The sequence below is a fragment of the Dendrobates tinctorius genome, unplaced genomic scaffold (assembly GCF_039654945.1).
Source record: "Dendrobates tinctorius isolate UK_male_01 unplaced genomic scaffold, ASM3965494v1 ptg000070l, whole genome shotgun sequence".
Classification (NCBI taxonomy): domain Eukaryota; kingdom Metazoa; phylum Chordata; class Amphibia; order Anura; family Dendrobatidae; genus Dendrobates; species Dendrobates tinctorius.
In genome coordinates this window covers 49625001-49697089 of record NW_027361738.1, presented here as the reverse complement: position 1 = coordinate 49697089, position 72089 = coordinate 49625001, and positions in this window count along the sequence as shown.

Here is a 72089-nt window from a genome sequence, read left to right as displayed (position 1 = left end):
AGGATTCCCTCCTCCTCTTCCTCCTCTTCAACATTGGCTGCAGACGCCTGCTCCTTAAGGTGCGTCAAAGTTTGCATGAGCAGACGCATAAGTGGGATGCTCATGCTTAGGATGGCGTCGTCTGCGCTTACCAGCCGTGTGCATTCCTCAAAACACTGAAGGACTTTACAAAGGTCTTTCAGCTTCGACCACTGCACGCCTGTCAACTCCATGTCTGCTCTCAAAGTGCCTGGCCGTGTATCCTCCCACAAATGCATTATGGCCTGCCTCTGCTCGCACAGCCGCTCCACCATGTGCAGGGTGGAGTTCCACCTTGTTGCAATGTCGATAATGAGGCGGTGGTTGGGAAGGTGGAGCAATCGCTGCAGCTTCTGCATACGAACGGAGTGTACAGGCGACCGGCGGATGTGCGCGCACAGTCTTCGCACCTTCTGGAGCAGGGCTGTTAACTCTGGATAATTTTTGAGGAAGCACTGCACCACCAGGTTCAAGGTGTGAGCCAAGCAAGGTATGTGGCTGAGTTTTGAAAGGGCTATGGCTGCCACAAAATTACGGCCGTTATCACTAACTACCTTGCCTGCCTCAAGATGTACACTGCCCAGCCATGACTCAGTTTGTCGCTTCAAGTACTCGGCCAGCACCTCGGCGGTGTGTCTGTCGCCCAAACACATCATCTGCAACACAGCCTGCTGACGCTTTCCACTAGCTGCTCGATAGGGGGACACATCGTGTGCAACAGTGGCAGCTGCAGATGGAGTGCTCGTACGACTGCGCTCTGTGGACGAGCTTTCGCTTCTGGAGGAGGAGGAGGAGGGTCGAACGCCTACAGCCAACTGTTTCCTATACCGTGGGCTAGGCAGCACTGTCCCACCACCGATGTCCCCTGTGGACCCTGCATCCACCACATTAACCCAGTGCGCAGTGATGGACACGTAACGGCCCTGGCCATGCTGACTGGACCATGCATCAGTTGTGAGGTGCACCTTTCCGCTCACTGACTGCTTGAGTGCATGGACAATGCGGTCTTTCACATGATGGTGGAGGGCTGGGATGGCTTTGCGAGAGAAGAAGTGGCGACTGGGTAGGTCATAGCGTGGTACTGCATAGGCCATGAGTTCGCGGAAAGCTGTGCTTTCCACCAACCGAAAGGGCATCATGTCAAACGAGATTAGTTTGGCAATGTGGGCGTTCAAACCCAGTGTACGCGGATGAGAGACTGAGTACTTTCTTGACCTACTCATAGTGTCTGGGAGGGTGAGCTGGACTTGAGAGCTGCATATGGTGGAAGTAGCGGTGGACAGGGCGGACTGAGAGAGGGTTGATGATGGTGATGGAGTTGGTGTTCTTTCTGATGGCCTAGAATCAGTCTTTCGTTGATATAACAGTGGGATTCCCTGACTGCTGTGGCCTTGCAACGACACCTCAACATTTGCTGCTGTGCTAACCGGTGGGCTTACAGTGGGGGAAACAATGTAGCGTTGCTGACTACCTTCGTTGTGATCAGTTGCACATGTGGCACTTGAGGTTTGGTGTTGTGTCCACGCTTGCAAGTGCATGCTGGTTAAATGTCTAAGCATGCAACTGGTATTCAAATTTTGCAGATTTTTCCCTCGGCTAAAGGTCTTTGCGCACTTCTTACAGATAACCTTGGCCTGATCATGAGGATTTTGTTCAAAAAAGTGCCACACTGCACTCTTCCTACTTTGGCAGACATTTTGCGGCCTAGCACGCTGTGATCTTTTGACCCTCTGGACAAGCTGTCCAGCAACTCTTTTGATGTTTGGAACCTGTCTTTGGAGTGCTCCGGGCCTGCCAGATAACAGCTGTTGCGATGTCGATGTCTGCTGTGGATGCTCCTCATCTGAGCTATTGGAAGCAGCACCCTCTTCCCCCAATGGATGCCAATCTGGGTCAACAACTGGGTCATCCATCACCTCCTCTTCTATGTCATGTGCACCTTCCTCTGTGTCACCGTGTATGGTGGTATAGTAGTGCTCTGAGTGAATGTACCAGCAGAATCATCCATCAGCGGCTGTGCATCAGTGCACTCCATGTCAGATTCATCTTGGCCTGGGTAATTCACCATTTCACTTGATAATCCAGGCATGGTATGTGAAAACAGCTCCATGGAGTAATCAGTAGTATGGCCTGCGTCATCCTTCAATCTTGGTTGGGGTGAAGGACACAAGGAAAGGTGTGGTTCATGAACATGAGCCTCCAATGACGACTCAGTGCTTTTACTTTTTACTACTGAAGAAGAGGAGGCGATAGAGCTGGAGGCTGAGTCAGCAATGTAAGACAAAACTTTTTCCTGATGCTCTGGCTTTAAAAGCGGTTTGCCAACTCCTAGAAAACTAAGCGTTCGAGGCCTTATGTAGCCAGACGATGAAGCAGGGTCAGCACCTTCTGCATTCGGTCCTATTTTGCTCTTGCCACTACCATCAGATCCACCACCAACACCATCATTACCAGCTGCCAACCCCCGCCCAATTCCACGGCCTCTTCCACCAGCCTTCCTCATTTTTGGTAGAAATGTAGACAAAATCCAACAAACTATATAGTAATGTAAAACAAGGTACAAGGTGTCTATAGGACAGGGGAGTTTTAGAATTTCTGCACACACTTGTGGACAGTGGACACTTGTGGATTGTGTGAGGCCCACTGATATCTGAGCGCTATGTGACACGCTCGATGGCACAGCTGCCTGTGACCAAAGTGACGAGAGGATAATGGAGATTTTGAATCTCTGCGTACACTTTTGGACACTGGACACTTGTGGATTGTGTGAGGCCCACTGATATCTGAGCGCTATGTGACACGCTCGATGGCACAGCTGCCTGTGACCAAAGTGACGAGAGGATAATGGAGATTTTGAATCTCTGCGTACACTTTTGGACACTTGTGGATGGTGTGAGGCCCACCGATATCTGAGCGCTATGTGACACGCTCGATGGCACAGCTGCCTGTGACCAAAGTGACGAGAGGATAATGGAGATTTTGAATCTCTGCGTACACTTTTGGACACTGGACACTTGTGGATGGTGTGAGGCCCACTGATATCTGAGCGCTATGTGACACGCTCGATGGCACAGCTGCCTGTGACCAAAGTGACGAGAGGATAATGGAGATTTTGAATCTCTGCGTACACTTTTTGACACTGGACACTTGTGGATGGTGTGAGGCCCACTGATATCTGAGCGCTATGTGACACGCTCGATGGCACAGCTGCCTGTGACCAAAGTGACGAGAGGATAATGGAGATTTTGAATCTCTGCGTACACTTTTGGACACTGGACACTTGTGGATGGTGTGAGGCCCACTGATATCTGAGCGCTATGTGACACGCTCGATGGCACAGCTGCCTGTGACCAAAGTGACGAGAGGATAAGGGAGATTGGATTGCTTTTAAAAAAGCAGTTTGCGGAGCAGTGGGTAAACAGCAATGCCAGCGTGTCAGGAAGCCTTAAAAGGCAGCCCAACAACCAACACCACTGATACACCACAATATAGCCTCCCCTTGCACTGCACACACAGTGACTTGTGTGTTGTGCAGGCCAAATCGCTAGCAGCTGAAGCAGTTTTTTTGTCTTCTTCCCTGCCTAACGCTCTCCCTACAGAATCAGCAGCAACTTCTCCCTATACTAAGATCGGCAGAAGTAAGATGGCGGTCGGCGTGCACGCCCTTTTATACCCCCTGTGACGCCCACCAAAGCAAGCCAATCACTTGCATGCCCTTCTGAAAGATGGTGGTGACCCGTGCCTATGTCATCACGTTGCCCACAGTGTCCGTGGATCCTGATTGGCTGAAAAAGAGCGCAAAACAAACTTTTGAAACGCGACTTTGGCGCGTAAGTCGCCGACCTCGTGGCCGACCTCATCCTAGGGTCGGGTTTCGTTTCATGAAACCCGACTTTGCCAAAAGTCGGCGACTTTTGAATTTTTTCGACCTGTTTCGCTCAACTCTAATGTTCATTAGTTTGTTGTACATGGATGTTGGCCCCATCATTAGTGGAATCTTCCGAATAGAAATGTCTCTTGACAGTAAGATTCTTCTGTTAATATATTGATGTCCAGAACTTATCAAATAGACTATTTTTTTTTATACGGCACAAAATTGAGACGATACGATAGAACTTTGATTTGTTCACATGCGAGAGATAGCTGAGAATGAGTGAGAACATTATGTGTTTGCTAATTTGCTATGGAAATTTCCTGCGGTGAGTTGACATGCTTGAAATGCTTGCGTTCACCTCGTTTAGTGCATTTTTTGTGCGTTTTCTTTTTTTGCTATTTTGCTAAAATAAGAAAAATTCTGATTTGTATTAACAGGATCCATTTCTGAACTGAAGCTAACACGAAGGTTATAAGGGGATTGGTTGTGAGGGTGGTGTTTATTTAAGATGGATTTTGAGGTTCAATGGGATTTCTCCCACCTACCCCACTCATTGACTTGATTAAGTGAATAGTTATTATAATTAGAGTTGAGCGATACCGTCCGATACTTCAAAGTATTGGATCGGAATGGATCGGCCGATCTTAAAAAAAAGTATCGGTATCGCCGATTCCGATACCGGAAGTCCCATTCAAGTCTATGGGACTTCCGGTATCGGAATAAGAAAAATCCTGTTTTTCCCTTGTACAGCATCTCTGGGGTCTGTACGGGCCTTTCGGGGGGCTGTGCCGGCCTGCCAGGGGGTCTGTGCAGGCTCCGGTGGGCTGTGCCGGCCTGCCGGGGGGCTGTGCCGGCCTGCCGGGGGGCTGTGCAGGCTCCGGTGGTCTGTGCCGGCCTGCCGGGGGGCTGTGCAGGCTCCGGTGGGCTGTGCCGGCCTGCCGGGGGGCTGTGCCGGCCTGCCGGGGGTCTGTGCAGGCATCGTCCGATGGGACTACAAGTCCCATCGGGCGATGCCTGCTACCATGACAGTGATTGACACATTAGCCAATGATGGGACAGTAGTAGTCCCATCATCCGGCCAATGTGTTGAATGTAAAAAAAAATAAAAAAAAAAATTACATGCTACATACATACAACATGCATACTACATACATGCTACATTCATACTACATGCTACATTCATACTACATATATACTACATGCAACATACATACTACATATATACTACATGCAACATACATACTACATATATACTACATGCAACATACATACTACATATATACTACATGCATGCAACATGCATACTACATATATACTACATATATACTACATGCATGCTACATACATACTACATATATGCTACATACATACTACATATATACTACATGCATGCTACATACATACTGCATGCTACATACATACTACATGCTACATACATACTACATGCTACATACATACCACATATATACTACATACATACTACATGCATGCTACATGCTACATACATACCACATACATACTACATACATACTACATATATACTACATGCAACATACATACTACATGCATGCAACATGCATACTACATATATACTATATGCTACATACATACTACATATATGCTACATACATACTACATATATACTACATGCATGCTACATACATACTGCATGCTACATACATACTACATACATACTACATATATGCTACATACATACTACATATATACTACATGCAACATACATACTGCATGCTACATACATACTACATGCTGCATACATTCCACATATATACTACATACATACTACATGCATGCTACATGCTACATACATACCACATACATACTACATACATACTACATGCTACATACATACTACATACATACTACATGCAAGCTACATACATACTACATGCTACATACATACTACATATATACTACATGCATGCTACATACATACTACATGCATGCTACATACATACTACATGCTACATACATACTACATGCTACATACATACCACATATATACTACATACATACTGCATGCTACATGCATGCTACATACATACTACATACATACTACATGCTACATACATACCACATATATACTACATACATACTACATACAATACATTCATACAATACATACATAGACATACAGTACATATAACATAGAGTAACATACTTACCAATACTTGTCACATTGTTCCCCGAAGCCATTGTCTTTTACGGAATAAATATTAACATAACAAACCACAAAAATACTCACCCACGATCCGAAGCAGTCCACGAGTGTGTCCCATGACGATCTTGGGTAGAGAACTGCAGCATCAGCTGTTGCTGCCATTCTCTACGGGCTGCAGGAATCCAATGACGGAAGGTAGGTATCCTTCCGCACTGTATTCCTCCGCCACTTAAAAAAAAAAAAGTCCCTAGTCTCACTTTTTGCCATTGCTGTGTGGGAAATTCCCACGCAGCAATGGCATAAAGTGAGACTAGGGACTTTTTTTTTTTTTAAGTGGCGGAGGAATACAGTGCGGAAGGATACCTACCTTCCGTCATTGGATTCCTGCAGCCCGTAGAGAACGGCAGCAACAGCTGATGCTGCAGTTCTCTACCCAAGATCGTCGTGGGACACACTCGTGGACTGCTTCGGATCGTGGGTGAGTATTTTTGTGGTTTGTTATGTTAATATTTATTCCGTAAAAGACAATGGCTTCGGGGAACAATGTGACAAATATTGGTAAGTATGTTACTCTATGTTATATGTACTGTATGTCTATGTATGTATTGTATGAATGTATTGTATGTAGTATGTATGTAGTATATATGTGGTATGTATGTAGCATGTAGTATGTATGTAGTATGTATGTAGCATGCATGTAGCATGCAGTATGTATGTAGCATGCATGTAGTATATATGTAGTATGTATGTAGCATGTAGTATGTATGTAGTATGTATGTAGTATGTATGTAGTATGTATGTAGTATGTATGTAGTATGTATGTAGCATGCATGTAGTATATATGTAGTATGTATGTAGCATGTAGTATGTATGTAGCATGTAGTATGTATGTAGCATGTATGTAGTATGTATGTAGTATGTATGTGGTATGTATGTAGCATGTAGTATGTATGTAGCATGCATGTAGTATATACAGTGGGGCAAAAAAGTATTTAGTCAGTCAGCAATAGTGCAAGTTCCACCACTTAAAAAGATGAGAGGCGTCTGTAATTTACATCATAGGTAGACCTCAACTATGGGAGACAAACTGAGAAAAAAAAATCCAGAAAATCACATTGTCTGTTTTTTTTTTCATTTTATTTGAATCTTATGGTGGAAAATAAGTATTTGGTCAGAAACAAGCAATCAAGATTTCTGGCTCTCACAGACCTGTAACTTCTTCTTTAAGAGTCTCCTCTTTCCTCCACTCATTACCTGTAGTAATGGCACCTGTTTAAACTTGTTATCAGTATAAAAAGACACCTGTGCACACCCTCAAACAGTCTGACTCCAAACTCCACTATGGTGAAGACCAAAGAGCTGTGAAATGACACCAGAAACAAAATTGTAGCCCTGCACCAGGCTGGGAAGACTGAATCTGCAATAGCCAACCAGCTTGGAGTGAAGAAATCAACTGTGGGAGCAATAATTAGAAAATGGAAGACATACAAGACCACTGATAATCTCCCTCGATCTGGTGCTCCACGCAAAATCCCACCCCGTGGGGTCAGAATGATCACAAGAACGGTGAGCAAAAATCCCAGAACCACGCGGGGGGACCTAGTGAATGAACTGCAGAGAGCTGGGACCAATGTAACAAGGCCTACCATAAGTAACACACTACGCCACCATGGACTCAGATCCTGCAGTGCCAGACGTGTCCCACTGCTTAAGCCTGAACATGTCTGGGCCCGTCTGAAGTTTGCTAGAGAGCATTTGGATGATCCAGAGGAGTTTTGGGAGAATGTCCTATGGTCTGATGAAACCAAACTGGAACTGTTTGGTAGAAACACAACTTGTCGTGTTTGGAGGAAAAAGAATACTGAGTTGCATCCATCAAACACCATACCTACTGTAAAGCATGGTGGTGGAAACATCATGCTTTGGGGCTGTTTCTCTGCAAAGGGGCCAGGACGACTGATCCGGGTACATTAAAGAATGAATGGGACCATGTATCGTGAGATTTTGAGTGCAAACCTCCTTCCATCAGCAAGGGCATTGATGATGAAACGTGGCTGGGTCTTTCAACATGACAATGATCCAAAGCACACCGCCAGGGCAACGAAGGAGTGGCTTCGTAAGAAGCATTTCAAGGTCCTGGAGTGGCCTAGCCAGTCTCCAGATCTCAACCCTATAGAAAACCTTTGGAGGGAGTTGAAAGTCCGTGTTGCCAAGCGAAAAGCCAAAAACATCACTTCTCTAGAGGAGATCTGCATGGAGGAATGGGCCAACATACCAACAACAGTGTGTGGCAACCTTGTGAAGACTTACAGAAAACGTTTGACCTCTGTCATTGCCAACAAAGGATATATCACAAAGTATTGAGATGAAATTTTGTTTCTGACCAAATACTTATTTTCCACCATAATATGCAAATAAAATGAAAAAAAAACAGACAATGTGATTTTCTGGATTTTTTTTTCTCAGTTTGTCTCCCATAGTTGAGGTCTACCTGTGATGTAAATTACAGACGCCTCTCATCTTTTTAAGTGGTGGAACTTGCACTATTGCTGACTGACTAAATACTTTTTTGCCCCACTGTATGTGTTATGTATGTAGTATGTATGTAGTATGTATGTGGTATATATGTAGCATGCATGTAGTATGTATGTAGTATGTATGTAGTATGTATGTAGCATGCAGTATGTATGTAGCATGTATGTAGTATGTATGTAGTATATATGTAGTATGTATGTAGCATGTAGTATGTATGTAGCATGCATGTAGTATATATGTAGTATGTATGTAGCATGTAGTATGTATGTAGCATGCATGTAGTATGTATGTAGTATGTATGTAGTATATATGTAGTATGTATGTAGCATGTAGTATGTATGTAGCATGCATGTAGTATATATGTAGTATGTAGCATGTAGTATGTATGTAGTATGTATGTAGTATGTATGTAGCATGTAGTATGTATGTAGTATATATGTGTTATGTATGTAGTATGTATGTAGTATGTATGTAGTATGTATGTAGTATGTATGTGGTATGTATGTGGTATGTATGTAGTATGTATGTAGTATGTATGTAGCATGTAGTATGTATGTAGCATGCATGTAGTATGTATGTAGTATGTATGTAGTATATATGTAGTATGTATGTAGCATGTAGTATGTATGTAGCATGCATGTAGTATATATGTAGTATGTAGCATGTAGTATGTATGTAGTATGTATGTAGCATGTAGTGTTAAGGGAAGAATATATGGCACATGAATATATACAAGAATCAAAACTGTATCACTATATGGACGCTTTGCTGGATATTGGGATCATGTTGCTTTAAGATACTTCTGATTTTCTTATATTTTCTTATATTTTCTTAGAGTTGTTTCTGTATGGTATCACTCACCTAAGCTTCATCAAATATTGAATAAACTGGGTGGACCAGGGTGAGCCAAGCTAGAAGACAATACTTGTGTATATAAGTATTATCTAGCAATGTGGGAGCAGTAAACGGTAGCCCAGAAATGTACATAATGATTGTGTAGCGACCTGGGAAAAGCAAATAGTAACTGGAAACATGTCCATGATGTAACTGATGATGTAGCTCAAATTCTGTTATAAAAGCTGTACACGTTTGATTAAAGACAGAGAAGAATCATACTGACACGATACCCTCTTGTCTTGTGTATTCTTTTCTCGAGTATACGTATACCTTGTGCCAAAGCTACAATTCGGCCACAGACAATTAAGACGGGTCGCACCTTAGTGTGACAGAATCATCAGTTGGCGCTCAAACAGTGGGGCTCAGGACGATACCAGATGATCACAGCCGCAACAAAATCTCCCCCCAGGACGGACGTCTTTCCAGCGGGATGAGACTGCAGCTCGAGACCTGGTGAGAAAATATATCATCTTACCTAACCTTCTGTATTCACGTCCGGCTGGGAGGAGATAGTTGGCTGTCTTCTCTGAACCCTTAAACTGACCACGTTTGAAAGTCCTGAGCCTACGGACCCGGTCAGGTATATAATTCCTTAATTGTCTGTGTGTATTATCCGGTCTAACCAATTCAGAGGGTGTATCTAGAATCCATCTAGTATCTGATAAAAACTATTTCATACTGCACTAGGGCTACTAGAAGCATACAGAGCAGAGTACAAAGGGGATGTTTCCACTGGGTTATCACCCTGGTTCCGACCTTAGACGGTCGAAGAAGTTATGTATATATTATATATATACACATATAGGTGCTCACGTCCGGCCATACGCCCACAGTATAAACTGGGCCCGGTGACGTGAATGACACGGCATATACATATTTTTAAGGAAAGAGGTGATTACTAATTTTTCCCCCCTCTGCTGAAATATCAACCACCTATCTAGAGGTGATTACCACTATTTACTATACCTAAAGTGACAAAAAGCCCAGCCCTAGTTGCCTTGGTAACAAAAGAACAGTGAAAGGGATAAGGAATACATTCATAATAGATTTTTTTTATGTTTGAAGTATTGATGCATTGTTGTGATACGCCTGTCCGCAGCTCTCATATTGAATATACTGCCATACTGGTTAGACTGCTATTTCAGCTGCATTTCCTGAATGCAAAGTGTTTAACAATCACGCTACATTATCTGTATTCAGTCCGGAGGATATAAAATATAGAGTGTAATAAGTTGTTTTATAGTATACACACAGTAACCCTTCAAGCATATTTATAATTACGGTAATCTAAAAGTTTAATTGTCTGCCTTATCTGCTTTGCCTCTCTGCTTTGCTGTTTTGGTTGTTTGCATACGTGATTGTTACCTCAGCCAGCCTGAAAAGGAAAAAAATATAGATAGGGAGACGTACTGAGCAAATTCACTGTCACTCTGGTTCCGGTCCTGCTCTCGGCTTGACCGATGATCGCAGAAGTCTGAACTGTGTCTCTCCCAGTGGGCAAGTGGGAGTAGGGGCTTGATTACTCTCAGTGATTTTCCAACCTCTAAGTGGTTGGTGACTTCTTGCGGGTTTCCCACCGGACATCATCTGGCTAAGATGATAGTGTTTTAGCTGCAGCATAGGTTCATAAGTTATATGGGTGGAAGGGTAATTTCAATTACCGTGTTGATGTGACTGAGTGATTGCTCTCTCCCTGAAAAGTATGGTTTGCCCAGGTGTAGATTTTTCACCTCTACAAATCAGGCTGGCATATGGATAGGTAAATTGCGAATTGTTTTGGTGTCAAGGATTCGCAGTATTTGATGTCAGTACCAGTTTTAAATTCATTGTCTTTTGTCTTTTGTAGTGTGTATAATTTGCAGGAGGCGTACTAGCATGTGGTTAAAATTTTTGAATGCATTCTATGTGTGTATACATATATATGTTGTGAAATTAGAGAATTGGATAAACTGGTTTTGTTCTGCATACTATAATTATAAGGTTAGTTGGTTCAGGTAGAAAGAGAATTACTTGAATGGTAATTGCTTGATTTGTACAGATATCTCTGTGAGATCCGAGGTCTATTGTTACTTTTTAGTTATTGTTTTCTAATGTTATTATATTTCTCTATGAGATGGTTTTCTTTGAAATATTTTTGAGCGAAAGTTTTGAGGAAACAGAAATTTTAACAATTTATAAGGTATTTTTATACTACGCAGTTTCTGGATACACAAGATTTGTGAAATACTCTGGTGTTAGTTGTTGGTTAATTCCCTATATTACTGTGTTCAAGATAGCTAGACATCACTATGTTCACTGAAGACCCCTTTACTCGGACATAAGGAGTACATACAGCTTTTACAGTCACATATCCAACTGTTCATAACCACGTGAGAATTTGTTTCAAGACGCCCACATACATATGTTTTTCAGATATACTCAGAATTCAGATGATAGAATGGGTGGGAGCAGTCAGTCAATATCTATAAGACAGATATGACCCATAGTGGAGTGAGAAAGAAAATGTACGTTAAGAAACCCTCCGATCACGAGGGGAGGAGCATTAGATAAGAAGGGATAGAAGAATGTGTTACTGAGTGGAGAGCAGCGTCCCAGCCTCAGGTATTATGAGGTGTTACAGGACCCTGAAGCATTTTATAAGATGGCAGAGGAAGTTAGGAAAAAAGGCATGAGGAGAGGAATATAACAAGATTGCTGAATTTTGTGCAAAACAAATATTTACACAGGAAGATGTCAGTTGCAATATCTGCATTACATTCATTTATACTTCTATATACATTCCAGATGACTGGACGTGTGCCAGCTGTCAAACGCAGAATGCAGAATATCGTGAGACTTGTTCTGACTGTCAGATGACCAACCCAAAGAGCCGTACCTTCTTTCCAACTATTTATATAGACGGCACGTCTTGTGCTACATCCTGTCCAGCATCCATTATAGTTTTATTAATTAATGTAATTTATGAAAAGAATAATGAATAAAAAGATGAATATGACATGGAGGTATATAATTAAACAGAACAGGAGGAGACAGGAAATAAATAGCTCAGACTGACAATCTACAGTATTTATCGTTATATGGTGAGGGGACATAATCATCATCATCATCATCATCTTTTAAGCCTCAAAGCTCATTCTTTTGTACACAATCTACTCCACACAAGGACTCCTGGAAATATGCAGGGAAAAGGAGAACCTGTGGATAATTTCTTCCACCAATGTAACAAAAAGTTTCTGGATCTCAGATTTGAAATACTCTTGCAGCCCCCCCCCACAAAAATACAATAGAGAAACAACATCTCTCACCCAGACAGAGGTTGAGGATACTCCTCTCAAATTCCTGGTGGGTCCTGATGCAATCAGAAGATTGATCAGGGACATTGATCTACTTGCTGAAGAAGTATGTAGTCTTTTCTTTTTTTTTTTTTTTACAGGACACATCTGTAGATCATGTGGGCATTGAACTAATGGCACTGATTCCAGATTCAATATTGGCAGGCTGAAAATCCAGTTTGTAAAGGTGGGGCAGAAGCCAGTAGCCCAGCTGCCAAGGAAATTGCAATATTTACCCTCCATTTCATAATTTGCAATTATTTCTATGAAGTTATGGATAATACATGACTTATGTGCTGTCAATGAAGTTATAGTACTGAACACATCTATGGTACCAAACCCACACACTATGTTTTGTTTTTATCAATTCTATTTATTTTTCTATGGTTCACGGTGATTGACCTGGCCAATGCTTTCTTCAGTTTATTTCTACATGCTGCAAGCCAGTACCTGTTTGTTTTCACACGAGGGCCAGCAATATATTTGGACTATGATGCCTCAAGGGGCACAGTATAGCCTCTCTATGTTCACCCGAGCCATGACCACGGTCCTGGAGCCCTGGAAGAGGATACATCCCACAGCCACTCTTTTTTTTTTTTTTTACAATACATATGGATGACCTCCGACCCTGACTGAAGACAGCCAAGACAATACTGCTCTTCTACACATGCAACCTTTTTTATAACTATTTTAAGGTTAACCAAAGAAGGTATCAGTGTGTTTTATATGCTAAATTGCAATCACATTTTCACAGCTCTAGGACTGCCACGCTATACTGAACTGTTTTGTCTGTTTGTCATGAAGAAGCCTGACCACGTAAATGGAGTCCTAACACAGCTTCCCGGAGGAAGACAATGCCCTCCTGGCTTCTACTCTCCAAAACCTGACCAAGTGACTCGTGAAGTCCAAACCTGCATGAGAACCGTGTTTGCAACCCACCTGTGCTGGATAAAGCTTCTGATATTTCTGCCTGCAATGCCCTACTCTGCTCCCGGATAACGTCACCATCTCCAGATGTGCTGTCCATAATCCAGCTACTCTTCTACCTCTGCCAAAGGGGGGAGGAAGATGGAGGATGAAAACCACATCTCTGACACATTAGTGGAAGAGGTAGTCGACTCTGAAATGGCTGAACGCGATTGTCTTGCTGTCATGAGGCAAGAGAACACCTGGAAGATCCTGACCTGATGCTCTTTGTGGATAGACCAAGGTATGCAGACCAAGAAGGCCGTTCGCACACTGGTATAGCAGTAGCCACAGAAGTAACTTGCTGCCAGCAAAACCACTGCCTACATCCAAAGGCAGGACTGCGGGCCTTGACAGAAGCATACGAGAGGTCCACTCAACATGAAGCTGTCAAGATCAATCTGGAGGGAAAGAGGCTTCATCACGGCTAACGGAACGCCAGTCTGACACCACAAAGCCATACAAGAATTAAGAATTAATGGAGTCCTTGTTGATGCCAGGAAGAGTTGCGGTGGTAAAAGTAAAAGCACACACACTGGAGACACTTCAAGGGAAGCAGTGGGCAACAGACTAGCTGAAGTAACAGCAAAAGAAGCAGCAGTAATACCGGTTGACACGGAAACAGAGGAAAAGGAATAACACTCCAGAAACAAGTATCCAAGGAAGAAAAGAAGAAATGGACCTAAGATGAAGTTATACAGGATGAAATACGCCTAAGGATGAACAAGGAAAATTTAAGGCCTCGAACAAAACTCTACATACTTGATGCTATACAGGAAACAGGGGTCATAGCATAAGAGTTTAGTCTTTCCCTTGGGTCACATACACGCACAAGTATAATTGCCTATATGTAGACTAAGTTTAAAAACATGTGACTAAAATGCATTTTCGAGTCTTTTCATCCATCCCAGATCCTGAGGACATAGGAGCCCACCAGATCCTGCCCGGTGACTGAGTCCTCATCACCAAGAGGTTCAACAGACGTACCCTTGAACCTAGAGATGACAGCCTGTTCCAAGTCCTGTCAACTATCGCAGCAGTCCATGGGTCCTCGCTTCCCACTGCAAGGAGATGCCGGATCCAGAGTCCAGTAGCGGCTGCCACTCTTCATCCATCTGGCACTTATCCTTTTTCCTAGCTCAAGGGGTAGTCAGTCACCAAGGGGTAGTCACTCATGAGAAGGGCATACTGACTTTCTGGTATAATGTCTCCACCCCAAGAGTAACATATCAATTTGACTACTGTCTCACAATAAGAATGTCCAGGCCCCATGGCACAGTTTCATATCAGGTTTAATACACAATTCATCTGTGTCACTACTGCTGAAATAGGGGAAGGGTCAAACTGTGAGGATTGGGCTCTTGTTGGATGGAACACCGGTGAACATGATTGGGGTTATCGACCACTCCCAGCCTTAGAGCGAAGGGACAAATGGGGAGCCAGCCTATTATCCCGCATGACTCTAACTAAAGCCCCTTTCAAAGGCCAGAGAGCCTTTCCAGGCTTACCCATCCCTGCCACCCACTGCCCCAGGGAGGGATGCATAGTTCTGTACCTTACTATTGACAACCCTTCAGAGTATGAGCAAGGGTTATATGTACTAGGCTCAAGTACTAAACTTGGGAGGGAAAATGGTGACACAAAAGGTAAATTTTGGCTAAGAAGCATAGATACCAGTGGGGGCACACAGGGAGCACCTGACAAATTCAAAGTCGAGAACGAGACAATAGTTGTGTTTAAACCCACCATCCCCGCAAATAAGAATGCAAAGCGGATAAACTATTTATACAATAATCAACAACAGTTTATAAAATACACTGGGGATGCCATAAAGGCAATTATTGACCCATTAAGTTTGCAAAAGTTATTTTTATGTCCTTTGATCATATTTTCTTTAATTCTATGCTGCATAGTGCCATGCCTTAAGAAAATGATGATGAAAACTATGGAAACCACAGTGATGACCATGCATGCCGATTTTGAAGATCCCCTGTATGAAAAATGTCCCGATGAAAACATGCAAGCACCACCTCCGGAATATGCCTGCTTGAAGCAAGCCAATGAGGGAAAGTCCAGGATCTGACTTCCTCCTGTGCAAAGTCCGTTAGGAGGGGGTCCATCTACTAGAGATGGGTCGTCTCGTATATACGGTGAAGATTAGTTAGTTAGGTTCCAGCATTGTTGAGATAGGTAGGCCGGGAGGACAGATCGATAGGTTCGACGAGATTAGGATTTTGATTTTGCATATCTCCAAAGGAGGGACTGTTAAGGGAAGAATATATGGCACATGAATATATACAAGAATCAAAACTGTATCACTATATGGACGCTTTGCTGGATATTGGGATCATGTTGCTTTAAGATACTTCTGATTTTCTTATATTTTCTTATATTTTCTTAGAGTTGTTTCTGTATGGTATCACTCACCTAAGCTTCATCAAATATTGAATAAACTGGGTGGACCAGGGTGAGCCAAGCTAGAAGACAATACTTGTGTATATAAGTATTATCTAGCAATGTGGGAGCAGTAAACGGTAGCCCAGAAATGTACATAATGATTGTGTAGCGACCTGGGAAAAGCAAATAGTAACTGGAAACATGTCCATGATGTAACTGATGATGTAGCTCAAATTCTGTTATAAAAGCTGTACACGTTTGATTAAAGACAGAGAAGAATCATACTGACACGATACCCTCTTGTCTTGTGTATTCTTTTCTCGAGTATATGTATACCTTGTGCCAAAGCTACAATTCGGCCACAGACAATTAAGACGGGTCGCACCTTAGTGTGACAGAATCATCAGTAGTATGTATGTAGTATATATGTGTTATGTATGTAGTATGTATGTAGTATGTATGTAGTATGTATGTGGTATGTATGTGGTATGTATGTAGTATATATGTGGTATGTATGTGGTATGTATGTAGTATGTATGTAGCATGTAGTATGTATGTAGCATGCATGTAGTATGTATGTAGTATGTATGTAGTATATATGTAGTATGTATGTAGCATGTAGTATGTATGTAGCATGCATGTAGTATATATGTAGTATGTAGCATGTAGTATGTATGTAGTATGTATGTAGTATGTATGTAGCATGTAGTATGTATGTAGTATATATGTGTTATGTATGTAGTATGTATGTAGTATGTATGTAGTATGTATGTAGTATGTATGTAGTATGTATGTAGTATGTATGTGGTATGTATGTGGTATGTATGTAGTATGTATGTAGCATGTAGTATGTATGTAGCATGCATGTAGTATGTATGTAGTATGTATGTAGTATTTTTTTTTTTTTTTTTTTAACATTTAACACATTAGCCGGATGATGGGACTACTACTGTCCCATCATTGGCTAATGTGTCAATCACTGTCATGGTAGCAGGCATCGCCAGATGGGACTTGTAGTCCCATCGGACGATGCTTGCACAGACCCCCGGACATCAGCACAGCCCCCCGGCAGGCCGGCACAGCCCCCCGGCAGGCCGGCACAGCCCCCCGGCAGGCCGGCACATACCCCCACAGGGTGCACAGACCACCGGCAGGCCGGCACAGCCCCCCGGCAGGCCGGTACAGACCCCGGGCAGTCCACACAGCCCCCCGGCAGGCCGGCACAGCCCCCCGGCAGGCCGGCAGAGACCCCCGGAAGGCCCGAAATGACGGCGCATCATGATGCGCACACACCGCGCATCATGATGACGTCAGGCTGTCAATCAACTTTGAACTTCCGATTCCGATGCCGACTTCCGATATTGAAAAAATATCGGAAGTCGGTATCGGAATTCCGATACAGCAAGTATCGGCCGATACCCGATACTTGCGGTATCGGAATGCTCAACACTAATTATAATCCCTCATGAATTTGTTTTTCTCTCTTGCAGTTATAATATCCTCCAGTTTAGACACATTTGCTTGTTTTTGTAGGAGATTGTTGTGCTGAATTTCTCTGTCATTGAGGTTTTAATAGATGCGATTTCATTGTTAAGGGATGACAATTTCTGTTCCTCTACTTTGATAATTAATTTCATCAATTCTATGGAGCAATTTGACATTATTTGGTTCCATTTTCAACTAAGGTGGGGGAATAAATAGTTATTGGTATTTTTTTTTATCCTCAAGCCCCTTGGTATCATGTTTTACTTATATAGCTGTCAAGTGTCTTATGATCCCACCAAACCTTGTTTTCTGTAACGGAAAGTTTTTCCAGTTTGTCAAAATCTGCATACACACTGTCTGCTTTAGATTCCGATGTAACATTAATGGAGAACACTCGTGCAGCTCTTCATACTTGGTCCTCCATGGAATTTATAGTGTCAGCAGCAAAAGGTTCGCCTTAGGCCTGTTTCACACTTGCTTTTTTTTTGCAGCGCGTTTTTCCCGCAAAAAAGCGCATTGAAAAACGCATACAAAAGCATACAACTGCTGCGTTTTTTTCAAGCATTTTTATGAGCATGCATGAAAAAAACGCAGCGTATTTAAGCGTTTGTATGCGTTTTTAGTGCGTTTTTACCGCGTTTGCGTTTTTTTCCAACATTAGGTGGCCACTCACACTAACCCAAACCATGACTTTACTAACCCTAACCCTGACCCTAACCCTAACCCTAACCCTAACCCTGACCCTAACCCTTAACCAAACCATACTTAACCCTAACCCTGACCCTAACCCTAACCCTGACCCTAACCCTAACCCTAACCCTAACCCTGACCCTAACCCTAACCCTAACCCTTAACCAAACCATACTTAACCCTAACCCTGACCCTAACCCTAACCCTAACCCTAACCCTGACCCTAACCCTGACCGTAACCCTGACCCTAACCCTAACCCTGACCCTAACCCTTAACCAAACCATACTTAACCCTGACCCTAACCCTTAACCAAACCATACTTAACCTTAACCCTAACCCTAACCCTGACCCTAACCCTAACCCTAACCCTAACCCTGACCCTAACCCTTAACCAAACCATACTTAACCCTAACCCTGACCCTAACCCTGACCCTAACCCTGACCCTAACCCTTAACCAAACCATACTTAACCCTGACCCTAACCCTAACCCTAACCCTGACCCCAACCCTAACCCTAACCCTAACCCTAACCCTAACCCTGACCCTGACCCTAACCCTAACCCTTAACCAAACCATACTTAACCCTAACCCTGACCCTAACCCTGACCCTAACCCTAACCCTAACCCTTAACCAAACCATACTTAATCCTAACCCTGACCCTAACCCTAACCCTAACCCTGACCCTAACCCTAACCCTAAACCCCCTTAACTAACCCTAACTTTACCCAAACCCCTAAATTCCATTGTCTAAACTAATGGTAAAAAAAAAAACGCATGTGCAAAAAAACGCATACATAAGCATGCCAATGCGCACATATGCTCACCATAGACTTATAATGGGTGTCTTGCTGGAAAAAAACGCATTGCGCACGCATGCGTTTTTTTGAGGCAAATCGGACGCACAAAAAATGCAACAAGTTGCATTTTGTGCGCCCGAGCGCATACCGCAAAAAAACGCATGCGCGGTAAAACGCGTACAAACGCATGTGTATGCGCACATAAGCGCATCCCATGCAAAGTATAGGAAAAAAAAACGCATGCGCTATTTAGCGCTAAATTACCGCGAAAAAAAACGCAAATGTGAAACCAGCCTTAATGAGTCAATTATGCCTTCATTTTTGCTAGCATCCAATGTTTGGTGGTAAGTAGAGATGAGCGAACCTATCAAGTTTCGGTTCATTTTGGATTCGCCAAATGGACTGATGTTCGCTGAACAGCTTGTTGAACAGTCCGTTGAACATATCCGAGCCAAAAAGCTGGCAAAACAGCTCAAATTAGGGGCAGACACCAGGAAAAGTGGCATCAATTGACCTAGAGTACAAAATAGTATTATTGAGCAGGACAATGCATGGGACAGAGACTGGACCAGCATTTCAAGTTAATCATTGATCAGTAACAGGTGGATGGATGACAAGTATAGGCCTGCTGCTCTGTGAGGTCTAGCAAATTCAGGAAACACACATGAAAGAGAACCAACGTGGAGTCCAGATTTTTCCCAAAATTAGGAACAAACACCAGGAGAAGAGGCATCAAATGACCAACAGTAGAAATATTGTAATGATGTAGTAGTCAGGCATAGGACATGCATGAGACAGGGTTTGGTCCAGCATTTACAGCTTTAAAATTAAGTTGAAACTGAGAGGTGGGTGAGGGACCATGGTAGACCTGTTGTGCTGGGAGCCCTGCCAAACTCAAGCAACACACATGAAGTAGCTAACTTGGAGTCCAAATCTTTAAAAAAATTAGGAGCAGACAACAGGAAAAGTGGCATCAATTTACTCAGAGTAGAAATTTGAAAATGGTACAGCTGCAGTCAACCATGTGTCATGCATTAGGTTTCAGGGTCTGGGCCAGCATTTATTGTTTTCAATTTAAGTTTAAATTAAGACAAGATGGGTGAGGGACCGATGTAAGCATGTTTTGCTGGGAACCCTGATACCTAATGCAACAGCTCAAACTGCTTTTCTGCTCAGCCACATTCAGGTGGCAGAAATATCAACTTCATAGACTACTAATTTCAGAAACATTTAAGGATAGTAACACAGGTAGTTGACTGAAAGTAAGTGCAGGCCTGCCCTACTGCTGTAGGCAACACACATGACAGAGACCGAACTTGGAGCACAAACATTTCCCAAAATTATTGCCACACACACCACTAAAGTGTCATCAATTTGCCCAGAGTAGAAACAGTATAAGAGCGCAGCTTTCTGAAAACTTCTGTTACTGTACGGTCTACTCAACTCCCTTTCTTTGGCAGCCGCACAGCGGTATTATTATTATTTATTGTTATAGTGCCATTTATTCCATGGTGCTTTATGTGTGAAAAGGGGTATACATAATAAAAACAAGGGCAATAATCTTGAGGGTAGAGCTGCTTGTGCAGCAGTGTGGTGGAGAGATGGTTAGTGTAGGTTGTAGGTGGTTCTTTAGGTTCCTTTGAAGATTCCAATGGTAGGCGAGAGTCTGATGTGTTGGGGTACACAGTTCCGGAGTAGAGGGAATCTACAGAAGAAATCTAGTATGCAATTGTGGAAAGAGGAGATAAAAGGGTGGTAGAGAGGGAGATCTGGTGACTATCGGAGGTTGCGTACAGGTAAGTAACAGGTCACAGATGTATGGAGGAGAAAGGTTTTGGATGGCTTTCTATGCCAAAGTTAGTAGGCGAGGCTGGAGATGATGAGGGCATGCACTAGTGTTTATGCAGATTCATGGTTGAGGAATGTGCGGATCTGGGAGATATTTTTGAGTTGGAGTCAGCAAGAAGTGGAAAGGGCTTGGATCTCAGATTTGAAGGAGAGATCAGAGTCATACTTGCAGGACTGGCGACAGTGAGCAACCATTGACTTTGATGGATAGATCAGTTGGGGGGTTGAATGAGATTGTGAAAAGATGATGAATTCAGTTGTATCCATGTTATATTTTAGAAATCTAGCAGTGAAGAAAGATTTAATAGTGGACAGACATTGTGGGATTCTGGTTAGTAAGGAGGTGATATTAGGTTCATAGAGGTAGATGTGTGTCATCAGCATAGAGGTGATGATGCTAAAAGCCGTGAGACTACATGAGCTGTCCCAGGGCGAAGGTGTAGATGGAAAATCCAGCTTCAAGCGTGAAATAAAATAAAATAAAATTTTTATTTGATCATGTAAAAAGAAAAAATTGCGTTTTTTGGAAACATCAATTGAGATGTAGTTGGAAGCTGAATCTAAGAACAAGTGGAGTGTTTGAAACGCATTCAGTTTCTCTTTCATTTTTTCCGCATCTGCCATCTCCAACTACATCTTAATTGATATTTTACAATACCACCATTTATTGTTTTAACATGATTAAATTAAGACTTTACTTTATTTCATGCTTGAAGCTGGATTTTTCCTCTTTTCAAACCTGTTGTTCTATAGTCTGATAGTGACTAAATCTGGTGCTTCCCTGATGAAATCCAATCCAAGTTCCTCTCTAGGGTGAGATGAAACCTCTTTCTTTTCTTCGAAGAACTGAACCTTGGGGGACACTAACAGATAGTGGGTGAGATGAAGAGGTGGTGTGTGAGTGGGAGACATTGGCCAAGTCTGCCAATGTGGTACAAACATGTAGAAAATCACGCTTGCAGAGTGGACACAGATGAATGACCTCTGGACCCTTCAGCTCAGTTTTACAGTTTTGAAATGGTTACTAAGATAGATAGCGCTGATGTTGCCATCATCAGCATCACTATTCCGGTCATCTACATGCTGGAGCATACTTTGAATATTCTGTGGGGGGAGTTGATGGTCCCAGAGGAAAAGAAGGATGCAGAGGAGAATGCGGAAGCGATAACAATATCTCTAAGTTTTGGACTGTCATCGCACAGGGATGGTGGATTACAGCGATCAACAGGGGTCTCATGGTACTAGACAAATTGTTAGTAAAGGTGCAGAAGCTGAGGAAGAAATGGTGGAGGACGAGAAGCAAGAGTTGATGGGCGTGCAACAGTAAGGAGATCAAGAGGAAGATGATTCCCTCTCTGTTTTCCATGGTTGGTGGGAGGAGACAGATTAAGCAAGCTTGACTGTTACCCCATCGCTAACATACCATGTACATGGACCTCATGGAAGTGTCCAACACGCGAGCGCCTTCTTGCGGCACTGCCTGTAACAGGATTGTTGGCCATATTGTTAGAATTAGAAATTGTGCTGTCTACTGGGTTGCCACTCTGTTAGATCCATGCTACAAGAGTAAACTTTAGTGAGCTACACAGTGAACATCATAGTTATAGGCTTCCAACCCTGGGAATGTCATCAATGCAAAAACATTAGCAGCAGTGTGTTAGGTGTCAGGATTCTCCCGCAGCTCGGGATAGATCCCAAGCTTTATCTGGTGCTGTCGTCTCCTATTCACATCCGGCTGCTGCGGGTGCTGCTCAGCACAGATGTCGGTCCGAGCGTCTTGCTCAGGCTTGTGGTATACGTTTGGTTGCTGCTGGCTCTCTGGCCAAGTCTATGGTACCTAGTAATATCCACTGGCAACCTTGCTTTCTGGAGTCTAAGTCCAGAGATCAACTTACTGAGCATGTCCGTGATGTGGCATCTTCTTATTGGTGGTCGGACGTTAGCTTCTCTGGTGATGTGGCAGCTCCAATTTGGCCAGCGGGCAATGCCTGGACTGACTGGGCGTGAGTGTTTGGGGTGGAGCCTAGCATTTAAAAGGCTCTCAGCGGTGCATGTGGGTGCACTAAAATAAGATTAAAAACACACATGTGACATGCACAATGTGAACAAGTCTGTTGGACCATGTTCACTCCACCCTGACTGAAACACAAACAAAAAGCACAGAATGACAAATGTGCAAAAATACCTTGAAATAAGACATATAACAGTAGTCAGCAAGTGCTGATAAAAGGTAATAACAAACACAGGGTATTTAGTCTATACGTTTTTTTGCAAAAAAATGTATACCAAGCTGCCTCACCAACGTCAAGGTAACCCGTATTGAAGCAGTCCCTATCTAATGTATTTAATACCTGAACATATGAACTGTGTCTAAATGAGCAGGATTAAGACAGGCGCTTTCTGGTATGGGCACGTGATGCAAGACAGCTCCTTATGTGCATGTCACACAAGAGAGGGGTGGGGTCTCTCAAATCATGCATAAGCATGAAAAAAACTGGATTAAAAACACACATGTGACATGCACAATGTGAACAAGTCTGTTGGACCATGTTCACTCCACCCTGACTGAAACACAAACAAAAAGCACAGAATGACAAATGTGCAAAAATACCTTGCAATAAGACATATAACAGTAGTCAGCAAGTGCTGATAAAAGGTAATAACAAACACAGGGTATTTAGTCTATACGTTTTTTTGCAAAAAAATGTATACCAAGCTGCCTCACCAACGTCAAGGTAACCCGTATTGAAGCAGTCCCTATCTAATGTATTTAATACCTGAACATATGAACTGTGTCTAAATGAGCAGGATTAAGACAGGCGCTTTCTGGTATGGGCACGTGATGCAAGACAGCTCCTTATGTGCATGTCACACAAGAGAGGGGTGGGGTCTCTCAAATCATGCATAAGCATGAAAAAAACTGGATTAAAAACACACATGTGACATGCACAATGTGAACAAGTCTGTTGGACCATGTTCACTCCACCCTGACTGAAACACAAACAAAAAGCACAGAATGACAAATGTGCAAAAATACCTTGCAATAAGACATATAACAGTAGTCAGCAAGTGCTGATAAAAGGTAATAACAAACACAGGGTATTTAGTCTATACGTTTTTTTGCAAAAAAATGTATACCAAGCTGCCTCACCAACGTCAAGGTAACCCGTATTGAAGCAGTCCCTATCTAATGTATTTAATACCTGAACATATGAACTGTGTCTAAATGAGCAGGATTAAGACAGGCGCTTTCTGGTATGGGCACGTGATGCAAGACAGCTCCTTATGTGCATGTCACACAAGAGAGGGGTGGGGTCTCTCAAATCATGCATAAGCATGAAAAAAACTGGATTAAAAACACACATGTGGCATGCACAGTGTGAACAAGTCTGTTGGACCATGTTCACTCCACCCTGACTGAAACATAAACAAAAAGCACAGAATGACAAATGTGCAAAAATACCTTGCAATAAGACATATAACAGTAGTCAGCAAGTGCTGATAAAAGGTAATAACAAACACAGGGTATTTAGTCTATACGTTTTTTTGCAAAAAAATGTATACCAAGCTGCCTCACCAACGTCAAGGTAACCCGTATTGAAGCAGTCCCTATCTAATGTATTTAATACCTGAACATATGAACTGTGTCTAAATGAGCAGGATTAAGACAGGCGCTTTCTGGTATGGGCACGTGATGCAAGACAGCTCCTTATGTGCATGTCACACAAGAGAGGGGTGGGGTCTCTCAAATCATGCATAAGCATGAAAAAAAACTGGATTAAAAACACACATGTGACATGCACAATGTGAACAAGTCTGTTGGACCATGTTCACTCCACCCTGACTGAAACACAAACAAAAAGCACAGAATGACAAATGTGCAAAAATACCTTGCAATAAGACATATAACAGTAGTCAGCAAGTGCTGATAAAAGGTAATAACAAACACAGGGTATTTAGTCTATACGTTTTTTTGCAAAAAAATGTATACCAAGCTGCCTCACCAACGTCAAGGTAACCCGTATTGAAGCAGTCCCTATCTAATGTATTTAATACCTGAACATATGAACTGTGTCTAAATGAGCAGGATTAAGACAGGCGCTTTCTGGTATAAAAACCTTTTATCAGCACTTGCTGACTACTGTTATATGTCTTATTGCAAGGTATTTTTGCACATTTGTCATTCTGTGCTTTTTGTTTGTGTTTCAGTCAGGGTGGAGTGAACATGGTCCAACAGACTTGTTCACATTGTGCATGTCACATGTGTGTTTTTAATCCAGTTTTTTTCATGCTTATGCATGATTTGAGAGACCCCACCCCTCTCTTGTGTGACATGCACATAAGGAGCTGTCTTGCATCACGTGCCCATACCAGAAAGCGCCTGTCTTAATCCTGCTCATTTAGACACAGTTCATATGTTCAGGTATTAAATACATTAGATAGGGACTGCTTCAATACGGGTTACCTTGACGTTGGTGAGGCAGCTTGGTATACATTTTTTTGCAAAAAAACGTATAGACTAAATACCCTGTGTTTGTTATTACCTTTTATCAGCACTTGCTGACTACTGTTATATGTCTTATTGCAAGGTATTTTTGCACATTTGTCATTCTGTGCTTTTTGTTTGTGTTTCAGTCAGGGTGGAGTGAACATGGTCCAACAGACTTGTTCACATTGTGCATGTCACATGTGTGTTTTTAATCCAGTTTTTTTCATGCTTATGCATGATTTGAGAGACCCCACCCCTCTCTTGTGTGACATGCACATAAGGAGCTGTCTTGCATCACGTGCCCATACCAGAAAGCGCCTGTCTTAATCCTGCTCATTTAGACACAGTTCATATGTTCAGGTATTAAATACATTAGATAGGGACTGCTTCAATACGGGTTACCTTGACGTTGGTGAGGCAGCTTGGTATACATTTTTTTGCAAAAAAACGTATAGACTAAATACCCTGTGTTTGTTATTACCTTTTATCAGCACTTGCTGACTACTGTTATATGTCTTATTGCAAGGTATTTTTGCACATTTGTCATTCTGTGCTTTTTGTTTGTGTATGTGGGTGCACTAGTATCATTTATATTTGGTGTGTGTGGGTGGATACTCTACCACTCTGTCTGCAAGTTTGTTTGTGTTTGTTTATGCTCAAAGACTGTACACGTTGGCAGGCAGGTAGCACACTTCTACGGTTTTGTACCCAAGGCTAAATGCCTTAGTCTCTAGCCTGCTACATGCTTATGGTGTCAGTCAGGCACATGTTCAGTAGCGTCAGGACTGGGGTAACTAGCCACTTGGCTTTGCATCTGTTTCGCTCTTGTGTGCGGTTATCACAGTTCAGTTACAGAGCAAGCTCAACCCTTATGTTTTACTTCTCTATGAAAGCCACAGGGTATTGTACCTAGCGTCATTAGAGTTCTTTCTTTTGGCTCAGCATCTGCTTCAATCATGTGTGTGGTTAGCACAGTTTAGTTGCAGAGCTAGCTCAATCCACGTGTTAACATCCCTGTGGCATTAACAGGGTATAGGGCAGTACCTCTCAATGAAGTAACTGAGCTTGGTACTCTGTGCTTCAGTCAACCTGTGTGGCGTTAACACAGTGTGCTTAAGGTAATGCTCGCTGTTTCATTCTGTCATTATTCTCACCAGCAGCAGGGTTCATCTCTGCATGATGGACCCTGGGTTGCGATTGCACTTTATTTTTTATTTTATTTAGTGCAATCTGCCAACCCTAACACAGTGTAAGTGGCAGAGACAGCACAGTGGCTTAGTGGTTAGCACTGCAGGCTTGCAGCATCAGGCTCCTGGGTTCAAACCCTACCAAGGACAACATCTGCAAGGAGTTTGTCTCTTCTCCCTGTGTATGCATGGGTTTTCCCAGGTACTCCAGTTTCCTACCACACTTCAACAACGTACTGATAGGAAATTTAGATTGTGAGCCCTTTTGGGACAGTGCCCAAAATATTCTGTTTAATTAATGGTGCTATATAAGTAAGTAAAATAAATAAATAATAAAATATTTATCCTGATGACGACTTGAATCAAGTAAACAGCAGGCAGCTGTTTGATGAAGACAAAGAAATTGTGTTTTTGCATCAATCTCAACAAAATTTCAATGGAGCTGATGTGGTTTTAGGATCAGTCCTTCAATTGCAAAGACTAAACAAGTAAAATTGCAAGAAAAACTGCAACTGCTACAACACTGACAAAGATTTGGGATGGGTTGAAAGGTCCTATGATAAAGTGTCTCTTCTACTTTGTTGGATATTTATGTCAATTCTATTGGGTCTACTTCACGTTTATGTATATACATTATTAAATAAAATCAGTTTGCATTTTATGCCTTGAAAATGCGGTGGATATCTTCTACAAATAGATGCTACAACATTGGGCAGAACTGAAGCTCTCACCAGGTAAGGCTTCATTTAGAAGTCCATATTGCACGTCCGTGTTGTATCTGTTTTTTTATATTTTATCGATGCTTCTAATCACATGGTGGGGTTTTTCACAACCGTATGTGACGAGTCCCAAGGGCCGTGGGATACTCGGTACCAAGCCCGTTAACTTCAATGGCAGATGTCACAGTGGCGGTGACCCGGTCTGTGGCCCCAGGCGCCATGTAAAAGGGGAGTATTGATTAGGGATAAAGTTCATGTAGTGATTCGTGACGCCAGTTGGAGTGTTCGACTGTAGTATAGCCGGCACTGCAGATGATCCCTGGGAGAGTAGATGGTGATGGCAGTGCAAATGTTAAACCCTCTCCAACCAGGGCCGACCCCCAGAGATTGTGATGGAAATAGAAGGCATGGAGTAATAAGGCAGGAGACAAGAAAAGTCACTTTATCATTTACTGTAGTTCAGGTGCAGTTAAGAGGAGATATTACAACTCTCACCAGGTTACAATCTGCCCTCGAGAATGGGAGTTATCCTTCCTCTGCCGTGACTCAGTTTAAGCTTCCTGCTATTCTAATCCCTTCAGGGACCAAGGCTTCCCAGAGTTTGGAACTTCTAGTATAGCCTCTACTCACTGTGTATTTCTCCGCTGGCAACTTTCAGCTTGGATCCTTTGTGAAGCTCACGTTTCCTCTTGTACAATCCTCACTGAGCCTAGTTTGCTGCTGTAATCCCAGGGAAAACACTGCGCTGTAGTATGTATAAACTCACATTCTTTCAGCTTACCACCCTGCTCTGAAAGCATGGATGGCCTAGGGGCTGATTCCCTGATGCTTCTTATTAGCTTTACTCCTGGAGGGACCACATGTCATCACGGCTTCCAGGAGCATTCTTGCTCCTTCACTGAACAACCACTTTCGACTCCTCCCCCACCCAGTTAGGGCATGTCTGCAGAGCTCTAAGCTTCAGACAAGTAAGGGTGTGAGGTGAATTGTGTGTGTGTTGTGGTCTCTAGCAGAGAAAGCATAACTCCCATTGCTCACAAAACACATACCAAACAGTACATATTTAACCCTTTTGTGGTTGTAAAGATGCAGGGCGCTACATTTGTCTGTGCAAAACACACAAGACACATCGCTTTTTTTTCCAACTTTCATTTAAAATAAGTTCTGGAGGAAGATTTTCCTATAGATCTTCATGCAGCCTATAGATCTTAACGGCTGATTTGCATATTTCTCAGGAATAACACATTGGATTGCATCATTTTAATTAACTTGATATCATCTGCATGCCCATATAGATGGCTTAGTAGGGTTGATCATTCAGATAGATTTCCTGTAAGTTAACATGTTTGACTGTGAAGTGCCCTACCATCTCTGTCTAAAGGCAACTTGAAATTTATTAAAAGAAGCCATATACCATTTGTGAATAGAGAAAAAGACACAATAGAATTCATAAACAGTACAAAAGAACTAAATCAAAGTCATTACTCTAGACCATATGTGGAAACTAAGGAAGATTTTTTGATGCTGAAGGTTTATTAAAGAGGATGTCTGGAATTGACATATTGATAGGTCATCAATTTGAGTTTGGTGCACGACGCTCCCAATGACAAGCTAAAATTCCTTCTGGCTGAAGCCAGATACAAAGAGAACAATGCAGCCTCATACATTGTTTATTGGCCACTGCCAAGTACTACAATGTATTTCCCATTCACTTAAGTGGAAATTTCAGCTGATCATTGAGGTGTCCGATGTCAGACTCACACTGATCTCACATTGATGACCAATCTCCTGGAAAAGTCATGAATGTGTCAATCCTTTAAATTCTGTTAATTGGAGTTGAGCGACTTTTGTTTTTTTAGGGTCGCGTTTCGTTTCGTGAAACCCGACTTTTCCAAAAGTCGGGTCGAGCAAGATCGTCCGATTATAGGGAAAAGTCGGGGTCGTCCCGAAACACGAAACCCAATGTAAGTCAATGGGGAATAAAAGTCGGCAGTGAGAGGACAGGAAACACACCAACAGTGCCCATTTGAATGCCAAAAGCATCAATTCTTCTTACTTAAGCTTGTCAACCTTAATTAACTTCATAATACAAGTTACGCACTGAAAAATGGGGGTTATTTGGCTACAGACTGTGGGGGGGGAGGGCTGGCTCCAGGTTTTCATGTGCCCTGGGCGAAAGAGCGCCCCTTTAACACATACCACAACTCATCATGCTCCGATACGGCAGAGAAATAGCGGTATAGTACAATGAAAAATACCTCACTTTTTACATCTCATGACGAGGCCCATCTATTTCTCCATACAGAATCATTGGTCCCATATAATGTTTGAAACAGTATATGATGAGCTCCACATAATGCTACAGTATATGTTGGTCCCCATGGATGAAGCTCCACTGCCTTATGGGCCCAAATAATGCTCCAAACATAATGGGCCCCATTTCTAATGCTCTAGTGTATAATGGGCCCTGTAAATGCTGCTCCAGTGTCTGATGTCCACCTTTGGAATGTTCCAGTGTATGGTGGGCCCCATCTATCATTCTCCAGAGTATAGTGCTCCCCAAAAATTGCTGTCCCAACATTGAAAACAATCAAATAAGTCTCGCTAGGGAATCCCTGTACTTGTCTGGACTCCTCATCGTCCCCATCTTCCATCTCACTGCACAGTATTTCAACTTTGCAAGTGCTGTGATCCTGGGCAAGCAGGGGGGGCCCACTCGTTGGCGACGGCACTGGCACAGGGCCCCTGATAGTACGGTGGTGTGTCTGATGGCGGGTGGGCCGAACCTGCACTTTCATCTGCAGCTTCCTCTTTGTACCATGTAAGATGGAACTGTATATGGGAAGGGTAACCTGAGTTTCATCAGGGTCAGATTCAGGTCGTGTAGCGTGCGAGGGGAATGTAGTGGTCTGGGTCAATGTACCAGCAGATTCATCGAGCAGTGGCTGGGCATCAGTGCACTTGTGTCGCCCCCAGGAGTACGGTCGCCACAGTGGCATTACCTTCTTCCTAGGGAGTGTGATGTCATGCTTGGGAGCAACGAAGGATCTCTCTAGCAGGTTAACTGATTGGGCGGCGTTATTCCCACGAGTCATGACCCTCCAAACAGCGTTCATGAAGGCAAAGTGTTTGTTTTACGTGGGCAGTATGGTTGCAAAGCTGAACCTTAAAGGAATGTCCAGAAGGGCACCACCAGGAGTGGAGCCTACGGTTAAATTCGACTCCACCTGGGAAACCTCAACCATGCCAGCTACAGAACAGATGCACACATTGCAAGCTTAATTCCGTTAACGAACGAGACTCCGTCATGCCCCGCGGTCCGAGTCCGGCTTACTAGAGGGACACGTGAGGCTCTGGCACATGAGATTGGCCAATAACTGGTGTCTCATGCCCTTACATGTCCGTGGCTGCATGTGTGCTACACTGAAAAGGCCAGCGTTTGTCGCTTACAGGTGCAGATAACCCGCTGAACAACGTTAGTGATGGGGATCACTGATTACAATTATTACCCGCGAACAATGATTTCCCAGTAAGTGCAGGTCAACCGCAGTTCCGGAATTAGGCCTAACCGTCATTCCTGAAAAAATGAAAAAGTTACGTGTGCAAACCAAAGGTGCTGTAGCTTGCTTAACAGCTCGCCAGCCGTTCTCACGCCCAGTATGGATTACACGTGATTGCACAAAGCTTAGAAAGGGTACCGTATCCCCGGATAACATGTATGGATAGCGTACACATTCAAAATATATGTCTCAGGAGGCAGGCTCAGACGGTGTCAGGCCCAGTATGGATTGCACGTGATTGCACAAAGGTTAGAAAGGGTACCGTATCCCCAGATAACATGTATGGATAGCGTACACATTCAAAATATATGTCTCAGGAGGCAGGCTCAGACGGTGTTAGGCCCAGTATGGATTGCACGTGATTGCACAAAGGTTAGAAAGGGTACCGTATCCCCAGATAACATGTATGGATAGCATACACATTCAAAATATATGTCTCAGGAGGCAGGCTCAGACGGTGTTAGGCCCAGTATGGATTGCACGTGATTGCACAAAGGTTAGAAAGGGTACCATATCCCCAGATAACATGTATGGATAGCATACACATTCAAAATATATGTCTCAGGAGGCAGGCTCAGACGGTGTTAGGCCCAGTATGGATTGCACGTGTTTGCACAAAGGTTAGAAAGGGTACCGTATCCCCGGATAACATGTATGGATAGCGTACACATTCAAAATATATGTCTCAGGAGGCAGGCTCAGACGGTGTTAGGCCCAGTATGAATTGCACGTGATTGCACAAAGGTTAGAAAGGGTACCGTATCCCCGGATAACATGTATGGATAGCGTACACATTCAAAATATATGTCTCAGGAGGCAGGCTCAGACGGTGTTAGGCCCAGTATGGATTGCACGTGTTTGCACAAAGGTTAGAAAGGGTACCGTATCCCCGGATAACATGTATGGATAGCGTACACATTCAAAATATATGTCTATACAGCATGAGGCAGGCTCAGACGGTGTTAGGCCCAGTATGGATTGCACGTCATTGCACAAAGGTTAGAAGGGGTACCGTATCCCCGGATAACATGTATGGATAGCGTACACATTCAAAATATATGTCTATACAGCATGAGGCAGGCTCAGACGGTGTTAGGCCCAGTATGGATTGCACGTCATTGCACAAAGGTTAGAAAGGGTACCGTATCCCTGGATAACATGTATGGATAGCGTACACATTCAAAATATATGTCTCAGGAGGCAGGCTCAGACGGTGTCAGGCACAGTATGGATTTGACGGCCCAGATTACACAGCGGAGGAGCAGGGAGAGGTAAAGATTGCAAATGATGGGGCCCTGGCCAAGCAAGGGGGGCCCACTCGTGGGCGTCGGTACTGGCACTGGGCCCCTCATAGTACAGCGGTGTGTCTGACGGCGGGTGTGCACCACCACCGTCAGAGACACTTGATTGCACTATGAGGGACCCTGTGCCAGTGCCCGCGCCCAAGAGTCGGCCTACCCACCTGTCCAGGGCAACGGCACTCGCACGGTGTCGTGCGGTAGGTGGTGACCCCGGCCATGGGGGGGGAGGCAGCACAGTTATGGAGTTTTAGAAAGTGGCATATGTTGATGTTGGACATTCAGCTGATGCAAAAGGCGAAATAGGTGAAGTACCAGGAAGAGGTGGACCAAAGCAAGCCATTTTTCTGTCACCCTATGTGTCATCAGGGGAAGGTGGGACAAAATCCTTGGAAACCCATGCATGGTTCATTTTAATGAAGGTTAGATCATCCACATTTTGGGTTGACAGACGGGTCCTTTTTTCTGTCAGGATTGATCCAGCTGCACTGAAGACTCTTTCCGATAACACACTTGCAGCTGGGCAAGCGAGCTCCTGTAAGGCATATTGGGCCAATTCAGGCCAGGTGTCCAGTTTAGCGGCCCAATAGTCAAAGGGGAATGACCTGTGTGGGAGAACATCGATATGGGAGGAAAAGTAGTTTGTAACCATAGTTGACAACTGCTGTCTCCTGTCACTTTCCATCGATGCAGTATTACCAGTTGTGTGAGCGGTATTTGAAAAATCAGTCCACAACATTGTCATGAAACCCCTGTCTCCAACGCCACTTCTGCTGTGTGCACCACGAACACCTCTGCCAAGCTGCCCCCGGCCCGTACGGCTCTTGTGAGAACCATCACCGCTGCTGTGTGCTGGGAATGCCTCAAGCAACCGATTTACCAGAGTTGCTTGTTTATTAGCCAATATTAGGTCAAGGTTCTCCTGTGGCATGATGTTTTGTAATTTGCCTTTATAGCGTGGATCCAGGATGCTGGCCAACCAGTAGTCGTCATCGTTCATCATTTTGGCAATGCGGGGGTCCCTTTTTAGGATCCGCAAGGCATAATCTGACATGTGGGCCAATGTTCCCGGTGTCAATGATGCACTGCGAGTGCTGGGTGGAGGAGCACTTTCTGGCAAATCCACATCCCTCCAGTCACGCACAAACCCTGTACCAGACCTTGCCACGCCAACATTTTCACTTGCCCCACGAGATGCATCCTCCTCCCCTAAGTAATCATCCCCATCATCCTCCTCCTCCTCTTCTTCCTCCACCTCGTCCAGGAGAGGTCCCTGAGCAGACAATGGCTGAATGTCATCAAGGATTCCCTCCTCCTCTTCCTCCTCTTCAACATTGGCTGCAGACGCCTGCTCCTTAAGGTGCGTCAAAGTTTGCATGAGCAGACGCATAAGTGGGATGCTCATGCTTAGGATGGCGTCGTCTGCGCTTACCAGCCGTGTGCATTCCTCAAAACACTGAAGGACTTTACAAAGGTCTTTCAGCTTCGACCACTGCACGCCTGTCAACTCCATGTCTGCTCTCAAAGTGCCTGGCCGTGTATCCTCCCACAAATGCATTATGGCCTGCCTCTGCTCGCACAGCCGCTCCACCATGTGCAGGGTGGAGTTCCACCTTGTTGCAATGTCGATAATGAGGCGGTGGTTGGGAAGGTGGAGCAATCGCTGCAGCTTCTGCATACGAACGGAGTGTACAGGCGACCGGCGGATGTGCGCGCACAGTCTTCGCACCTTCTGGAGCAGGGCTGTTAACTCTGGATAATTTTTGAGGAAGCACTGCACCACCAGGTTCAAGGTGTGAGCCAAGCAAGGTATGTGGCTGAGTTTTGAAAGGGCTATGGCTGCCACAAAATTACGGCCGTTATCACTAACTACCTTGCCTGCCTCAAGATGTACACTGCCCAGCCATGACTCAGTTTGTCGCTTCAAGTACTCGGCCAGCACCTCGGCGGTGTGTCTGTCGCCCAAACACATCATCTGCAACACAGCCTGCTGACGCTTTCCACTAGCTGCTCGATAGGGGGACACATCGTGTGCAACAGTGGCAGCTGCAGATGGAGTGCTCGTACGACTGCGCTCTGTGGACGAGCTTTCGCTTCTGGAGGAGGAGGAGGAGGGTCGAACGCCTACAGCCAACTGTTTCCTATACCGTGGGCTAGGCAGCACTGTCCCACCACCGATGTCCCCTGTGGACCCTGCATCCACCACATTAACCCAGTGCGCAGTGATGGACACGTAACGGCCCTGGCCATGCTGACTGGACCATGCATCAGTTGTGAGGTGCACCTTTCCGCTCACTGACTGCTTGAGTGCATGGACAATGCGGTCTTTCACATGATGGTGGAGGGCTGGGATGGCTTTGCGAGAGAAGAAGTGGCGACTGGGTAGGTCATAGCGTGGTACTGCATAGGCCATGAGTTCGCGGAAAGCTGTGCTTTCCACCAACCGAAAGGGCATCATGTCAAACGAGATTAGTTTGGCAATGTGGGCGTTCAAACCCAGTGTACGCGGATGAGAGACTGAGTACTTTCTTGACCTACTCATAGTGTCTGGGAGGGTGAGCTGGACTTGAGAGCTGCATATGGTGGAAGTAGCGGTGGACAGGGCGGACTGAGAGAGGGTTGATGATGGTGATGGAGTTGGTGTTCTTTCTGATGGCCTAGAATCAGTCTTTCGTTGATATAACAGTGGGATTCCCTGACTGCTGTGGCCTTGCAACGACACCTCAACATTTGCTGCTGTGCTAACCGGTGGGCTTACAGTGGGGGAAACAATGTAGCGTTGCTGACTACCTTCGTTGTGATCAGTTGCACATGTGGCACTTGAGGTTTGGTGTTGTGTCCACGCTTGCAAGTGCATGCTGGTTAAATGTCTAAGCATGCAACTGGTATTCAAATTTTGCAGATTTTTCCCTCGGCTAAAGGTCTTTGCGCACTTCTTACAGATAACCTTGGCCTGATCATGAGGATTTTGTTCAAAAAAGTGCCACACTGCACTCTTCCTACTTTGGCAGACATTTTGCGGCCTAGCACGCTGTGATCTTTTGACCCTCTGGACAAGCTGTCCAGCAACTCTTTTGATGTTTGGAACCTGTCTTTGGAGTGCTCCGGGCCTGCCAGATAACAGCTGTTGCGATGTCGATGTCTGCTGTGGATGCTCCTCATCTGAGCTATTGGAAGCAGCACCCTCTTCCCCCAATGGATGCCAATCTGGGTCAACAACTGGGTCATCCATCACCTCCTCTTCTATGTCATGTGCACCTTCCTCTGTGTCACCGTGTATGGTGGTATAGTAGTGCTCTGAGTGAATGTACCAGCAGAATCATCCATCAGCGGCTGTGCATCAGTGCACTCCATGTCAGATTCATCTTGGCCTGGGTAATTCACCATTTCACTTGATAATCCAGGCATGGTATGTGAAAACAGCTCCATGGAGTAATCAGTAGTATGGCCTGCGTCATCCTTCAATCTTGGTTGGGGTGAAGGACACAAGGAAAGGTGTGGTTCATGAACATGAGCCTCCAATGACGACTCAGTGCTTTTACTTTTTACTACTGAAGAAGAGGAGGCGATAGAGCTGGAGGCTGAGTCAGCAATGTAAGACAAAACTTTTTCCTGATGCTCTGGCTTTAAAAGCGGTTTGCCAACTCCTAGAAAACTAAGCGTTCGAGGCCTTATGTAGCCAGACGATGAAGCAGGGTCAGCACCTTCTGCATTCGGTCCTATTTTGCTCTTGCCACTACCATCAGATCCACCACCAACACCATCATTACCAGCTGCCAACCCCCGCCCAATTCCACGGCCTCTTCCACCAGCCTTCCTCATTTTTGGTAGAAATGTAGACAAAATCCAACAAACTATATAGTAATGTAAAACAAGGTACAAGGTGTCTATAGGACAGGGGAGTTTTAGAATTTCTGCACACACTTGTGGACAGTGGACACTTGTGGATTGTGTGAGGCCCACTGATATCTGAGCGCTATGTGACACGCTCGATGGCACAGCTGCCTGTGACCAAAGTGACGAGAGGATAATGGAGATTTTGAATCTCTGCGTACACTTTTGGACACTGGACACTTGTGGATTGTGTGAGGCCCACTGATATCTGAGCGCTATGTGACACGCTCGATGGCACAGCTGCCTGTGACCAAAGTGACGAGAGGATAATGGAGATTTTGAATCTCTGCGTACACTTTTGGACACTTGTGGATGGTGTGAGGCCCACCGATATCTGAGCGCTATGTGACACGCTCGATGGCACAGCTGCCTGTGACCAAAGTGACGAGAGGATAATGGAGATTTTGAATCTCTGCGTACACTTTTGGACACTGGACACTTGTGGATGGTGTGAGGCCCACTGATATCTGAGCGCTATGTGACACGCTCGATGGCACAGCTGCCTGTGACCAAAGTGACGAGAGGATAATGGAGATTTTGAATCTCTGCGTACACTTTTTGACACTGGACACTTGTGGATGGTGTGAGGCCCACTGATATCTGAGCGCTATGTGACACGCTCGATGGCACAGCTGCCTGTGACCAAAGTGACGAGAGGATAATGGAGATTTTGAATCTCTGCGTACACTTTTGGACACTGGACACTTGTGGATGGTGTGAGGCCCACTGATATCTGAGCGCTATGTGACACGCTCGATGGCACAGCTGCCTGTGACCAAAGTGACGAGAGGATAAGGGAGATTGGATTGCTTTTAAAAAAGCAGTTTGCGGAGCAGTGGGTAAACAGCAATGCCAGCGTGTCAGGAAGCCTTAAAAGGCAGCCCAACAACCAACACCACTGATACACCACAATATAGCCTCCCCTTGCACTGCACACACAGTGACTTGTGTGTTGTGCAGGCCAAATCGCTAGCAGCTGAAGCAGTTTTTTTGTCTTCTTCCCTGCCTAACGCTCTCCCTACAGAATCAGCAGCAACTTCTCCCTATACTAAGATCGGCAGAAGTAAGATGGCGGTCGGCGTGCACGCCCTTTTATACCCCCTGTGACGCCCACCAAAGCAAGCCAATCACTTGCATGCCCTTCTGAAAGATGGTGGTGACCCGTGCCTATGTCATCACGTTGCCCACAGTGTCCGTGGATCCTGATTGGCTGAAAAAGAGCGCAAAACAAACTTTTGAAACGCGACTTTGGCGCGTAAGTCGCCGACCTCGTGGCCGACCTCATCCTAGGGTCGGGTTTCGTTTCATGAAACCCGACTTTGCCAAAAGTCGGCGACTTTTGAATTTTTTCGACCTGTTTCGCTCAACTCTAATGTTCATTAGTTTGTTGTACATGGATGTTGGCCCCATCATTAGTGGAATCTTCCGAATAGAAATGTCTCTTGACAGTAAGATTCTTCTGTTAATATATTGATGTCCAGAACTTATCAAATAGACTATTTTTTTTTATACGGCACAAAATTGAGACGATACGATAGAACTTTGATTTGTTCACATGCGAGAGATAGCTGAGAATGAGTGAGAACATTATGTGTTTGCTAATTTGCTATGGAAATTTCCTGCGGTGAGTTGACATGCTTGAAATGCTTGCGTTCACCTCGTTTAGTGCATTTTTTGTGCGTTTTCTTTTTTTGCTATTTTGCTAAAATAAGAAAAATTCTGATTTGTATTAACAGGATCCATTTCTGAACTGAAGCTAACACGAAGGTTATAAGGGGATTGGTTGTGAGGGTGGTGTTTATTTAAGATGGATTTTGAGGTTCAATGGGATTTCTCCCACCTACCCCACTCATTGACTTGATTAAGTGAATAGTTATTATAATTAGAGTTGAGCGATACCGTCCGATACTTCAAAGTATTGGATCGGAATGGATCGGCCGATCTTAAAAAAAAGTATCGGTATCGCCGATTCCGATACCGGAAGTCCCATTCAAGTCTATGGGACTTCCGGTATCGGAATAAGAAAAATCCTGTTTTTCCCTTGTACAGCATCTCTGGGGTCTGTACGGGCCTTTCGGGGGGCTGTGCCGGCCTGCCAGGGGGTCTGTGCAGGCTCCGGTGGGCTGTGCCGGCCTGCCGGGGGGCTGTGCCGGCCTGCCGGGGGGCTGTGCAGGCTCCGGTGGTCTGTGCCGGCCTGCCGGGGGGCTGTGCAGGCTCCGGTGGGCTGTGCCGGCCTGCCGGGGGGCTGTGCCGGCCTGCCGGGGGTCTGTGCAGGCATCGTCCGATGGGACTACAAGTCCCATCGGGCGATGCCTGCTACCATGACAGTGATTGACACATTAGCCAATGATGGGACAGTAGTAGTCCCATCATCCGGCCAATGTGTTGAATGTAAAAAAAAATAAAAAAAAAAATTACATGCTACATACATACAACATGCATACTACATACATGCTACATTCATACTACATGCTACATTCATACTACATATATACTACATGCAACATACATACTACATATATACTACATGCAACATACATACTACATATATACTACATGCAACATACATACTACATATATACTACATGCATGCAACATGCATACTACATATATACTACATATATACTACATGCATGCTACATACATACTACATATATGCTACATACATACTACATATATACTACATGCATGCTACATACATACTGCATGCTACATACATACTACATGCTACATACATACTACATGCTACATACATACCACATATATACTACATACATACTACATGCATGCTACATGCTACATACATACCACATACATACTACATACATACTACATATATACTACATGCAACATACATACTACATGCATGCAACATGCATACTACATATATACTATATGCTACATACATACTACATATATGCTACATACATACTACATATATACTACATGCATGCTACATACATACTGCATGCTACATACATACTACATACATACTACATATATGCTACATACATACTACATATATACTACATGCAACATACATACTGCATGCTACATACATACTACATGCTGCATACATTCCACATATATACTACATACATACTACATGCATGCTACATGCTACATACATACCACATACATACTACATACATACTACATGCTACATACATACTACATACATACTACATGCAAGCTACATACATACTACATGCTACATACATACTACATATATACTACATGCATGCTACATACATACTACATGCATGCTACATACATACTACATGCTACATACATACTACATGCTACATACATACCACATATATACTACATACATACTGCATGCTACATGCATGCTACATACATACTACATACATACTACATGCTACATACATACCACATATATACTACATACATACTACATACAATACATTCATACAATACATACATAGACATACAGTACATATAACATAGAGTAACATACTTACCAATACTTGTCACATTGTTCCCCGAAGCCATTGTCTTTTACGGAATAAATATTAACATAACAAACCACAAAAATACTCACCCACGATCCGAAGCAGTCCACGAGTGTGTCCCATGACGATCTTGGGTAGAGAACTGCAGCATCAGCTGTTGCTGCCATTCTCTACGGGCTGCAGGAATCCAATGACGGAAGGTAGGTATCCTTCCGCACTGTATTCCTCCGCCACTTAAAAAAAAAAAAGTCCCTAGTCTCACTTTTTGCCATTGCTGTGTGGGAAATTCCCACGCAGCAATGGCATAAAGTGAGACTAGGGACTTTTTTTTTTTTTAAGTGGCGGAGGAATACAGTGCGGAAGGATACCTACCTTCCGTCATTGGATTCCTGCAGCCCGTAGAGAACGGCAGCAACAGCTGATGCTGCAGTTCTCTACCCAAGATCGTCGTGGGACACACTCGTGGACTGCTTCGGATCGTGGGTGAGTATTTTTGTGGTTTGTTATGTTAATATTTATTCCGTAAAAGACAATGGCTTCGGGGAACAATGTGACAAATATTGGTAAGTATGTTACTCTATGTTATATGTACTGTATGTCTATGTATGTATTGTATGAATGTATTGTATGTAGTATGTATGTAGTATATATGTGGTATGTATGTAGCATGTAGTATGTATGTAGTATGTATGTAGCATGCATGTAGCATGCAGTATGTATGTAGCATGCATGTAGTATATATGTAGTATGTATGTAGCATGTAGTATGTATGTAGTATGTATGTAGTATGTATGTAGTATGTATGTAGTATGTATGTAGTATGTATGTAGCATGCATGTAGTATATATGTAGTATGTATGTAGCATGTAGTATGTATGTAGCATGTAGTATGTATGTAGCATGTATGTAGTATGTATGTAGTATGTATGTGGTATGTATGTAGCATGTAGTATGTATGTAGCATGCATGTAGTATATACAGTGGGGCAAAAAAGTATTTAGTCAGTCAGCAATAGTGCAAGTTCCACCACTTAAAAAGATGAGAGGCGTCTGTAATTTACATCATAGGTAGACCTCAACTATGGGAGACAAACTGAGAAAAAAAAATCCAGAAAATCACATTGTCTGTTTTTTTTTTCATTTTATTTGAATCTTATGGTGGAAAATAAGTATTTGGTCAGAAACAAGCAATCAAGATTTCTGGCTCTCACAGACCTGTAACTTCTTCTTTAAGAGTCTCCTCTTTCCTCCACTCATTACCTGTAGTAATGGCACCTGTTTAAACTTGTTATCAGTATAAAAAGACACCTGTGCACACCCTCAAACAGTCTGACTCCAAACTCCACTATGGTGAAGACCAAAGAGCTGTGAAATGACACCAGAAACAAAATTGTAGCCCTGCACCAGGCTGGGAAGACTGAATCTGCAATAGCCAACCAGCTTGGAGTGAAGAAATCAACTGTGGGAGCAATAATTAGAAAATGGAAGACATACAAGACCACTGATAATCTCCCTCGATCTGGTGCTCCACGCAAAATCCCACCCCGTGGGGTCAGAATGATCACAAGAACGGTGAGCAAAAATCCCAGAACCACGCGGGGGGACCTAGTGAATGAACTGCAGAGAGCTGGGACCAATGTAACAAGGCCTACCATAAGTAACACACTACGCCACCATGGACTCAGATCCTGCAGTGCCAGACGTGTCCCACTGCTTAAGCCTGAACATGTCTGGGCCCGTCTGAAGTTTGCTAGAGAGCATTTGGATGATCCAGAGGAGTTTTGGGAGAATGTCCTATGGTCTGATGAAACCAAACTGGAACTGTTTGGTAGAAACACAACTTGTCGTGTTTGGAGGAAAAAGAATACTGAGTTGCATCCATCAAACACCATACCTACTGTAAAGCATGGTGGTGGAAACATCATGCTTTGGGGCTGTTTCTCTGCAAAGGGGCCAGGACGACTGATCCGGGTACATTAAAGAATGAATGGGACCATGTATCGTGAGATTTTGAGTGCAAACCTCCTTCCATCAGCAAGGGCATTGATGATGAAACGTGGCTGGGTCTTTCAACATGACAATGATCCAAAGCACACCGCCAGGGCAACGAAGGAGTGGCTTCGTAAGAAGCATTTCAAGGTCCTGGAGTGGCCTAGCCAGTCTCCAGATCTCAACCCTATAGAAAACCTTTGGAGGGAGTTGAAAGTCCGTGTTGCCAAGCGAAAAGCCAAAAACATCACTTCTCTAGAGGAGATCTGCATGGAGGAATGGGCCAACATACCAACAACAGTGTGTGGCAACCTTGTGAAGACTTACAGAAAACGTTTGACCTCTGTCATTGCCAACAAAGGATATATCACAAAGTATTGAGATGAAATTTTGTTTCTGACCAAATACTTATTTTCCACCATAATATGCAAATAAAATGAAAAAAAAACAGACAATGTGATTTTCTGGATTTTTTTTTCTCAGTTTGTCTCCCATAGTTGAGGTCTACCTGTGATGTAAATTACAGACGCCTCTCATCTTTTTAAGTGGTGGAACTTGCACTATTGCTGACTGACTAAATACTTTTTTGCCCCACTGTATGTGTTATGTATGTAGTATGTATGTAGTATGTATGTGGTATATATGTAGCATGCATGTAGTATGTATGTAGTATGTATGTAGTATGTATGTAGCATGCAGTATGTATGTAGCATGTATGTAGTATGTATGTAGTATATATGTAGTATGTATGTAGCATGTAGTATGTATGTAGCATGCATGTAGTATATATGTAGTATGTATGTAGCATGTAGTATGTATGTAGCATGCATGTAGTATGTATGTAGTATGTATGTAGTATATATGTAGTATGTATGTAGCATGTAGTATGTATGTAGCATGCATGTAGTATATATGTAGTATGTAGCATGTAGTATGTATGTAGTATGTATGTAGTATGTATGTAGCATGTAGTATGTATGTAGTATATATGTGTTATGTATGTAGTATGTATGTAGTATGTATGTAGTATGTATGTAGTATGTATGTGGTATGTATGTGGTATGTATGTAGTATGTATGTAGTATGTATGTAGCATGTAGTATGTATGTAGCATGCATGTAGTATGTATGTAGTATGTATGTAGTATATATGTAGTATGTATGTAGCATGTAGTATGTATGTAGCATGCATGTAGTATATATGTAGTATGTAGCATGTAGTATGTATGTAGTATGTATGTAGCATGTAGTGTTAAGGGAAGAATATATGGCACATGAATATATACAAGAATCAAAACTGTATCACTATATGGACGCTTTGCTGGATATTGGGATCATGTTGCTTTAAGATACTTCTGATTTTCTTATATTTTCTTATATTTTCTTAGAGTTGTTTCTGTATGGTATCACTCACCTAAGCTTCATCAAATATTGAATAAACTGGGTGGACCAGGGTGAGCCAAGCTAGAAGACAATACTTGTGTATATAAGTATTATCTAGCAATGTGGGAGCAGTAAACGGTAGCCCAGAAATGTACATAATGATTGTGTAGCGACCTGGGAAAAGCAAATAGTAACTGGAAACATGTCCATGATGTAACTGATGATGTAGCTCAAATTCTGTTATAAAAGCTGTACACGTTTGATTAAAGACAGAGAAGAATCATACTGACACGATACCCTCTTGTCTTGTGTATTCTTTTCTCGAGTATACGTATACCTTGTGCCAAAGCTACAATTCGGCCACAGACAATTAAGACGGGTCGCACCTTAGTGTGACAGAATCATCAGTTGGCGCTCAAACAGTGGGGCTCAGGACGATACCAGATGATCACAGCCGCAACAAAATCTCCCCCCAGGACGGACGTCTTTCCAGCGGGATGAGACTGCAGCTCGAGACCTGGTGAGAAAATATATCATCTTACCTAACCTTCTGTATTCACGTCCGGCTGGGAGGAGATAGTTGGCTGTCTTCTCTGAACCCTTAAACTGACCACGTTTGAAAGTCCTGAGCCTACGGACCCGGTCAGGTATATAATTCCTTAATTGTCTGTGTGTATTATCCGGTCTAACCAATTCAGAGGGTGTATCTAGAATCCATCTAGTATCTGATAAAAACTATTTCATACTGCACTAGGGCTACTAGAAGCATACAGAGCAGAGTACAAAGGGGATGTTTCCACTGGGTTATCACCCTGGTTCCGACCTTAGACGGTCGAAGAAGTTATGTATATATTATATATATACACATATAGGTGCTCACGTCCGGCCATACGCCCACAGTATAAACTGGGCCCGGTGACGTGAATGACACGGCATATACATATTTTTAAGGAAAGAGGTGATTACTAATTTTTCCCCCCTCTGCTGAAATATCAACCACCTATCTAGAGGTGATTACCACTATTTACTATACCTAAAGTGACAAAAAGCCCAGCCCTAGTTGCCTTGGTAACAAAAGAACAGTGAAAGGGATAAGGAATACATTCATAATAGATTTTTTTTATGTTTGAAGTATTGATGCATTGTTGTGATACGCCTGTCCGCAGCTCTCATATTGAATATACTGCCATACTGGTTAGACTGCTATTTCAGCTGCATTTCCTGAATGCAAAGTGTTTAACAATCACGCTACATTATCTGTATTCAGTCCGGAGGATATAAAATATAGAGTGTAATAAGTTGTTTTATAGTATACACACAGTAACCCTTCAAGCATATTTATAATTACGGTAATCTAAAAGTTTAATTGTCTGCCTTATCTGCTTTGCCTCTCTGCTTTGCTGTTTTGGTTGTTTGCATACGTGATTGTTACCTCAGCCAGCCTGAAAAGGAAAAAAATATAGATAGGGAGACGTACTGAGCAAATTCACTGTCACTCTGGTTCCGGTCCTGCTCTCGGCTTGACCGATGATCGCAGAAGTCTGAACTGTGTCTCTCCCAGTGGGCAAGTGGGAGTAGGGGCTTGATTACTCTCAGTGATTTTCCAACCTCTAAGTGGTTGGTGACTTCTTGCGGGTTTCCCACCGGACATCATCTGGCTAAGATGATAGTGTTTTAGCTGCAGCATAGGTTCATAAGTTATATGGGTGGAAGGGTAATTTCAATTACCGTGTTGATGTGACTGAGTGATTGCTCTCTCCCTGAAAAGTATGGTTTGCCCAGGTGTAGATTTTTCACCTCTACAAATCAGGCTGGCATATGGATAGGTAAATTGCGAATTGTTTTGGTGTCAAGGATTCGCAGTATTTGATGTCAGTACCAGTTTTAAATTCATTGTCTTTTGTCTTTTGTAGTGTGTATAATTTGCAGGAGGCGTACTAGCATGTGGTTAAAATTTTTGAATGCATTCTATGTGTGTATACATATATATGTTGTGAAATTAGAGAATTGGATAAACTGGTTTTGTTCTGCATACTATAATTATAAGGTTAGTTGGTTCAGGTAGAAAGAGAATTACTTGAATGGTAATTGCTTGATTTGTACAGATATCTCTGTGAGATCCGAGGTCTATTGTTACTTTTTAGTTATTGTTTTCTAATGTTATTATATTTCTCTATGAGATGGTTTTCTTTGAAATATTTTTGAGCGAAAGTTTTGAGGAAACAGAAATTTTAACAATTTATAAGGTATTTTTATACTACGCAGTTTCTGGATACACAAGATTTGTGAAATACTCTGGTGTTAGTTGTTGGTTAATTCCCTATATTACTGTGTTCAAGATAGCTAGACATCACTATGTTCACTGAAGACCCCTTTACTCGGACATAAGGAGTACATACAGCTTTTACAGTCACATATCCAACTGTTCATAACCACGTGAGAATTTGTTTCAAGACGCCCACATACATATGTTTTTCAGATATACTCAGAATTCAGATGATAGAATGGGTGGGAGCAGTCAGTCAATATCTATAAGACAGATATGACCCATAGTGGAGTGAGAAAGAAAATGTACGTTAAGAAACCCTCCGATCACGAGGGGAGGAGCATTAGATAAGAAGGGATAGAAGAATGTGTTACTGAGTGGAGAGCAGCGTCCCAGCCTCAGGTATTATGAGGTGTTACAGGACCCTGAAGCATTTTATAAGATGGCAGAGGAAGTTAGGAAAAAAGGCATGAGGAGAGGAATATAACAAGATTGCTGAATTTTGTGCAAAACAAATATTTACACAGGAAGATGTCAGTTGCAATATCTGCATTACATTCATTTATACTTCTATATACATTCCAGATGACTGGACGTGTGCCAGCTGTCAAACGCAGAATGCAGAATATCGTGAGACTTGTTCTGACTGTCAGATGACCAACCCAAAGAGCCGTACCTTCTTTCCAACTATTTATATAGACGGCACGTCTTGTGCTACATCCTGTCCAGCATCCATTATAGTTTTATTAATTAATGTAATTTATGAAAAGAATAATGAATAAAAAGATGAATATGACATGGAGGTATATAATTAAACAGAACAGGAGGAGACAGGAAATAAATAGCTCAGACTGACAATCTACAGTATTTATCGTTATATGGTGAGGGGACATAATCATCATCATCATCATCATCTTTTAAGCCTCAAAGCTCATTCTTTTGTACACAATCTACTCCACACAAGGACTCCTGGAAATATGCAGGGAAAAGGAGAACCTGTGGATAATTTCTTCCACCAATGTAACAAAAAGTTTCTGGATCTCAGATTTGAAATACTCTTGCAGCCCCCCCCCACAAAAATACAATAGAGAAACAACATCTCTCACCCAGACAGAGGTTGAGGATACTCCTCTCAAATTCCTGGTGGGTCCTGATGCAATCAGAAGATTGATCAGGGACATTGATCTACTTGCTGAAGAAGTATGTAGTCTTTTCTTTTTTTTTTTTTTTACAGGACACATCTGTAGATCATGTGGGCATTGAACTAATGGCACTGATTCCAGATTCAATATTGGCAGGCTGAAAATCCAGTTTGTAAAGGTGGGGCAGAAGCCAGTAGCCCAGCTGCCAAGGAAATTGCAATATTTACCCTCCATTTCATAATTTGCAATTATTTCTATGAAGTTATGGATAATACATGACTTATGTGCTGTCAATGAAGTTATAGTACTGAACACATCTATGGTACCAAACCCACACACTATGTTTTGTTTTTATCAATTCTATTTATTTTTCTATGGTTCACGGTGATTGACCTGGCCAATGCTTTCTTCAGTTTATTTCTACATGCTGCAAGCCAGTACCTGTTTGTTTTCACACGAGGGCCAGCAATATATTTGGACTATGATGCCTCAAGGGGCACAGTATAGCCTCTCTATGTTCACCCGAGCCATGACCACGGTCCTGGAGCCCTGGAAGAGGATACATCCCACAGCCACTCTTTTTTTTTTTTTTTACAATACATATGGATGACCTCCGACCCTGACTGAAGACAGCCAAGACAATACTGCTCTTCTACACATGCAACCTTTTTTATAACTATTTTAAGGTTAACCAAAGAAGGTATCAGTGTGTTTTATATGCTAAATTGCAATCACATTTTCACAGCTCTAGGACTGCCACGCTATACTGAACTGTTTTGTCTGTTTGTCATGAAGAAGCCTGACCACGTAAATGGAGTCCTAACACAGCTTCCCGGAGGAAGACAATGCCCTCCTGGCTTCTACTCTCCAAAACCTGACCAAGTGACTCGTGAAGTCCAAACCTGCATGAGAACCGTGTTTGCAACCCACCTGTGCTGGATAAAGCTTCTGATATTTCTGCCTGCAATGCCCTACTCTGCTCCCGGATAACGTCACCATCTCCAGATGTGCTGTCCATAATCCAGCTACTCTTCTACCTCTGCCAAAGGGGGGAGGAAGATGGAGGATGAAAACCACATCTCTGACACATTAGTGGAAGAGGTAGTCGACTCTGAAATGGCTGAACGCGATTGTCTTGCTGTCATGAGGCAAGAGAACACCTGGAAGATCCTGACCTGATGCTCTTTGTGGATAGACCAAGGTATGCAGACCAAGAAGGCCGTTCGCACACTGGTATAGCAGTAGCCACAGAAGTAACTTGCTGCCAGCAAAACCACTGCCTACATCCAAAGGCAGGACTGCGGGCCTTGACAGAAGCATACGAGAGGTCCACTCAACATGAAGCTGTCAAGATCAATCTGGAGGGAAAGAGGCTTCATCACGGCTAACGGAACGCCAGTCTGACACCACAAAGCCATACAAGAATTAAGAATTAATGGAGTCCTTGTTGATGCCAGGAAGAGTTGCGGTGGTAAAAGTAAAAGCACACACACTGGAGACACTTCAAGGGAAGCAGTGGGCAACAGACTAGCTGAAGTAACAGCAAAAGAAGCAGCAGTAATACCGGTTGACACGGAAACAGAGGAAAAGGAATAACACTCCAGAAACAAGTATCCAAGGAAGAAAAGAAGAAATGGACCTAAGATGAAGTTATACAGGATGAAATACGCCTAAGGATGAACAAGGAAAATTTAAGGCCTCGAACAAAACTCTACATACTTGATGCTATACAGGAAACAGGGGTCATAGCATAAGAGTTTAGTCTTTCCCTTGGGTCACATACACGCACAAGTATAATTGCCTATATGTAGACTAAGTTTAAAAACATGTGACTAAAATGCATTTTCGAGTCTTTTCATCCATCCCAGATCCTGAGGACATAGGAGCCCACCAGATCCTGCCCGGTGACTGAGTCCTCATCACCAAGAGGTTCAACAGACGTACCCTTGAACCTAGAGATGACAGCCTGTTCCAAGTCCTGTCAACTATCGCAGCAGTCCATGGGTCCTCGCTTCCCACTGCAAGGAGATGCCGGATCCAGAGTCCAGTAGCGGCTGCCACTCTTCATCCATCTGGCACTTATCCTTTTTCCTAGCTCAAGGGGTAGTCAGTCACCAAGGGGTAGTCACTCATGAGAAGGGCATACTGACTTTCTGGTATAATGTCTCCACCCCAAGAGTAACATATCAATTTGACTACTGTCTCACAATAAGAATGTCCAGGCCCCATGGCACAGTTTCATATCAGGTTTAATACACAATTCATCTGTGTCACTACTGCTGAAATAGGGGAAGGGTCAAACTGTGAGGATTGGGCTCTTGTTGGATGGAACACCGGTGAACATGATTGGGGTTATCGACCACTCCCAGCCTTAGAGCGAAGGGACAAATGGGGAGCCAGCCTATTATCCCGCATGACTCTAACTAAAGCCCCTTTCAAAGGCCAGAGAGCCTTTCCAGGCTTACCCATCCCTGCCACCCACTGCCCCAGGGAGGGATGCATAGTTCTGTACCTTACTATTGACAACCCTTCAGAGTATGAGCAAGGGTTATATGTACTAGGCTCAAGTACTAAACTTGGGAGGGAAAATGGTGACACAAAAGGTAAATTTTGGCTAAGAAGCATAGATACCAGTGGGGGCACACAGGGAGCACCTGACAAATTCAAAGTCGAGAACGAGACAATAGTTGTGTTTAAACCCACCATCCCCGCAAATAAGAATGCAAAGCGGATAAACTATTTATACAATAATCAACAACAGTTTATAAAATACACTGGGGATGCCATAAAGGCAATTATTGACCCATTAAGTTTGCAAAAGTTATTTTTATGTCCTTTGATCATATTTTCTTTAATTCTATGCTGCATAGTGCCATGCCTTAAGAAAATGATGATGAAAACTATGGAAACCACAGTGATGACCATGCATGCCGATTTTGAAGATCCCCTGTATGAAAAATGTCCCGATGAAAACATGCAAGCACCACCTCCGGAATATGCCTGCTTGAAGCAAGCCAATGAGGGAAAGTCCAGGATCTGACTTCCTCCTGTGCAAAGTCCGTTAGGAGGGGGTCCATCTACTAGAGATGGGTCGTCTCGTATATACGGTGAAGATTAGTTAGTTAGGTTCCAGCATTGTTGAGATAGGTAGGCCGGGAGGACAGATCGATAGGTTCGACGAGATTAGGATTTTGATTTTGCATATCTCCAAAGGAGGGACTGTTAAGGGAAGAATATATGGCACATGAATATATACAAGAATCAAAACTGTATCACTATATGGACGCTTTGCTGGATATTGGGATCATGTTGCTTTAAGATACTTCTGATTTTCTTATATTTTCTTATATTTTCTTAGAGTTGTTTCTGTATGGTATCACTCACCTAAGCTTCATCAAATATTGAATAAACTGGGTGGACCAGGGTGAGCCAAGCTAGAAGACAATACTTGTGTATATAAGTATTATCTAGCAATGTGGGAGCAGTAAACGGTAGCCCAGAAATGTACATAATGATTGTGTAGCGACCTGGGAAAAGCAAATAGTAACTGGAAACATGTCCATGATGTAACTGATGATGTAGCTCAAATTCTGTTATAAAAGCTGTACACGTTTGATTAAAGACAGAGAAGAATCATACTGACACGATACCCTCTTGTCTTGTGTATTCTTTTCTCGAGTATATGTATACCTTGTGCCAAAGCTACAATTCGGCCACAGACAATTAAGACGGGTCGCACCTTAGTGTGACAGAATCATCAGTAGTATGTATGTAGTATATATGTGTTATGTATGTAGTATGTATGTAGTATGTATGTAGTATGTATGTGGTATGTATGTGGTATGTATGTAGTATATATGTGGTATGTATGTGGTATGTATGTAGTATGTATGTAGCATGTAGTATGTATGTAGCATGCATGTAGTATGTATGTAGTATGTATGTAGTATATATGTAGTATGTATGTAGCATGTAGTATGTATGTAGCATGCATGTAGTATATATGTAGTATGTAGCATGTAGTATGTATGTAGTATGTATGTAGTATGTATGTAGCATGTAGTATGTATGTAGTATATATGTGTTATGTATGTAGTATGTATGTAGTATGTATGTAGTATGTATGTAGTATGTATGTAGTATGTATGTAGTATGTATGTGGTATGTATGTGGTATGTATGTAGTATGTATGTAGCATGTAGTATGTATGTAGCATGCATGTAGTATGTATGTAGTATGTATGTAGTATTTTTTTTTTTTTTTTTTTAACATTTAACACATTAGCCGGATGATGGGACTACTACTGTCCCATCATTGGCTAATGTGTCAATCACTGTCATGGTAGCAGGCATCGCCAGATGGGACTTGTAGTCCCATCGGACGATGCTTGCACAGACCCCCGGACATCAGCACAGCCCCCCGGCAGGCCGGCACAGCCCCCCGGCAGGCCGGCACAGCCCCCCGGCAGGCCGGCACATACCCCCACAGGGTGCACAGACCACCGGCAGGCCGGCACAGCCCCCCGGCAGGCCGGTACAGACCCCGGGCAGTCCACACAGCCCCCCGGCAGGCCGGCACAGCCCCCCGGCAGGCCGGCAGAGACCCCCGGAAGGCCCGAAATGACGGCGCATCATGATGCGCACACACCGCGCATCATGATGACGTCAGGCTGTCAATCAACTTTGAACTTCCGATTCCGATGCCGACTTCCGATATTGAAAAAATATCGGAAGTCGGTATCGGAATTCCGATACAGCAAGTATCGGCCGATACCCGATACTTGCGGTATCGGAATGCTCAACACTAATTATAATCCCTCATGAATTTGTTTTTCTCTCTTGCAGTTATAATATCCTCCAGTTTAGACACATTTGCTTGTTTTTGTAGGAGATTGTTGTGCTGAATTTCTCTGTCATTGAGGTTTTAATAGATGCGATTTCATTGTTAAGGGATGACAATTTCTGTTCCTCTACTTTGATAATTAATTTCATCAATTCTATGGAGCAATTTGACATTATTTGGTTCCATTTTCAACTAAGGTGGGGGAATAAATAGTTATTGGTATTTTTTTTTATCCTCAAGCCCCTTGGTATCATGTTTTACTTATATAGCTGTCAAGTGTCTTATGATCCCACCAAACCTTGTTTTCTGTAACGGAAAGTTTTTCCAGTTTGTCAAAATCTGCATACACACTGTCTGCTTTAGATTCCGATGTAACATTAATGGAGAACACTCGTGCAGCTCTTCATACTTGGTCCTCCATGGAATTTATAGTGTCAGCAGCAAAAGGTTCGCCTTAGGCCTGTTTCACACTTGCTTTTTTTTTGCAGCGCGTTTTTCCCGCAAAAAAGCGCATTGAAAAACGCATACAAAAGCATACAACTGCTGCGTTTTTTTCAAGCATTTTTATGAGCATGCATGAAAAAAACGCAGCGTATTTAAGCGTTTGTATGCGTTTTTAGTGCGTTTTTACCGCGTTTGCGTTTTTTTCCAACATTAGGTGGCCACTCACACTAACCCAAACCATGACTTTACTAACCCTAACCCTGACCCTAACCCTAACCCTAACCCTAACCCTGACCCTAACCCTTAACCAAACCATACTTAACCCTAACCCTGACCCTAACCCTAACCCTGACCCTAACCCTAACCCTAACCCTAACCCTGACCCTAACCCTAACCCTAACCCTTAACCAAACCATACTTAACCCTAACCCTGACCCTAACCCTAACCCTAACCCTAACCCTGACCCTAACCCTGACCGTAACCCTGACCCTAACCCTAACCCTGACCCTAACCCTTAACCAAACCATACTTAACCCTGACCCTAACCCTTAACCAAACCATACTTAACCTTAACCCTAACCCTAACCCTGACCCTAACCCTAACCCTAACCCTAACCCTGACCCTAACCCTTAACCAAACCATACTTAACCCTAACCCTGACCCTAACCCTGACCCTAACCCTGACCCTAACCCTTAACCAAACCATACTTAACCCTGACCCTAACCCTAACCCTAACCCTGACCCCAACCCTAACCCTAACCCTAACCCTAACCCTAACCCTGACCCTGACCCTAACCCTAACCCTTAACCAAACCATACTTAACCCTAACCCTGACCCTAACCCTGACCCTAACCCTAACCCTAACCCTTAACCAAACCATACTTAATCCTAACCCTGACCCTAACCCTAACCCTAACCCTGACCCTAACCCTAACCCTAAACCCCCTTAACTAACCCTAACTTTACCCAAACCCCTAAATTCCATTGTCTAAACTAATGGTAAAAAAAAAAACGCATGTGCAAAAAAACGCATACATAAGCATGCCAATGCGCACATATGCTCACCATAGACTTATAATGGGTGTCTTGCTGGAAAAAAACGCATTGCGCACGCATGCGTTTTTTTGAGGCAAATCGGACGCACAAAAAATGCAACAAGTTGCATTTTGTGCGCCCGAGCGCATACCGCAAAAAAACGCATGCGCGGTAAAACGCGTACAAACGCATGTGTATGCGCACATAAGCGCATCCCATGCAAAGTATAGGAAAAAAAAACGCATGCGCTATTTAGCGCTAAATTACCGCGAAAAAAAACGCAAATGTGAAACCAGCCTTAATGAGTCAATTATGCCTTCATTTTTGCTAGCATCCAATGTTTGGTGGTAAGTAGAGATGAGCGAACCTATCAAGTTTCGGTTCATTTTGGATTCGCCAAATGGACTGATGTTCGCTGAACAGCTTGTTGAACAGTCCGTTGAACATATCCGAGCCAAAAAGCTGGCAAAACAGCTCAAATTAGGGGCAGACACCAGGAAAAGTGGCATCAATTGACCTAGAGTACAAAATAGTATTATTGAGCAGGACAATGCATGGGACAGAGACTGGACCAGCATTTCAAGTTAATCATTGATCAGTAACAGGTGGATGGATGACAAGTATAGGCCTGCTGCTCTGTGAGGTCTAGCAAATTCAGGAAACACACATGAAAGAGAACCAACGTGGAGTCCAGATTTTTCCCAAAATTAGGAACAAACACCAGGAGAAGAGGCATCAAATGACCAACAGTAGAAATATTGTAATGATGTAGTAGTCAGGCATAGGACATGCATGAGACAGGGTTTGGTCCAGCATTTACAGCTTTAAAATTAAGTTGAAACTGAGAGGTGGGTGAGGGACCATGGTAGACCTGTTGTGCTGGGAGCCCTGCCAAACTCAAGCAACACACATGAAGTAGCTAACTTGGAGTCCAAATCTTTAAAAAAATTAGGAGCAGACAACAGGAAAAGTGGCATCAATTTACTCAGAGTAGAAATTTGAAAATGGTACAGCTGCAGTCAACCATGTGTCATGCATTAGGTTTCAGGGTCTGGGCCAGCATTTATTGTTTTCAATTTAAGTTTAAATTAAGACAAGATGGGTGAGGGACCGATGTAAGCATGTTTTGCTGGGAACCCTGATACCTAATGCAACAGCTCAAACTGCTTTTCTGCTCAGCCACATTCAGGTGGCAGAAATATCAACTTCATAGACTACTAATTTCAGAAACATTTAAGGATAGTAACACAGGTAGTTGACTGAAAGTAAGTGCAGGCCTGCCCTACTGCTGTAGGCAACACACATGACAGAGACCGAACTTGGAGCACAAACATTTCCCAAAATTATTGCCACACACACCACTAAAGTGTCATCAATTTGCCCAGAGTAGAAACAGTATAAGAGCGCAGCTTTCTGAAAACTTCTGTTACTGTACGGTCTACTCAACTCCCTTTCTTTGGCAGCCGCACAGCGGTATTATTATTATTTATTGTTATAGTGCCATTTATTCCATGGTGCTTTATGTGTGAAAAGGGGTATACATAATAAAAACAAGGGCAATAATCTTGAGGGTAGAGCTGCTTGTGCAGCAGTGTGGTGGAGAGATGGTTAGTGTAGGTTGTAGGTGGTTCTTTAGGTTCCTTTGAAGATTCCAATGGTAGGCGAGAGTCTGATGTGTTGGGGTACACAGTTCCGGAGTAGAGGGAATCTACAGAAGAAATCTAGTATGCAATTGTGGAAAGAGGAGATAAAAGGGTGGTAGAGAGGGAGATCTGGTGACTATCGGAGGTTGCGTACAGGTAAGTAACAGGTCACAGATGTATGGAGGAGAAAGGTTTTGGATGGCTTTCTATGCCAAAGTTAGTAGGCGAGGCTGGAGATGATGAGGGCATGCACTAGTGTTTATGCAGATTCATGGTTGAGGAATGTGCGGATCTGGGAGATATTTTTGAGTTGGAGTCAGCAAGAAGTGGAAAGGGCTTGGATCTCAGATTTGAAGGAGAGATCAGAGTCATACTTGCAGGACTGGCGACAGTGAGCAACCATTGACTTTGATGGATAGATCAGTTGGGGGGTTGAATGAGATTGTGAAAAGATGATGAATTCAGTTGTATCCATGTTATATTTTAGAAATCTAGCAGTGAAGAAAGATTTAATAGTGGACAGACATTGTGGGATTCTGGTTAGTAAGGAGGTGATATTAGGTTCATAGAGGTAGATGTGTGTCATCAGCATAGAGGTGATGATGCTAAAAGCCGTGAGACTACATGAGCTGTCCCAGGGCGAAGGTGTAGATGGAAAATCCAGCTTCAAGCGTGAAATAAAATAAAATAAAATTTTTATTTGATCATGTAAAAAGAAAAAATTGCGTTTTTTGGAAACATCAATTGAGATGTAGTTGGAAGCTGAATCTAAGAACAAGTGGAGTGTTTGAAACGCATTCAGTTTCTCTTTCATTTTTTCCGCATCTGCCATCTCCAACTACATCTTAATTGATATTTTACAATACCACCATTTATTGTTTTAACATGATTAAATTAAGACTTTACTTTATTTCATGCTTGAAGCTGGATTTTTCCTCTTTTCAAACCTGTTGTTCTATAGTCTGATAGTGACTAAATCTGGTGCTTCCCTGATGAAATCCAATCCAAGTTCCTCTCTAGGGTGAGATGAAACCTCTTTCTTTTCTTCGAAGAACTGAACCTTGGGGGACACTAACAGATAGTGGGTGAGATGAAGAGGTGGTGTGTGAGTGGGAGACATTGGCCAAGTCTGCCAATGTGGTACAAACATGTAGAAAATCACGCTTGCAGAGTGGACACAGATGAATGACCTCTGGACCCTTCAGCTCAGTTTTACAGTTTTGAAATGGTTACTAAGATAGATAGCGCTGATGTTGCCATCATCAGCATCACTATTCCGGTCATCTACATGCTGGAGCATACTTTGAATATTCTGTGGGGGGAGTTGATGGTCCCAGAGGAAAAGAAGGATGCAGAGGAGAATGCGGAAGCGATAACAATATCTCTAAGTTTTGGACTGTCATCGCACAGGGATGGTGGATTACAGCGATCAACAGGGGTCTCATGGTACTAGACAAATTGTTAGTAAAGGTGCAGAAGCTGAGGAAGAAATGGTGGAGGACGAGAAGCAAGAGTTGATGGGCGTGCAACAGTAAGGAGATCAAGAGGAAGATGATTCCCTCTCTGTTTTCCATGGTTGGTGGGAGGAGACAGATTAAGCAAGCTTGACTGTTACCCCATCGCTAACATACCATGTACATGGACCTCATGGAAGTGTCCAACACGCGAGCGCCTTCTTGCGGCACTGCCTGTAACAGGATTGTTGGCCATATTGTTAGAATTAGAAATTGTGCTGTCTACTGGGTTGCCACTCTGTTAGATCCATGCTACAAGAGTAAACTTTAGTGAGCTACACAGTGAACATCATAGTTATAGGCTTCCAACCCTGGGAATGTCATCAATGCAAAAACATTAGCAGCAGTGTGTTAGGTGTCAGGATTCTCCCGCAGCTCGGGATAGATCCCAAGCTTTATCTGGTGCTGTCGTCTCCTATTCACATCCGGCTGCTGCGGGTGCTGCTCAGCACAGATGTCGGTCCGAGCGTCTTGCTCAGGCTTGTGGTATACGTTTGGTTGCTGCTGGCTCTCTGGCCAAGTCTATGGTACCTAGTAATATCCACTGGCAACCTTGCTTTCTGGAGTCTAAGTCCAGAGATCAACTTACTGAGCATGTCCGTGATGTGGCATCTTCTTATTGGTGGTCGGACGTTAGCTTCTCTGGTGATGTGGCAGCTCCAATTTGGCCAGCGGGCAATGCCTGGACTGACTGGGCGTGAGTGTTTGGGGTGGAGCCTAGCATTTAAAAGGCTCTCAGCGGTGCATGTGGGTGCACTAAAATAAGATTAAAAACACACATGTGACATGCACAATGTGAACAAGTCTGTTGGACCATGTTCACTCCACCCTGACTGAAACACAAACAAAAAGCACAGAATGACAAATGTGCAAAAATACCTTGAAATAAGACATATAACAGTAGTCAGCAAGTGCTGATAAAAGGTAATAACAAACACAGGGTATTTAGTCTATACGTTTTTTTGCAAAAAAATGTATACCAAGCTGCCTCACCAACGTCAAGGTAACCCGTATTGAAGCAGTCCCTATCTAATGTATTTAATACCTGAACATATGAACTGTGTCTAAATGAGCAGGATTAAGACAGGCGCTTTCTGGTATGGGCACGTGATGCAAGACAGCTCCTTATGTGCATGTCACACAAGAGAGGGGTGGGGTCTCTCAAATCATGCATAAGCATGAAAAAAACTGGATTAAAAACACACATGTGACATGCACAATGTGAACAAGTCTGTTGGACCATGTTCACTCCACCCTGACTGAAACACAAACAAAAAGCACAGAATGACAAATGTGCAAAAATACCTTGCAATAAGACATATAACAGTAGTCAGCAAGTGCTGATAAAAGGTAATAACAAACACAGGGTATTTAGTCTATACGTTTTTTTGCAAAAAAATGTATACCAAGCTGCCTCACCAACGTCAAGGTAACCCGTATTGAAGCAGTCCCTATCTAATGTATTTAATACCTGAACATATGAACTGTGTCTAAATGAGCAGGATTAAGACAGGCGCTTTCTGGTATGGGCACGTGATGCAAGACAGCTCCTTATGTGCATGTCACACAAGAGAGGGGTGGGGTCTCTCAAATCATGCATAAGCATGAAAAAAACTGGATTAAAAACACACATGTGACATGCACAATGTGAACAAGTCTGTTGGACCATGTTCACTCCACCCTGACTGAAACACAAACAAAAAGCACAGAATGACAAATGTGCAAAAATACCTTGCAATAAGACATATAACAGTAGTCAGCAAGTGCTGATAAAAGGTAATAACAAACACAGGGTATTTAGTCTATACGTTTTTTTGCAAAAAAATGTATACCAAGCTGCCTCACCAACGTCAAGGTAACCCGTATTGAAGCAGTCCCTATCTAATGTATTTAATACCTGAACATATGAACTGTGTCTAAATGAGCAGGATTAAGACAGGCGCTTTCTGGTATGGGCACGTGATGCAAGACAGCTCCTTATGTGCATGTCACACAAGAGAGGGGTGGGGTCTCTCAAATCATGCATAAGCATGAAAAAAACTGGATTAAAAACACACATGTGGCATGCACAGTGTGAACAAGTCTGTTGGACCATGTTCACTCCACCCTGACTGAAACATAAACAAAAAGCACAGAATGACAAATGTGCAAAAATACCTTGCAATAAGACATATAACAGTAGTCAGCAAGTGCTGATAAAAGGTAATAACAAACACAGGGTATTTAGTCTATACGTTTTTTTGCAAAAAAATGTATACCAAGCTGCCTCACCAACGTCAAGGTAACCCGTATTGAAGCAGTCCCTATCTAATGTATTTAATACCTGAACATATGAACTGTGTCTAAATGAGCAGGATTAAGACAGGCGCTTTCTGGTATGGGCACGTGATGCAAGACAGCTCCTTATGTGCATGTCACACAAGAGAGGGGTGGGGTCTCTCAAATCATGCATAAGCATGAAAAAAAACTGGATTAAAAACACACATGTGACATGCACAATGTGAACAAGTCTGTTGGACCATGTTCACTCCACCCTGACTGAAACACAAACAAAAAGCACAGAATGACAAATGTGCAAAAATACCTTGCAATAAGACATATAACAGTAGTCAGCAAGTGCTGATAAAAGGTAATAACAAACACAGGGTATTTAGTCTATACGTTTTTTTGCAAAAAAATGTATACCAAGCTGCCTCACCAACGTCAAGGTAACCCGTATTGAAGCAGTCCCTATCTAATGTATTTAATACCTGAACATATGAACTGTGTCTAAATGAGCAGGATTAAGACAGGCGCTTTCTGGTATAAAAACCTTTTATCAGCACTTGCTGACTACTGTTATATGTCTTATTGCAAGGTATTTTTGCACATTTGTCATTCTGTGCTTTTTGTTTGTGTTTCAGTCAGGGTGGAGTGAACATGGTCCAACAGACTTGTTCACATTGTGCATGTCACATGTGTGTTTTTAATCCAGTTTTTTTCATGCTTATGCATGATTTGAGAGACCCCACCCCTCTCTTGTGTGACATGCACATAAGGAGCTGTCTTGCATCACGTGCCCATACCAGAAAGCGCCTGTCTTAATCCTGCTCATTTAGACACAGTTCATATGTTCAGGTATTAAATACATTAGATAGGGACTGCTTCAATACGGGTTACCTTGACGTTGGTGAGGCAGCTTGGTATACATTTTTTTGCAAAAAAACGTATAGACTAAATACCCTGTGTTTGTTATTACCTTTTATCAGCACTTGCTGACTACTGTTATATGTCTTATTGCAAGGTATTTTTGCACATTTGTCATTCTGTGCTTTTTGTTTGTGTTTCAGTCAGGGTGGAGTGAACATGGTCCAACAGACTTGTTCACATTGTGCATGTCACATGTGTGTTTTTAATCCAGTTTTTTTCATGCTTATGCATGATTTGAGAGACCCCACCCCTCTCTTGTGTGACATGCACATAAGGAGCTGTCTTGCATCACGTGCCCATACCAGAAAGCGCCTGTCTTAATCCTGCTCATTTAGACACAGTTCATATGTTCAGGTATTAAATACATTAGATAGGGACTGCTTCAATACGGGTTACCTTGACGTTGGTGAGGCAGCTTGGTATACATTTTTTTGCAAAAAAACGTATAGACTAAATACCCTGTGTTTGTTATTACCTTTTATCAGCACTTGCTGACTACTGTTATATGTCTTATTGCAAGGTATTTTTGCACATTTGTCATTCTGTGCTTTTTGTTTGTGTATGTGGGTGCACTAGTATCATTTATATTTGGTGTGTGTGGGTGGATACTCTACCACTCTGTCTGCAAGTTTGTTTGTGTTTGTTTATGCTCAAAGACTGTACACGTTGGCAGGCAGGTAGCACACTTCTACGGTTTTGTACCCAAGGCTAAATGCCTTAGTCTCTAGCCTGCTACATGCTTATGGTGTCAGTCAGGCACATGTTCAGTAGCGTCAGGACTGGGGTAACTAGCCACTTGGCTTTGCATCTGTTTCGCTCTTGTGTGCGGTTATCACAGTTCAGTTACAGAGCAAGCTCAACCCTTATGTTTTACTTCTCTATGAAAGCCACAGGGTATTGTACCTAGCGTCATTAGAGTTCTTTCTTTTGGCTCAGCATCTGCTTCAATCATGTGTGTGGTTAGCACAGTTTAGTTGCAGAGCTAGCTCAATCCACGTGTTAACATCCCTGTGGCATTAACAGGGTATAGGGCAGTACCTCTCAATGAAGTAACTGAGCTTGGTACTCTGTGCTTCAGTCAACCTGTGTGGCGTTAACACAGTGTGCTTAAGGTAATGCTCGCTGTTTCATTCTGTCATTATTCTCACCAGCAGCAGGGTTCATCTCTGCATGATGGACCCTGGGTTGCGATTGCACTTTATTTTTTATTTTATTTAGTGCAATCTGCCAACCCTAACACAGTGTAAGTGGCAGAGACAGCACAGTGGCTTAGTGGTTAGCACTGCAGGCTTGCAGCATCAGGCTCCTGGGTTCAAACCCTACCAAGGACAACATCTGCAAGGAGTTTGTCTCTTCTCCCTGTGTATGCATGGGTTTTCCCAGGTACTCCAGTTTCCTACCACACTTCAACAACGTACTGATAGGAAATTTAGATTGTGAGCCCTTTTGGGACAGTGCCCAAAATATTCTGTTTAATTAATGGTGCTATATAAGTAAGTAAAATAAATAAATAATAAAATATTTATCCTGATGACGACTTGAATCAAGTAAACAGCAGGCAGCTGTTTGATGAAGACAAAGAAATTGTGTTTTTGCATCAATCTCAACAAAATTTCAATGGAGCTGATGTGGTTTTAGGATCAGTCCTTCAATTGCAAAGACTAAACAAGTAAAATTGCAAGAAAAACTGCAACTGCTACAACACTGACAAAGATTTGGGATGGGTTGAAAGGTCCTATGATAAAGTGTCTCTTCTACTTTGTTGGATATTTATGTCAATTCTATTGGGTCTACTTCACGTTTATGTATATACATTATTAAATAAAATCAGTTTGCATTTTATGCCTTGAAAATGCGGTGGATATCTTCTACAAATAGATGCTACAACATTGGGCAGAACTGAAGCTCTCACCAGGTAAGGCTTCATTTAGAAGTCCATATTGCACGTCCGTGTTGTATCTGTTTTTTTATATTTTATCGATGCTTCTAATCACATGGTGGGGTTTTTCACAACCGTATGTGACGAGTCCCAAGGGCCGTGGGATACTCGGTACCAAGCCCGTTAACTTCAATGGCAGATGTCACAGTGGCGGTGACCCGGTCTGTGGCCCCAGGCGCCATGTAAAAGGGGAGTATTGATTAGGGATAAAGTTCATGTAGTGATTCGTGACGCCAGTTGGAGTGTTCGACTGTAGTATAGCCGGCACTGCAGATGATCCCTGGGAGAGTAGATGGTGATGGCAGTGCAAATGTTAAACCCTCTCCAACCAGGGCCGACCCCCAGAGATTGTGATGGAAATAGAAGGCATGGAGTAATAAGGCAGGAGACAAGAAAAGTCACTTTATCATTTACTGTAGTTCAGGTGCAGTTAAGAGGAGATATTACAACTCTCACCAGGTTACAATCTGCCCTCGAGAATGGGAGTTATCCTTCCTCTGCCGTGACTCAGTTTAAGCTTCCTGCTATTCTAATCCCTTCAGGGACCAAGGCTTCCCAGAGTTTGGAACTTCTAGTATAGCCTCTACTCACTGTGTATTTCTCCGCTGGCAACTTTCAGCTTGGATCCTTTGTGAAGCTCACGTTTCCTCTTGTACAATCCTCACTGAGCCTAGTTTGCTGCTGTAATCCCAGGGAAAACACTGCGCTGTAGTATGTATAAACTCACATTCTTTCAGCTTACCACCCTGCTCTGAAAGCATGGATGGCCTAGGGGCTGATTCCCTGATGCTTCTTATTAGCTTTACTCCTGGAGGGACCACATGTCATCACGGCTTCCAGGAGCATTCTTGCTCCTTCACTGAACAACCACTTTCGACTCCTCCCCCACCCAGTTAGGGCATGTCTGCAGAGCTCTAAGCTTCAGACAAGTAAGGGTGTGAGGTGAATTGTGTGTGTGTTGTGGTCTCTAGCAGAGAAAGCATAACTCCCATTGCTCACAAAACACATACCAAACAGTACATATTTAACCCTTTTGTGGTTGTAAAGATGCAGGGCGCTACATTTGTCTGTGCAAAACACACAAGACACATCGCTTTTTTTTCCAACTTTCATTTAAAATAAGTTCTGGAGGAAGATTTTCCTATAGATCTTCATGCAGCCTATAGATCTTAACGGCTGATTTGCATATTTCTCAGGAATAACACATTGGATTGCATCATTTTAATTAACTTGATATCATCTGCATGCCCATATAGATGGCTTAGTAGGGTTGATCATTCAGATAGATTTCCTGTAAGTTAACATGTTTGACTGTGAAGTGCCCTACCATCTCTGTCTAAAGGCAACTTGAAATTTATTAAAAGAAGCCATATACCATTTGTGAATAGAGAAAAAGACACAATAGAATTCATAAACAGTACAAAAGAACTAAATCAAAGTCATTACTCTAGACCATATGTGGAAACTAAGGAAGATTTTTTGATGCTGAAGGTTTATTAAAGAGGATGTCTGGAATTGACATATTGATAGGTCATCAATTTGAGTTTGGTGCACGACGCTCCCAATGACAAGCTAAAATTCCTTCTGGCTGAAGCCAGATACAAAGAGAACAATGCAGCCTCATACATTGTTTATTGGCCACTGCCAAGTACTACAATGTATTTCCCATTCACTTAAGTGGAAATTTCAGCTGATCATTGAGGTGTCCGATGTCAGACTCACACTGATCTCACATTGATGACCAATCTCCTGGAAAAGTCATGAATGTGTCAATCCTTTAAATTCTGTTAATTGGAGTTGAGCGACTTTTGTTTTTTTAGGGTCGCGTTTCGTTTCGTGAAACCCGACTTTTCCAAAAGTCGGGTCGAGCAAGATCGTCCGATTATAGGGAAAAGTCGGGGTCGTCCCGAAACACGAAACCCAATGTAAGTCAATGGGGAATAAAAGTCGGCAGTGAGAGGACAGGAAACACACCAACAGTGCCCATTTGAATGCCAAAAGCATCAATTCTTCTTACTTAAGCTTGTCAACCTTAATTAACTTCATAATACAAGTTACGCACTGAAAAATGGGGGTTATTTGGCTACAGACTGTGGGGGGGGAGGGCTGGCTCCAGGTTTTCATGTGCCCTGGGCGAAAGAGCGCCCCTTTAACACATACCACAACTCATCATGCTCCGATACGGCAGAGAAATAGCGGTATAGTACAATGAAAAATACCTCACTTTTTACATCTCATGACGAGGCCCATCTATTTCTCCATACAGAATCATTGGTCCCATATAATGTTTGAAACAGTATATGATGAGCTCCACATAATGCTACAGTATATGTTGGTCCCCATGGATGAAGCTCCACTGCCTTATGGGCCCAAATAATGCTCCAAACATAATGGGCCCCATTTCTAATGCTCTAGTGTATAATGGGCCCTGTAAATGCTGCTCCAGTGTCTGATGTCCACCTTTGGAATGTTCCAGTGTATGGTGGGCCCCATCTATCATTCTCCAGAGTATAGTGCTCCCCAAAAATTGCTGTCCCAACATTGAAAACAATCAAATAAGTCTCGCTAGGGAATCCCTGTACTTGTCTGGACTCCTCATCGTCCCCATCTTCCATCTCACTGCACAGTATTTCAACTTTGCAAGTGCTGTGATCCTGGGCAAGCAGGGGGGGCCCACTCGTTGGCGACGGCACTGGCACAGGGCCCCTGATAGTACGGTGGTGTGTCTGATGGCGGGTGGGCCGAACCTGCACTTTCATCTGCAGCTTCCTCTTTGTACCATGTAAGATGGAACTGTATATGGGAAGGGTAACCTGAGTTTCATCAGGGTCAGATTCAGGTCGTGTAGCGTGCGAGGGGAATGTAGTGGTCTGGGTCAATGTACCAGCAGATTCATCGAGCAGTGGCTGGGCATCAGTGCACTTGTGTCGCCCCCAGGAGTACGGTCGCCACAGTGGCATTACCTTCTTCCTAGGGAGTGTGATGTCATGCTTGGGAGCAACGAAGGATCTCTCTAGCAGGTTAACTGATTGGGCGGCGTTATTCCCACGAGTCATGACCCTCCAAACAGCGTTCATGAAGGCAAAGTGTTTGTTTTACGTGGGCAGTATGGTTGCAAAGCTGAACCTTAAAGGAATGTCCAGAAGGGCACCACCAGGAGTGGAGCCTACGGTTAAATTCGACTCCACCTGGGAAACCTCAACCATGCCAGCTACAGAACAGATGCACACATTGCAAGCTTAATTCCGTTAACGAACGAGACTCCGTCATGCCCCGCGGTCCGAGTCCGGCTTACTAGAGGGACACGTGAGGCTCTGGCACATGAGATTGGCCAATAACTGGTGTCTCATGCCCTTACATGTCCGTGGCTGCATGTGTGCTACACTGAAAAGGCCAGCGTTTGTCGCTTACAGGTGCAGATAACCCGCTGAACAACGTTAGTGATGGGGATCACTGATTACAATTATTACCCGCGAACAATGATTTCCCAGTAAGTGCAGGTCAACCGCAGTTCCGGAATTAGGCCTAACCGTCATTCCTGAAAAAATGAAAAAGTTACGTGTGCAAACCAAAGGTGCTGTAGCTTGCTTAACAGCTCGCCAGCCGTTCTCACGCCCAGTATGGATTACACGTGATTGCACAAAGCTTAGAAAGGGTACCGTATCCCCGGATAACATGTATGGATAGCGTACACATTCAAAATATATGTCTCAGGAGGCAGGCTCAGACGGTGTCAGGCCCAGTATGGATTGCACGTGATTGCACAAAGGTTAGAAAGGGTACCGTATCCCCAGATAACATGTATGGATAGCGTACACATTCAAAATATATGTCTCAGGAGGCAGGCTCAGACGGTGTTAGGCCCAGTATGGATTGCACGTGATTGCACAAAGGTTAGAAAGGGTACCGTATCCCCAGATAACATGTATGGATAGCATACACATTCAAAATATATGTCTCAGGAGGCAGGCTCAGACGGTGTTAGGCCCAGTATGGATTGCACGTGATTGCACAAAGGTTAGAAAGGGTACCATATCCCCAGATAACATGTATGGATAGCATACACATTCAAAATATATGTCTCAGGAGGCAGGCTCAGACGGTGTTAGGCCCAGTATGGATTGCACGTGTTTGCACAAAGGTTAGAAAGGGTACCGTATCCCCGGATAACATGTATGGATAGCGTACACATTCAAAATATATGTCTCAGGAGGCAGGCTCAGACGGTGTTAGGCCCAGTATGAATTGCACGTGATTGCACAAAGGTTAGAAAGGGTACCGTATCCCCGGATAACATGTATGGATAGCGTACACATTCAAAATATATGTCTCAGGAGGCAGGCTCAGACGGTGTTAGGCCCAGTATGGATTGCACGTGTTTGCACAAAGGTTAGAAAGGGTACCGTATCCCCGGATAACATGTATGGATAGCGTACACATTCAAAATATATGTCTCAGGAGGCAGGCTCAGACGGTGTTAGGCCCAGTATGGATTGCACGTGATTGCACAAAGGTTAGAAAGGGTACCGTTTCCCCGGATAACATGTATGGATAGCGTACACATTCAAAATATATGTCTATACATCAGGAGGCAGGCTCAGACGGTGTTAGGCCCAGTATGGATTGCACGTGATTGCACAAAGGTTAGAAAGGGTACCGTATCCCCAGATAACATGTATGGATAGCGTACACATTCAAAATATATGTCTCAAGAGGCAGGCTCAGACGGTGTTAGGCCCAGTATGGATTGCACGTGATTGCACAAAGGTTAGAAAGGGTACCGTATCCCCAGATAACATGTATGGATAGCGTACACATTCAAAATATATGTCTCAGGAGGCAGGCTCAGACGGTGTTAGGCCCAGTATGGATTGCACGTGATTGCACAAAGGTTAGAAAGGGTACCGTATCCCCGGATAACATGTATGGATAGCGTACACATTCAAAATATATGTCTCAGGAGGCAGGCTCAGACGGTGTTAGGCCCAGTATGGATTGCACGTGATTGCACAAAGGTTAGAAAGGGTACCGTATCCCCGGATAACATGTATGGATAGCGTACACATTCAAAATATATGTCTCAGGAGGCAGGCTCAGACGGTGTTAGGCCCAGTATGGATTGTACGTGATTGCACAAAGGTTAGAAAGGGTACCGTATCACCAGATAACATGTATGGATAGCGTACACATTCAAAATATATGTCTCAGGAGGCAGGCTCAGACGGTGTTAGGCCCAGTATGGATTGCACGTGATTGCACAAAGGTTAGAAAGGGTACCGTATCCCTGGATAACATGTATGGATAGCGTACACATTCAAAATATATGTCTCAGGAGGCAGGCTCAGAAGGTGTTAGGCCCAGTATGGATTGCACGTGATTGCACAAAGGTTAGAAAGGGTACCGTATCCCCAGATATCATGTATGAATAGCGTACACATTCAAAATATATGTCTCAGGAGGCAGGCTCAGACGGTGTTAGGCCCAGTATGGATTGCACGTGATTGCACAAAGGTTAGAAAGGGTACCGTATCCCCAGATAACATGTATGGATAGCGTACACATTCAAAATATATGTCTCAGGAGGCAGGCTCAGACTGTGTTAGGCCCAGTATGGACTGCACGTGATTGCACAAAGGTTAGAAAGGGTACCGTATCCCCGGATAACATGTATGGATAGCGTACACATTCAAAATATATGTCTCAGGAGGTAGGCTCAGACGGTGTTAGGCCCAGTATGGATTGCACATGATTGCACAAAGGTTAGAAAGGGTACCGTATCCCCGGATAACATGTATGGATAGCGTACACATTCAAAATATATGTCTCAGGAGGCAGGCTCAGCCGGTGTTAGGCCCAGTATGGATTGCACGTGATTGCAGAAAGGTTAGAAAGGGTACCATATCCCCGGATAACATGTATGGATAGCGTACACATTCAAAATATATGTCTCAGGAGGCAGGCTCAGACGGTGTTAGGCCCAGTATGGATTGCACGTGATTGCACAAAGGTTAGAAAGGGTACCGTTTCCCCGGATAACATGTATGGATAGCGTACACATTCAAAATATATGTCTATACATCAGGAGGCAGGCTCAGACGGTGTCAGGCACAATATGGATTTGACGGCCCAGATTACACAGCGGAGGAGCAGGGAGAGGTAAAGATTGCAAATGCTGGGGCCCTGCCCAAGCAAGGGGGGCCCACTCTTGGGCGTCGGTACTGGCACTGGGCCCCTCATAGTACAGCGGTGTGTCTGACGGCGGGTGTGCACCACCACCGTCAGAGACACTTGATTGCACTATGAGGGACCCTTTGCCAGTGCCCGCGCCCAAGAGTCGGCCTACCCACCTGTCCAGGGCAACGGCACTCGCACGGTGTCGTGCGCTAGGTGGTGACCCCGGCCTTGGGGGGGAGGCAGCACAGTTAGGGAGTTTTAGAAAGTGGCATATGTTGATGTTGGACATTCAGCTGATGCAAAAGGCGAAATAGGTGAAGTACCAGGAAGAGGTGGACCAAAGCAAGCCATTTTTCTGTCACCCTATGTGTCATCAGGGGAAGGTGGGACAAAATCCTTGGAAACCCATGCGTGGTTCATTTTAATGAAGGTTAGATCATCCACATTTTGGGTTGACAGACGGGTCCTTTTTTCTGTCAGGATTGATCCAGCTGCACTGAAGACTCTTTCCGATAGCACACTTGCAGCTGGGCAAGCGAGCTCCTGTAAGGCATATTGGGCCAATTCAGGCCAGGTGTCCAGTTTAGCGGCCCAATAGTCAAAGGGGAATGACCTGTGTGGGAGAACATCGATATGGGAGGAAAAGTAGTTTATAACCATAGTTGACAACTGCTGTCTCCTGTCACTTTCCATCGATGCAGTATTACCAGTTGTGTGAGCGGTATTTGAAAAATCAGTCCACAACATTGTCATGAAACCCCTGTCTCCAACGCCATTTCTGCTGTGTGCACCACGAACACCTCTGCCAAGCTGCCCCCGGCCCGTACGGCTCGTGTGAGAACCATCACCGCTGCTGTGTGCTGGGAATGCCTCAAGCAACCGATTTACCAGAGTTGCTTGTTTATTAGCCAATATTAGGTCAAGGTTCTCCTGTGGCATGATGTTTTGTAATTTGCCTTTATAGCATGGATCCAGGATGCTGGCCAACCAGTAGTCGTCATCGTTCATCATTTTGGCAATGCGGGGGTCCCTTTTTAGGATCCGCAAGGCATAATCTGACATGTGGGCCAATGTTCCCGGTGTCAATGATGCACTGCGAGTGCTGGGTGGAGGAGCACTTTCTGGCAAATCCACATCCCTCCAGTCACGCACAAACCCTGTACCAGACCTTGCCACGCCAACATTTTCACTTGCCCCACGAGATGCATCCTCCTCCCCTAAGTAATCATCCCCATCATCATCCTCCTCCTCCTCTTCTTCCTCCACCTCGTCCAGGAGAGGTCCCTGAGCAGACAATGGCTGAATGTCATCAAGGATTCCCTCCTCCTCTTCCTCCTCATCAACATTGGCTGCAGACGCCTGCTCCTTAAGGTGCGTCAAAGTTTGCATGAGCAGACGCATAAGTGGGATGCTTATGCTTAGGATGGCGTCGTCTGCGCTTACCAGCCGTGTGCATTCCTCAAAACACTGAAGGACTTTACAAAGGTCTTTCAGCTTCGACCACTGCACACCTGTCAACTCCATGTCTGCTCTCAAAGTGCCTGGCCGTGTATCCTCCCACAAATGCATTATGGCCTGCCTCTGCTCGCACAGCCGCTCCACCATGTGCAGGGTGGAGTTCCACCTTGTTGCAATGTCGATAATGAGGCGGTGGTTGGGAAGGTGGAGCAATCGCTGCAGCTTCTGCATACGAACGGAGTGTACAGGCGACCGGCGGATGTGCGCGCACAGTCTTCGCACCTTCTGGAGCAGGGCTGTTAACTCCGGATAATTTTTGAGGAAGCACTGCACCACCAGGTTCAAGGTGTGAGCCAAGCAAGGTATGTGGCTGAGTTTTTTTAAAGGGCTATGGCTGCCACAAAATTACGCCCGTTATCACTAACTACCTTGCCTGCCTCAAGATGTACACTGCCCAGCCATGACTGTTTGTCGCTTCAAGTACTCGGCCAGCACCTCGGCGGTGTGTCTGTCGCCCAAACACATCATCTGCAACACAGCCTGCTGACGCTTTCCACTAGCTGCTCGATAGGGGGACACATCGTATGCAACAGTGGCAGCTGCAGATGGAGTGCTCGTACGACTGCACTCTGTGGACGAGCTTTCGCTTCTGGAGGAGGAGGAGGAGGAGGAGGGTCGAACGCCTACAGCCAACTGTTTCCTATACCGTGGGCTAGGCAGCACTGTCCCACCACCGCTGTCCCCTGTGGACCCTGCATCCACCACATTAACCCAGTGCGCAGTGATGGACACGTAACGGCCCTGGCCATGCCGACTGGACCATGCATCAGTTGTGAGGTGCACCTTTCCGCTCACTGACTGCTTGAGTGCATGGACAATGCGGTCTTTCACATGATGGTGGAGGGCTGGGATGGCTTTGCGAGAGAAGAAGTGGCGACTGGGTAGGTCATAGCGTGGTACTGCATAGGCCATGAGTTCGCGGAAAGCTGTGCTTTCCACCAACCGAAAGGGCATCATCTCAAACGAGATTAGTTTGGCAATGTGGGCGTTCAAACCCAGTGTACGCGGATGAGAGACTGAGTACTTTCTTGACCTACTCATAGTGTCTGGGAGGGTGAGCTGGACTTGAGAGCTGCATATGGTGGAAGTAGAGGTGGACAGGGCGGACTGAGAGAGGGTTGATGATGGTGATGGAGTTGGTGTTCTTTCTGATGGCCTAGAATCAGTCTTTCGTTGATATAACAGTGGGATTCCCTGACTGCTGTGGCAGTGGCGTATCCGGGGGGGGCAGCCGGGGCAGTTGCCCCGGGCGCAGCCAGCAGGGGGGTGCAGTCGGGCCGCCTAATGCAGCGGTCTGCAGTGTCTCCCCCCCGGCGGCTGCGCTCTGCCGCCCCCCATCCTGTGAGCCGGCTGTTCTCTGTGTCAGCTGTTAAGCTAACAGCCGACGCAGAGAAGGAGGCCGCGCCGGCTCCCAGGCAGCAATTGTACTGGCGTCTATACAGACGCCTGTACAATTAGCTCTGACCGCCGGGTCAGAGCGACGTCAGCAGCGTGATCATGTCATGTGATCACGCTGCTGACGTCACTCCCCGGCGCCCAGAGCAAACGCTGGTGGTAAGTGTGCTCCTCTGTGGAGCTGAAGAACCACCGAAGATGGGAGATGGGGGGGTGTTAATGAGTGGGGATGGGGGTTAATGAGTCGGGGGGTTAATGAGTGGGTGTTAAAGTGGGGGGTTAATGAGTGGAGATGGGGTTTAATGTGGGGATGGGTGTTAATGAGTGGGGGGTTATTGAGTGGAGATGGGGGTTAATGTGGGGATGGGGGTTAAAGTGAGGGGGTTTATGTGGAGATGGGGTTAATGAGTGGGGGGGTTAATGAGTGAAGATGGGGGTTAATGAGTGGGGGGTTAATGAGTGAAGATGGGGGTTAATGAGTGGGGGGTTAATGAGTGGAGATGGGGGTTAATGAGTGGAGATGGGGGTTAATGTGGTGATGGGGGTTAATGAGTAGAGATGGGGGTTAAAGTGTGGGGGTTAATGTGGGGATGGGGTTAATGAGTGTGGGGGGTTAATGTGTGGGGGTTAAAGTATGGGGGTTAATGAGTGGGGCGTTAATGAGTGTGGGGGTTAATGAGTGGCGATGGGGGTTAATGTGGGGATGGGGGTTAATAAGTGTGGGGGGTTAATGTGTAGGGGGGTTAATGTATGGGGTTTAATGAGTGGAGATGGGGTTAATTAGTGGGGATGGGGGTTAATGAGTGGGGGTACATAATGTGTGGGGGGATTTGGGAGTGGGGATGGGGGATACTTAATGTGTGGGGGGATTTGGGAGTAGGGACAAGGGATTATTGAGTGGGGATGGGGGATACTTAATGTGTGGGGGGATTTGGAGTGGGGATGGGGGGTACTTAATGTGTGTGGTGGATTTGGAGTGGGGATGGTATTTAACGTGTGTGGGGAGATTTGAGGACACAAAATGAAGAGTATGTATGAGGGCATATATGAGGAAGCAGTATGGGGGATGGGTGCAGACAGTAAGGGGTGCGAACGGATGAATTTATGTGGGCACAGTATGGGGAGTGAGGGTGATGGGATGTGTGCAGACACAGTATGGGGAGTTGAGGATATGTGTGAGCAGACAGTATAGAGAGTGAGGGGGTAAATATATGAGGAGACAGTATGGTGAACAGGAGGATGATAGAGGAGACAGTATGAGGAGGGAGGGGAATAGTGTGAGGCGACAGTATATTGCAGACATTTTTATTTAGGAGCATTATAATGACACTTCTATCTTTAAGGGTATCGTGTGAAGATTTGCTGCAGAAGACCGGAGAAGATGGAAGTCTGCAGAGACGAGATGTGGATGAGAAAACTCATCATGGGGTCTGGACAAGAAGAAGAAAAGGAGAACGACTGCAGAGACGACGTCATCTATAAGGTACCTGGATGTAAATATTATTAGTGATACTGACTAATTCTCATATTTTTATTTGTTAGGAACATTACAGGGGTTGTCCAGGTTTGTGCTGAGTCTGCAGACATTCTATGTGACTGCAGACTTCTGAATTCTCACAGTGCTCACTGAACGCTGTCAGGATTCTCTCATGCCGGTAATTTACATACATGCGGTCACATGCTGACTAGACATGTGTGGCCTCACTCAATGAAAATGAACAGAGCGAGGCCGGGCACGTCTAGTCGGAATGTGGCCAGAAGTATACAAATCACATACTTGTGCTGACATGACTGTACATCGGCAAGGGAGAATCCTAAAAGTGTGCAGTGCATTCATTGTGAGAATTCAGAAGCTCCAATGTCAGGACTCAGCTCTGCAGGTTCCAGTGTCATCACATGGACACTTCACTCATATGCGATTTTCATAGATATGGTCTTGTGACAACGAGCTTCTCTTCCTGCTTTCAG